This window comes from Triticum dicoccoides, chromosome 3A, assembly GCF_002162155.2.
Source record: "Triticum dicoccoides isolate Atlit2015 ecotype Zavitan chromosome 3A, WEW_v2.0, whole genome shotgun sequence".
Classification (NCBI taxonomy): domain Eukaryota; kingdom Viridiplantae; phylum Streptophyta; class Magnoliopsida; order Poales; family Poaceae; genus Triticum; species Triticum dicoccoides.
Window position 1 is genome coordinate 189,866,241 of NC_041384.1, and position 72,089 is coordinate 189,938,329.

Below are 72,089 nucleotides of genomic sequence, written 5' to 3' on the forward strand. Positions count from 1 at the left end.
TTTTGTTAGCATTACAGCCCATATTGTGGCCACGGTTAAAAAATTATACGAAATTTTGCATATTTCGGTGCGGTCCGAATTGTTTTTAATCCCGAAATTTCGAGTCACATTCAAACTGATTTTAAAAATAAATGTATATCAATATAAAATCCAACAAATTGTCCACGCATAAAAATCAATGCAATTTAAAATCTCAAAATGAAAAAAGAAATTTAAAACTAATTGCCGGTTTGATGTGTTTTAAAAATGTACAACCCATTTCTCATTACTGATAGGCCATTTTGTCAGCCAGCCGAATGAAGCTCTTCTCGTCTTGAAAGATTTGTAGCCCAACATGCCTGACAAAGCGACTTACTTGGAAAATCACAAAAAACCTGGGCTAGCCATTTTCAGAAAGAAAAAAAAACTATTGGGCTGGTCTATGCTAAACATAAAAGAGAAGGCTGTCGAAACAGGCCAGAGTGCCCCGCACAGCCCAGTTGACACCCTGCTTCCGTCTCAAAAACAAATTAGATAAATGCCACTCCAATTATGGTGATTCATAAAAATGCCACTGCAATTTCCAAACTTTGAAAAATTCCACTGCAATTTTTGCAAACTTTGGAAAACACCACTTCAATATGCAAACTTTGAAAAACGCCACTCCAGACTTCGAAAAATGCCAGTGGAAATGGCATTTTTTAAAGTTTGGAAATTGCAGCGGCATTTCTCGGAAACACCAGATTTGGAGTGGCATTTATCAAATTAACCCAAAACAAAAATAACTGGGTGAGCTGCTGGGTCCCTGGTGTCAGCCGCTCGTTGTGCAATTCTCTCATTTATTGACTACGTTGACAATGGCATGGGACCCAGATGTCAGAAATCCATTAGGACCAGCCATTTTTTATTGGCTTGAAATAAGGAGGCACTTTCTTGCGTACTGCCATGACCTTGGCGGGTCCCTGCTGTCATCCTCTCCATGTACAATCATCTCCTGATTGTGTACGTGTCAACTTGGTAGGCCCAGAAGTCAGCCTCTAAACCCGTGGAGGACAAATACAACCCATTTAAAAAAAATAATAGCCCATTCCATACGTTCAAACAGAAAGTTCAACATTCAGAGCAAAGTAGTAGGTCCGATCCACATATAGAGTACTGAACTTCCACGTTGACAACCATCATAGCCAAGTTAACTATCTACTCCCACTAATACTCTAGTAGCGTACAAGTACTAACTTAATCTTAGCTAACTAGACGATCCCGGCCGCCATCTGAGGTACACGCTAAACACCGGCACCGGCGTCCTCCACCTCGCCTCGGACTTGCCGGAGGTGCCATAGGGCGTGTTGCTCGCGCGCGTTGGCCCTTTCCATGCCGGCGTGGTCCACCGAAGCTTCAGCTTCTAAGCGGGAAACCCACTTGACGAGCTGGTAGTAAAAATCAGTGTCGCGAACTCGTGCGTACCTGACAGCCTCCAACGCTATTTGCCAGGCGCCGGCCTCCACATAGTCGTCCCAGTTGCGGGCGCTCTGCTCGTGACTCAGAGCATCGTTGTGCTGTTGCTCCATGTCCCGCTGGTGGCGCAAATTGGCAATACACTGCTCCACCGCCAGGCGGTCGCTCTCCAACAACTCCTCATAGTCCGCATTGTCATCTAAAGACTGATAGAATGCATCCTCCCTCCGTCTGCCTTCCGGTGAAAAGCAAACACTAGTTCCGGTGGTGACCACCTCCAGTGTCTCCTATCGCGAACGGGCGGAGGCATGGCGGATGTGGCGAGAGCGAGGATAAGTGGCGAGCGACGTCGGGCCGGTGGGGGCTTATGAGGATAGGGCGAGTCGGGTGATGGTGCCACCGGAGAAGCCCGAGAAACTGTAATTATAGGCGAAAGGTAGGCGAACTAGCGTGTCGCGGGAAACGCGAAGGTCATCGCGGTCATCGGAATTCAATGCATAAACAGGCATGGCTTAGCGCGCCAGCTTGCTGTGGAAAACTAGAAACTGAAATTATGACTGTGCTGTCCCGTCCCGTTAGTGATGTGTCCCATTCGTGCTGGGTCGCACGCTGGCATGACGGTCAAACGAGTGCACTCGAATCATCCAGATGAGGTACTCCCTCCTTGTAAAAAATGATTCCACCACTCATCATCTACCTTGGTTGGTTAGATTTTTGAATTAAGCCCTACAAACCGGAAAGGAGGTAGTATGTGCATGATCCACTATTTATTCGTGTAGGATCGAGTAGGTTGTTTTTTGAATTGAGCCCTACAAACCAGAAATGATGTAATACATGCATGATCCACTATTTATCTGTGTAGGATCGAGTAGGCCGGATAGTGTACGTGTAGGATCGAGTAGGTCGGATGGTGTACGTGTACGATCGCATTAGCTGATGAACATTCACTAGGAGATAAGGCATTTGCGAATGTTTTTGCTGGCAGTTTCTTCATATTTGCATGGCATTTTGTTCAGACCAGCTTGTCAGTTTCTTCAGAGGTAGGCATTTTTATTCAAAAAACTACCACTTCGGATCTTGTGTCGAAACTAAAACTGCCAGGAGTGCATTAGTAAGCTAGCTAGTGATCAATCAGTAACTTGTAAACACTAAGGGAACAGAAATAAGGAACTGTTACTAACTTGTAAACACTAAGAACACAGAAATAAGGATCATGTTGTGCACAGCAGTAAGAGCCGATCCATTCAGAATGTTCACACGAGACTCACAGGCCTGGCATTGTAATATGTTCACATTAGTAGCCCAAATTCAAAACCAACTAGTACGATTCCCATACATAAGATCAAAATGTTAATGCATCTCAATGATTCACAGATCATATCTCCAAAAGCAAAGATCTAGAAAAAACATATGTTCTTCCTACTAACATGGATGCTTCTCTTGGCCAACATATAGTACAGACTGAAAGACAAATTTGTTTGTGAAGTCTACAGTTCCTCTTGCAAACGTAAGTGCTTTCACCAATAGCTGGAACCATGAGAATGAACCACACATGATGGAGGAACATCCATTGCAATATGATTTGGTCTTCTCTCGATCACGCAGCGAGACTATTTTCGGAATGCAAACTTTAACTTAGGCAAAATGATGCCCATTGTATAATAACACCAAACCAATGAACCACCTAGTGTTGGCCAATAAATAGTACAGTACTACTTTTCTGTAGTCCATGAAGTGACTATCCAATCTTTCTGTGTCTATTTTCAAATGGCACAGCATGCAGTGACTGTACTATTCTGTTGTGCAGTTCAACCAAAATTGTGGTCACTTTGTGTGTTTGCCAAATAGCAACGGGCAGACATCTTTGTCTGCACAAATATCAAGCAACTAGTAAACATATAGCGCACCTTGTATTTTCGGTTTAAACATGTCTCTTCCGCTTAGCATCTGTCATGTTTTGCACTGGACAATTTGATACAGTCATGTTTTGCCCTGGACAATTTTGTACTGAATTGATTTGCTGGTTCAGAGAAGAAATATAGTGCCTATTCTTCATTAGACCAAGGATATCCATGTTTGCAGTGATGGAAGAGGTGAAATCAATACAACCGAAATTGAGCATCCAATCATTGAATCATATCCTGCACCTCCAATGTAGGTCCACCCTGCCAATAAATTCACATGCAAACCACTAGTATTACTATCTAATGGTAGTATAAAAAGAGTAGAAAGATATTAGCAAACCATGTACCTTCGTAATGAACAACTCATAGTGCCACCAATTGGATATAAAGGTTTGGAAAAAACATGCTCCTAATGTTGAACCAGTTGGACTTTTTGTGCGGTTCCAATAAAATCGAGCATCCCTGTTTGCATAGATATTGAAAGTGTAATTACTATAAAAGTGGCACTAGTTGAAGTATAGACTCAAAAATATAAGCATTCCAATTTCTTAATGGGAAAAGGTGGCAAGACTGTTTCTAACCACCTCTTTGAAGGAATAAATAAGGCAACAACGACTGATGTCAGAAAGGCATATATAGTTATTTCTGAAAGAATGATCGATTCCTGACCTTTCCTCTTCTTTTAAGCATATTTTGTGCAGTTCAACTAAAATAAAATGCCATCACCGCCTTGAAAATTTAGTGACACTGTACAAGAGGAAATGACTTAACATTACATCATGATGTCAGGTATGTAGTCGACAGGCATTAGAGACAAACATACAGACCTCCTCCAATAACATAATGAACATTAATTTTAACAAAGGTGTGACTAGCTTTACCGGGATAATTTGAGTGAACTCTACACCCTCTATTCCTTAATATAAGACGCTTTTGCAGTTCAATTTAAAGTACCCAAACGTCTAGTATTTAGAAAAACAGGTAGTAGTTTTCTTGAGCACATATCTGGGAAAGCTTGCCACACTTTATATATGTCCATACGCTAATGCAACACCATTCGAATAGTACAAATATACAATAATCCAGTGGCTAGTGCAACAGTAGAGTAGTTATTTTATTACAGGGTACAGTACAATGGTTTTACTGAACAGATTTCCATAAGCTCTAGCACTGGAAGATTTCTATAAGAATTAACAATACAAAATGTAAAGGTAACAAGTTTCAGCATTGGTGTACTAGTTGTGCAAGAGCATTAAACCAAATACATAAGTATGAAGGTAACTAGCATTATTAACTAATGACAGTATTAAAAAAATTGCAAACCATGTACCTTCAAGGTAAATATCATTTCGAACTCGAGTGGACATGAAAAATTGCTATCCCAATCTTGATAATCGATCAAACATAAAAAACTTGATCGAACAAATCAATACAATAGCCAAAGGAGGAGGTGCGCACTCTTGACCTTTCCTCTTGTCTTCATAATTTTTTGTGCAGTTTAACCAAAATAAAATGACATCGGCGCCTTGGCATTTAGGTGACATTGTACAAAAAATTGACTTATCTCATGAAAGTGAGGTATGTAATCTATAAGCATTAACAGTGCAAAAATCTAAAGGGAGTAACAAGTTTCATCGTTGGTATACTAGCTGTGCAACAACATTAGAATGCCTTAGTTGAAAAATCTTTAATACATCCAAAATCAAAAACTAACCCTGAAATAATCCAGAGACATTAAATGGATTGCTTAAATTTATCGGTTGCATTAGACTGAGTGCGGCATTAGTTAAATGTGGCATCACTTTAGTAGTAGCATTGGTTGACTTTACCACTGGCGTTTACTAACAACAAAAAAGTGGCAATAAGAGCATGGGACACCCATTCGGACAGTGGGCGCACCAGTAGGATGTACCTCCATGGACACATAGAGTGGTGAGGGAGGTATGGTTGCCCAGAGCAACAAATATCCAGGCAACATATGCGGATTACGTCCCATTTTTGTTCCCTTTAGCCACCTTTTTCCTATGTGAGGACAACAAACTGATCGACCTGGTCATTCTCTATTGCGTTGTCATGCCTTTCTACCCTTCTTCAACCAAGAGACACGAGACTCATTCCTTAGCTACCGATTTCCCCCTTTTCAACCTAGATGCGGCTTCGATGCCTACTCTCGTGGACAGTATAGTCTCCCTTCCTTTGCTTATTCAACCCAGACATGGATTAGTCTGCATGAAGTAAGGTTTCCTTTAATAGTGCAAATTAAGGTTTTCGTCTGCGTGACCAGCAAAGCAGAGGATAGGAAATTGGGAAGATGGTGGAGTGGAAAAAGATCCAGATCCAGCGACGTGGCAGATGGGAAGTGGCTTCGCTCGTGGTCGTCGTCCTCCGCACGCACTACGGCAGCGAGCTTGGGGACAGAGGCCATCCCGCGCGGGTGCTAGGTCTGAGAGGACGGGCTTGTCGTTAGTGCGTGACCTCGCTCACTGACAACGAGTGCGTCAACGCGGCACATCTGTCGGGACCCCGATCCTAAGTCACACCGATCTAGCATGTAACACTTCATATCACTTTGCGGCCTCACGCACGGTATTCCCACGGGTGCCACCTTACCTGGCCCGGGACCGTTTGTGCCTTTTGGCTCACGTATATGATAGTGTTGCTAGCATCCATATGACAGAGAACCCAGGCCGACATGACTAGTCGTGAACCCAAAGTGGCACTAACTTACAGGGACAGGCATACATGAATCAACCACGAGCATGTCGGTCAACAGCGTATGAATCCGGGCTGTAGCACTGGGCTAACAGGACTCCGGGAACCCGGGCTGTAGCAGGCTAGGTAGGACTCCGGATGTTACCACGTGACATTTCCCCGAAGGGACAGACACAGGAACGAAGTGAATCACATGCCGGCCAGTCAAGTGTTCCGGAGCAGTAGTGCTGGGCTAGCAGGACTCCGGTGAACCGGGCTGTAGCAGACTACTATGGCACATGGAAGCACAAGACTACATTTCCCCATAAGAGAGGCTACCAGAGGTAAACAACTAGGTTGACGGATCCCACACATAGCAATACATGTTACACGTACGCATAACATGCAAGTATGTGTTGTACAACATGGCATCACAACATAACTCAAACTCATATAGATAAAGGCCCAGAAGAGCCACATAGCATCAATACAAACAGGGGTCTCATGACCCATCATTCAGAGCATACAAGCAACGGAAGCATTACATGTCTGAGTACAGACAACTACAAAAGGAAAAGACTAAGAAGCCTGACTATACACGACCCTCCCAAGGGTACAAGATCGTAGCTGGGATACAAGCTACTCGTCGAAGTCACTAGCGTAACCAACTGCAAAACATAAATAAGCAAACGTGAGTACAAAGGTACTCAGCAAGTCTTACATCAGAACTATCTACATATGCAACATTATCAACAAAAGGGGGGGTGGTGGAGTTTTAACAGCAGCAAGCCAGCTTTGACTCAGTGGCTAACCTATACTACGAGTATCAGAAACTTCTTTGAGGTAAGAAGACGCACACGAGTCCACATGTTCACCATATCAATACTCCACTATGGATCCGTTCCCGTCTTCCTACGAGAAGGCCATCCATAGCACTCACGCTTATCTTGCGTATTTTAGAGTATCCACTTCAAGTTGTCTATGTACTACATAAGTTCTCCAAGTTTCCATATCCGAGGAAGACGGCTATTCAAATAGATAATGTTGACCCTGCAGGGGTGTACTTCGTCACACACGCTCTCGCCACTTATTGCCCTGTACACGTCATGTACCTCGGCAACCTTCAAGCGGAAGCCGGGCGAGGGTGTCGGCCACGACCTGACTAACCACACAAGTCTCTCGTCCAGGTTTATCGCCTATTCGGGTTCCATCCGCAAGGAGATCCGGCCGGGGTGTTGCTCACGGCCCCAAACGATGTGTGCAGGGTTCCCAAGCCCACCATCCGGGTGCCACTTGGTACACCATGCCACGGTGCCTAGTCTGTCCCAAGCCCGTCCCGTCGGACACCACTTGGTAGACAAGTAGCAATACTTACAAACGCCAGAAACTAGTTGCAACTCCTGGTCAGAGATCAAGTGGATTAATAAGCCGAGAGGGGCCGGATAACCGGAACCCAATGTGTGGTAGTAACTGGAATTGGATAACATACACAGAACTCAGTGCTTAAGGACGGTTCCTATGAGACAACCCACCATGTACGCCTACATGGCCTCTCATCGCTACCTTTACCAAAACGTGTTCACACACTTAGCCTTTACCGGTAGGACATGTTCACCACTTCGATTCATTCCCGATGAATCAGACCTGACACAACTCTAAGCATAGCTGGCATAAAGAAAAACAAGCATGGATGAGCAGGCACATCAAGGCTCAAGCAACTCCTACTCATGCTAGTGGGTTTCAACTATTTACTGTGGCAATGACAGGTCATGCAGAGGAATGGGTTCAGCTACCATAGCAGAAAGTAGCAGTTTTGAATCGTTGTTGTCCTAATGCAGTAAAAGGAGCAGGAGCGAGAGAGTGGGATTTTATCGAGATGCTCAAGGGGGTTTGCTTGCCTGATAGATCCACGAAGAAGCACTGCTCCTTAGACAGGTACTCGGGACACCTTCCAGAGTAGAACCTATCGAGAGGGGACGGTGCTGGCAATCAATAAACAACCATATGCAACAATATGATGCATGAAGATGACATTTTAAAGATGCTATGATTTGCCCTAATGCATCTAGCATCAATTTGGTTGAAGTCCATATGTACCAAGGGTTCATATGCAAACCCCAATTTAAGTATATAACATGTCATTATTACATTTTCACTTATAAAGCAAGTATAAGTTGGTTTTTCATGCATGAAACTGGCATAAATGGATTCCTTGCATTTTTCTAATAATTTTTCATATATAATTTATTTGATTTGGAGTTACGGTTGAATTACTATGAATTTTAGAAGTTTTAACTATTTTCTGAAATTCTCTGAATTATTTAAAATCCAGAAAAACAATTACTGCGTCAGCGTGACGTCACAGAGGCGTCAGCAGGGCTGACCGGGTCAAACCTGACGTGTGGGGGCCACACGTCAGTGACACTGGGTTAACCTCGGGTCAAACCCGCACTGACCAGGGTTGACTTGGCTCTGGGGCCCACTGTCAGCGGCTGGTGGGGTGGCTAATGGTGGGGATTAGCGCTAATTAAGCCGCCATGTCAGCCTCGCCGGAGTTTGGCCGGCGACGACCAAACCGCGCAGCGGTGCTTCGCCGGAATGGGCTACATGCGGTGGAAAAGCGTGCGGAGACCACCGGGGCGTAGCCCGTCGTCGTCCGCATCCAATGGAGCATGTGGGATGAGCTGGGGAGGCCGGAGCTCGCCGGAGCGGAGCTCAGGGCGGCGGCCGGAGTTCGGCCTCGAGCGGGCGCAGTGCTGCGGTGCACGGGAAGGCAGGGGGAGAAGGGGGAACCGACGCGAGGCTCACAGTGGACCAGAAGAGCAGCTCAGCGGGCTTGGGGACGCGCTGACGGCGGCGACGGAGATCCACGGCGGCCGAGAGGTTGAAGACGACGGAATTGATGGCGAGGCAGAGCTCCTGGCGATGTGTGGCTCGACGATGAGGACGAAGGTGACGAGGCGAATCCCTGGGGCACGTCGGGGAGGCGAGAGGGAGGCGGTGGCTGCGGCTATGGCGAACGGCGGTGACGGGCTCCGTTCAGAAGCGAGCAGAGAAGGGGGGAGAGCGAGGGGAGAGGATGGGGACGAGAGAGAGCGAGAGAGAGTCGGGGGATCGCGTGGCATCCTCAGGGCGACAGGGAGACATGCAGGGAGGCAGGAGGTGGCTGGCGCGCGCCCCTGCCTTCTGGCGCGAGGAGGGAGATGACTGGCAAGAGCCAGTGGGCTGGGCCTCTGTTGGGCCGTGGTGGAGTGCCGGGTAAGCGTCAGGTAAGTGTTTTCTTCTTTCCTGTTTTCTTTTTCTATTTCTGACATTTGTTCTCTATCCAAAAGAAATGTTAAAACACTTCCATAAATGCTGAAAATATTTGTGACATCTAGATATAATATTCCAGAGGCCCTCACCAATTCCCAACATTTTTGGAGCCATTAAACATATTTATATAATTTAAACAGCTCCAAATCAAATATTTATGCATTGATTCAAAAATCCAAAATGTGCAGCAAAAATGTTCATCACTTCAGGTTGTTGTTCCCAACATTATCCAAAGAGCATGAACATTTTTAATAGCATTTTGGGTTCATTGAAAATCCATTTTAAAGCTGAACCTCTTTGAATTTGCTTTGGTGCTAGGGTTTGAAACATCCCCATTTCAATTTCATTTGAAATTTAAACATGATGCACCAAGCAAGCCTAGGAGCATACCAGAACTAGGGATGTGACAACATCCTTTTCTTCCCCGGTGGATCTGTGACCACCGGTGAGGAGGGAGAGAGAGGACGTCTTTTTTAGATCTAGAGAGAGGGTGATAGTGTGAGAAGCAAGTGGGCAGCCCTTAGCAAGAAAGCTCTGAAGCTCCAGCCTATATATATTTTTTATACTACTAGTACTAGAGGTGGAGTAGTGGTAGAGTAGTTTATATTTTCTCTGCAAACAGTACCAGATAGTCGTGCTTCAAAACTTAACGACACGCCATTAAAAAATAAAGGTCGATAACTAATGCGGCACCTCGGGCCGACGCGGCCAGATCGCATTTTGCACGATAAATTACACACCATGTTTCGTTGACATGTGGTCCCGTTCCAACATGTCAGTGAGACGACGGCGAGTCCTTTTATACAATTTGTGAAAGGACGTGTAGGCCGGGGCGCCTCTTCGTGTACCGTGGCAAACTAGCAACCGTCCACCGACTCTTCACCTTTCCCTCTCGACTTGGAACTGCTGTTGCACGCTCTTCCTCCCTCCTCCATTTGCCTTCATCCTTCCTTCTTCCATTGTTCGATCGTCTTCTCCATCGAGGGAACAAGCCAGAAACGACCCTATTATTCTTGCCCCGATCTGAAAGATGACGTGGTGGGGGAAATCATTGATCGGTGCGACGTCATCACCTCGGCTAGCATGGCAGGTTCGTCCAAGACCATTCTCGACTCAACTAATAACATTATTACAAGGAACCCAAGGGTCCAGGAGCGGTTTCATCTCCCTTATCTTCTTCTCTATAAGCCTGTTCACATGGGCGCGGACTACGGAGGCCTCGCCTTGTGCAAGTTGATGTCGCTTGATAACGATACATGTGATGTCAAGATTCCATCGCTTCATGGTAAGTCCTGGGCAGGCGCAAATGGAGATTGGGTTGTTTATATTGGGTACAATTACGAGTGGGAACTTGTGAATGTGTACACTCATCAGCGGATTCCACTTCCAAAAATCTCCGAGTGCCCTGAGGTTGAGTAAACAAATGATCTATGTATGTTCAAATATGATCATGGTGACTGTCGTCTATGGAAGATAGCAATTTGTCGAGTTCTCAACCGCTCATGGAATTACAAGAACTATCAAGTTGTTGCTACCTTCGACAAGCTTGTTGACGTCCTTCGTGGTTGGACTGGATGGATATTGCTCAAAAATTAGTTTCTGTACACGGATGAGTATTGTGATGCAATTGAATATGAGGGTCTTGTGTTTGCAGACACCACTCATGGCACTGTTTTTGCATGGGATCCTCGTAGTTTTGGTACGTTTGTCTTCCACCGTAATTATAATTGTTTCATCCACATGCATGCGGGCTAGCAAGTTTCCCTTAACTAATTAACCTTCTTCTTGTGTTTCCAAGGTCATGTGAACATTCCACCACCTATACTTGAAAAATTTTATAACCAAGGGGGAGATGACGATGGTGATGATCACGAGCATGAGGACGAGCCGAACTTATATTCTCAGTGGCGCCTGGAAACTAATTCTGATGGATCACCTCTTCTTGTCTATATACAGTGCACTGTGATTGTTACTACTGAGGTAGCAGGTGTTGTCTCCCATGGTCGCCCTCTATGGACCTATTCCAACACCAGTTGCAAGGTATTCGGGATGGATACTAGTCTGCTAGTGCCAACACCTTCTCCCTGGTTCAGTATTGATAGTCTTGGAGAAAACTCGCTCTTCCTTGGGAAAAACTATCCAATGATGGTGAAAGGCGATCCAGCTACTGTTGACACAATGTTACTACCATTTATGAGAAGCAATTGTATCTATACGTCGGACATTGCGGTGGTTCCATGGTCCTGATATATGTCGCTTCAGCCTAGATGATCAGTCATGCGTTGGTCTCGATATTGATAATAGCTGGCCCTTCCCAGAGCACCTATGGTTCAAAGCAAGCGTTTCCAACGCTGGGGATTGGTTGAGTCGAAGTTCATTTCATTGCTTGTTATTTGTTGTGTGATGAAAACTTCAGTATTTACTAGAATGTTTTCTTGGAAATAATCAATAATCCAACATGTATCCTCGTTGTCGTTGTGTGTTGATGACTTGTTGTATGTAATGAATGGTACATTTGCAAATGCATGTCATAGACTCAATTTATGAATGGTTTTCGAGTCACTTCTTGGAGTGTGAGTACCGTAGTAGTATAGCCAGCATCCGGTTAGTATATGAATTTGCCACATCACATAGAGCCAACCTAATATTGGAGTATGCTAGCCCTCCACCGGCGCGCCACTTCAAATGGCGGAGGAAGTGAGAGGTCGCGTCACCTTGTGTCTAGATCTGAGATGCCACGTGTACCAGATGAATGACTCCAAGTTCGACCATCGTGATGCTAGGTGCGAGCCGAGGAACACTGTTGGAGAGACCCCCTCATAATTTTCCTACATTGATCGTTTGATTCATAGGATAGAATGCTATAGGATTTTTTTCCTATGTAATCATGTTTTAATTGGCAATCTAGCATCCACTCCAAATTTTGTTTCACTTCCTTTGTTCCTACGAAGAGAGTACTTGCTCTAAATGATGTGTCGCTGGAAGAGCCACCTATATTAATTAACAATGCTCTAAAAAGGTGGACCAGCTTTGGCTATAGTAGTACTATACTAGGTTAGTAGGTGACCTTGCGTTTGGCTCTTCTCCTCTTCCGGAAGTCGAACAATAATGATGGTACTACAGTAGTACTTTTGGCAATTTGACACCAAATGAACTGCTGCACCTCCACCGCTTGTAAGAAAAAGCTTCTCCTCATGCTGCGAGCCACCGCGCATGCATTGGCGAGGGAGAAGACATAGTAAGCAAGCTTCTCGTCATTCTGCGAGTTGACAAGACACATCAAAGTTATTTATTAGTACTCTCTTCAAAAAGGGCCGACCATGTCCATGGCTACCATCCCATGCTCTCTCATTGAGTACACGCACTATTCACGTGCCATTGAGGAGAAAAAATATTGCGTAGTAGTACTAGGTGCCATCGAAGTGCACGACTCACTTACGCACTGCATATCTCCATTTTCTAGCATGACACGCCACCTTGATGCATTATGTCCCATGTGTCATGGAGGCATATAGTATGATTTTGTAAAATGGAGGCATATAGATGTCTCGCATGTCGGCAAAAGGATGAACAAAGCTCATGTCTTAGACGAAAGAGTGGAAGAACATAGATTCCCGACGACCGAGAAGGAGCAACAAACCTCGGGGTGGAGCGTCTGCACTCATAATATTTTATATTATTCAGCGATACAAAATCAACCAAATCTCTCCACGTTCCTATAACATTCTATAGTATGAGAATAACTTTGAAGGTGAGCCATTGATTCATTCTATCCAATGGTCATAGTTGGAAAATCCAAACAAAACCAAGCATTGGATCAACTCTTTTTTCAAGATCATCTCTTTTAGCACTTACAGATTGTTGCCGCCTGCCCACCTAGCCCACATATATATCCACTCACGTGTGATGACCACAAGAGCTATCCACTCAGATTGTATGTTAAAAAATAAATATCCATAACTAATGCGGAACCTCGGGCCACGCGGCCAGATCGCATTTTGCACGAGAAATTACACACCATGTTTCGTTGACATGTTGTCCCATTCCAACATGTCAGTGAGACGACGGTGAGTACTTTTGCACATTTTCCGAAAGGACGTGTAGGCCGGGCGCCTCTTCGTGTACTGTGGAAAACTGGCAACCGTCCACCGACTCTTCGCCTTTCCCTCTCATTGGTACTGTTGTCGCACGCTCTTCCTCCCTCCTCCATTTGCCTTCACCCTTCCTTCTGCCATTGTTCGATCGTCTTCTCCATGGAGGGAACAAGCCGTAAACGACCCCGTTATTCTTGCCCCGATCTGAAAGATGACGTGGTGGGGGAACTCATTGATCGGTGCGACGTCATCACCTTGGCTAGCATGGCAGGTTCGTCCAAGACTATTCTTGACTCAACTAATAACAACATTAAAAGGAACCCTAGGGTCCAGGAGCGGTTTGATCTCCGAGGGAGTCCTGGATTACGGGGTCTCCGGACAGCCGGACTATATCCTTTGGCCGTACTGTTGGACTATGAAGATACAAGATTGAAGACTTTGTTCCGTGTCCGGATGGGACTCTCCTTGGCGTGGAAGGCAAGCTAGGAAATACATATATGTAGATCTCCTCCCTTGTAACCGACTCTGTGTAACCCTAGCCCCCCTCCGATGTCTATATAAACCGGAGGGTTTAGTCCATAGGACAACATACAATCATACCATAGGCTAGCTTCTAGGGTTTAGCCTCTATGATCTCGTGGTAGATTAACTCTTGTAATACTCATATGATCAAGAACAATGAAGCAGGACGCGGGGTATTACCTCCATCAAGAGGGCCCGAACCTGGGTAAACATCGTGTCCCTTGCCTCCTGTTGCCATCTGCCTTAGACGCACAGTTTGGGACCCCCTACCGGAGATCCGCCGGTTTTGACACCGACATTGGTGCTTTCATTGAGAGTTCCACTGTGTCGTCACCGGAAGGCTTGATGGCTCTTTCGATCATCGGTAGTGATGCGGTCCAAGGTGAGGTTTTCCTCCCGGGACAGATCTTTGTATTCGGCGGCTTCGCACTATGGGCCAATTCGCTTGGCCATCTGGAGCAGATCGAGAGCTACGCCCCTGGCTATCAGGTCAGATTCAGAAACTTAAACTACACTACCGACATCCGCGGAGACTTGATCTTCGACGGATTCGATCCCGTGTCAGGTGCGCCGCACAGTCACGACGAGCACGACGTAACTCTGCCAACAGACAGTGTTCGGCAGATCGCATCTGCAACTACTCTGGCCTTCAATCCGGAGCAAATTGCGCCATCCAAGGACGGAGGGATAGACCTCGCCAGGGAGGCTGCACTCTTAGTGGCGATGGAACCAGATACTGACTTCACCCCTTACAAGAGCCGTGTCGCCGAACCACTGGATTCGTCTCCGGCCACGGACTCTGAGCCACCTGCATCCGTGCCTATCGAATCAGACTGGGCGCCGATCATGGAGTTCACCTCCGCGGATATCTTTCAGCACTCGCCTTTTGGCGATGTGCTTAATTCATTAAGGTCTCTCTCCTTGTCAGGAGAACCTTGGCCGAACTATGTCCGGCTAGAATGGGATGCAGACGACGAAGAAATTTGCTGCCCACCCACCACCCACTTAGTAGCCACTATCGACGACTTAACCGACATGCTCAACTTTGACTCCGAAGACATCGACGGCATGGACTAAGATGCAGGAGATGAATAGGAACCAGCGCCCACAGGGCGCCGGACAGCCATTTCATCACATGACATATACATGGTGGATACACCCAAAGAAGGCAATGGCGAAGAGACAGCGGAGGATGGCCTCTCCAAGAAGCAACCCAAGCACCGACGTCAGCGGCGCCCGCTCTAAGTCCCGCCATAGCAAAAACAGTGATAACAGTGCAAGAGAAAATAACACTCTAGTCGACTCTAGAGGAAACGACGACCACATTACCCCAGCGGCAGAGCACGAAGAAGCTGCAAGCGACGAACAAAGTACGGATCCGACGTCCGAACACGGTGACGCCGAGGATAAACCTCATCAAACCCACTCTCAGGAGGAAAACAGTCCGGACGAAGATGCACACATCATCCAGGAAACACACTTGGAGCAAGAGAACCTCCGCAGAAGGCTTATTGCCATAGTGAGGAGTCTGAAGAAGCAGAAGCAAAGGCTTAAGGCCATACAAAATATGCTCAATAGCAGGTGGAACAAAGTGCTCGACAACAAAGCAAAGTATGGTGGAAGTTACCACACAAAGAGCTATCCAAAGCGCAAGCTATTACCTGAATTCGATGATGAGGCCTTAGAGCCCACACAACCAAAAAATGAAACGGCCAACCGGCCGGATCCACCACCTTGTGACCGTGATAGAGTGGCTCAAAAAGTCGCACATAAGTCAACACACGATCTACGTGAGGACTTGCGCCAAAAGTCCGGTACGACCAGATCCATCTATGGATCTAGGAAGCGCGCTCCGGCACAAAATGAAAACTGAATACTACAACCGTCCGAACGCCATGGCACATCCCCATATAGGGGTTCCGCACACCCCCTATGTTTCACCGATGAGGTGCTGGACCACGAATTCCCACAAGGATTCAAACTAGTGAACATAGAGGCGTACGACGGGACCACAGACCCTGGGGTCTGGATTGAGGACTTTATCCTCCATATCCATATGGCTCGCGGAGACGATCTCCATGCGATCAAATACTTGCCCCTCAAGCTTAAAGGACCAGCTCGGCACTGGCTGAAAAGCCTCCCCGAAAACTCAATTGGAAGTTTGGAGGAGCTCGAGGATGCTTTTCGGGCTAATTTTCAAGGGACCTATGTCCGACCTCCGGATGCAGACGATTAAAGCCATATAATTCAACAGCCTAGAGAGTCCGCCCAAAAGCTTTGGAATAGGTTTCTCACTAAGAAGAACCAAACCGTCGACTGTCCGGACGCCGAAGCCTTAGCAGCTTTCAAACAAAGCATCCGAGACGAATGGCTTGCCAGGCACCTCGGCCCAGAAAAACCGAGAACAATGGCAGCCCTAACAAGCCTCATGACCCGCTTTTGCGCGGGCAAAGATAGTTGGTTAACCCACAGTAGCACCAGCGACCCAAGCACATCCGAAGTCAGGGATGGCAATGGAAAACCACGACGCAATAAAAACAAGTGTCGAAATAAAAAGATAGCCCAGATAATACGGCAGTCAACGCCGGATTCAGGGGCTCTTGACCAGGTCAGCAGAAAAAGCCTTTCAGAGGTAGCAGAGATGGACCGTCAAGCCTAAACAAGATTCTTGACAATTATGTCAGATTCATGGAACCCCCGATAAACTTGCAAATCACACCCACAGAGAATGCTAGGTCTTCAAGCAGGCCGGTAAGCTAAACGCCGAAGACAAGGGGGGGAGACACCAAGCGAAGACGAGGACGAACCTCGCCAGCAAAGCACTGGAGGACAGCAAAAATTCCCACCAGAGGTCAAAATAGTAAACATGATCCATGTGACGAAGAGGAGAAGCAAATATGCACTCCGAGACACACGCTCCATAGAGCCCATCACCCCTAGGTTCAACCCCTGGTTGGCCTGCCCGATCACTTTTGATCGCGGGGATCACGCGACAAGCATCCGGCACGAAGGATTGGCTGCCTTGGTGTTAGACCCAATAATAAACGGATACCATCTCACATGAGTCCTCATGGACAGCGGAAGTGGTCTAAATCTGATATATCAGGACACAGTCCGCAAAATGGGGATAGACCCGACACAAATAAGCCACAGTAATACTACCTTCAAGGGAGTAATACCAGGCCAAGAGGCCCGCAGTACGGGCTCTCTATTTCTAGAGGTTGTATTCGGTTCTCCCGATATCTTCCGAAGAGAAAGGTTAACTTTCTACCTCGCTCCATTCCGAAGTGGCTATCAAGCACTACTCGGAAGAACGGCTTTCGCTCGTTTTAATGCAATACCGCATTACGCTTCTCTCAAGCTTAAGATGCCCGGTCCACGTGGCACCATCACAGTTAGCGGAAATACTGAGCGTTTTCTATGCGCAGAAGAGTGTGCGGCAGCTTTAACAGCTGAGCACTAGACGGCCTCACCAACCAGAAAAAATGACAGGTCGTCAAGACCACGGGCACGGTTAGACGAGTCCGGTGCACCATTACATATACATGAGATTGGTTTGATGATAAAACCCTCCTAGACGGTACCAAGGGCATCCCACGTGTAATCAGCGCTAGTCCAGCTCAGCTTGACTTATCTTGAATTTTAATAGTTCATTGATAATATACCAATTTTTTGGCACGCCAACTTTCACCTAAGTTCTTCTCTTTTACAGATGACAATCGTGCTACACCCGTCCAGGACATGACACAAGGGAGACACAGGTGCATACGTGCAGCATGGACCCGCTCAAAGGTTTCCTTTCAGATTAAGACCCTGCATAAACCTTTCTTACTGTCTCTTGTTGTTCACATCCTCCGGATACTCAATACAACCGAGAAGGATGCTGACGTTATTGGCATGTGGCCACGTCAGGATATTGCACGTACCTGGACACTCGGGGTTTATTATTAAGGGCATCGTTCAGCCCGGCATATGTTATAAAGACCGAATACCTTAGGGAGTGTTTGGCGTCGCGAGTTTGGCCTTATATGCATCAGCTCCGAATCATGTCTTTGGTCAAATGTTGGGTTTGCCCGGCTCCCACGTTTTGGCACCTTACGTTCCGCTATATCGGCTAAGGTAGCACTGGGAGAACTACTGCGATTGTGCCCTGGTTCATCCGGATGAGCACCTCAGTAGAGAAAGCCGAAAATTGACTATCATGATAAAGCGCGAGACTAGTCAACCACTCGATGACTCAATGGAATCTTCGGGATTCCTCCGCATTAACGAAGGGCCGTTTCCTGGTCATGTATGTACGCGGCCCGTATTCGGACGAGCGTAGAAATACCAGGGGCTATATAGTAGCCCCACCGTCAAACTCCTATGGCTAAGTGAAAGTGTTAAAGCAATATAGTCTGATTGCCTCGTTCGCTGCGCTACCACCTCCTTAATGGACCAAGACGTTGGATCAAGTGTGAATACGCGTTTTTGCAAACACCCCCGCATTGTATGCATGGGGCGGAAGCCGACGACTACAAACTTTTAGGTTATATACATATCTACATAAATGGCCGCACAGGAGGCATCATAATACTTTCAGGCAAAAGTATAAACATAGCCTTGATAACTCAATAAAACATTGTTTTTACAATGGGAGTACATGTCACTAGAACATAATATTCTTTGAGCATTGAGCCTCTATCGAACGAGCGCCTTCAAGAACTTCTTCAATGTAGTGCTCGGCAGCCACTCGGCCCACGGTCGAACCCTGTGTTGCAACAGAGGTGGCCTCCATCTCTGCCCAGTATGTCTTGACACGGGCAAAGGCCATCCGCGCACCCTCTATGCACGCCAACCTCTTCATAGCATCGATGTGCGGCACAACACCAAGGAATTGTTGCACTAAACTAAAGTAACTATTCGGCCTTGGCCCTCCCGGCCACACATGATCCACAACAGACCTCATGGCAAGTCTGGACAACCTATGGAGCTCGGCCCACTCGGCCATTCGCTCATTCAACAGCAGCGGATGCACTGGAGCATGGAATTGTGACCAGAATAGCTTTTCCACTTCGCGATCTTTTTGATCCTTGAAGTACTCGGCCGCATCAGCAGCACTTGCCGCCAAATCCACGTATGCATCCGCAGAACGCCATAGTTGATCGAGAGGAGCATACTTCGGATCTCCGAACTTAGTCCGCAACAAGAAGGGCTTCCCAGCCACGATATCCGCAGCTTGACGCAGCTCCTCCTTCGCCGCTCTGATTTTGGAGCGGGCTTCCTTGGCTGCTACCATGGCCTTCTCTAGGTCCGTCACCCTTGCTCGGCTTTCTTTTTCAAGAAGCTTGTAACGGTCAGCGAGATCTTTTAACTCAACGGCCATCTTGGCTATTCTTTCCTTGCTCTGGTCATGCGAGGCCTGTTCGGCCCTCAGCTCTTCGACCGCCTTTAGAGCGGCCGCATCGCTATTCCTTGCTTGTTTCCTTGGCTCGGGCAAGCTCCGCCCGAAGGGTCTCCACGGTGGCAGCTCCATCTGCAGTCACAACATATTAAAGATACTGGCATCATGCTCCTCTCGCTATATGTTGATCACCGGAGAAATCACTTACCATGTGCCTCGTCAAGCCGCTTGTTGACAAGCATGATGTTGGCATCTGCCGCATCAAGTTGTAGCTTTAGCTCGGCAAACCCATCAGTCTGGCTAGCCAACGGAGCTTCAGCCACCTGCACATAAAGGTGGTCTGGTTATTACCTGGGCTATGACCCTCTATTCACCGCTGTTTCCGATGACAACCAGAGTCTCAGGGGCTACTATCTGCATAGGGCACACCTAACGTGTGCGGTACTGTCAAAAACATACACTATTTCACGTACCTCAAAGCCTTTCAGCAGACTCATAAAAGCTTCATGCAATCCTCTTTCGGTGGATGAAATCCTTTCAATTACTGTACCCATTAGCGTACGATGCACTTCTGAGATGGCCGCTTGCTCCAGAAGATCCTTCAGTGCGTCCGACTGCACACTGTACGATTCCGGACTCTTTCCGTTGCTCTCTTTAGGAGCCGAATACTGAGGACTCCGGGTAACCAAAGGATTACCCTCGGGCCTTGGCGGATCAGAGGAGACCCTATGTGATGACACTTCAGAGTCTCGCACCTCATGAGGCGGGTGGTAGGGGAGGTGTTTCGCTCTCCATCATCTCCGGAAGAAGATCCCCCAAAGGCGAACTCTATTGAGAAGGGCTACGATCCAAACTACAAGATATAAGCTTCGGTTATTGTCTTCGGAAGCAAGGTAGGACACTTTCACTATTAAAGTACTTTTTGATTACTTACAGCTCGGCAGCGGGTTGATCCCCTTGCGGACATTGCGCGGCAAGAATACCCTCCGAAGCAGGACCCTCTAGCGAGGATTTCTTCCCCCGTTTGGAAGCCTTTGTTTCCGAATCTTCAGAGGTGGTCCTCTTCCTTCCTCGGGGAGAGGGAATGTCATATTCTTCTCCCTGGTTATCCTCCTTCATGGAGGCGCTAATTCCCCCGCTTGCGGCCTCTTTATTCCCCCCTTCATCTTCCTTTGAGGGCACCTAATAAGGCGCCGGCTCGAGCATTCTGTCCAGTACTGGATTGGCCAAGCCTTCGGGAAGGGGGGCGAACACCTGATCATCTTTGCCTTTGTTATACAGTCCTGGTCAAAGAGCGACTTTTCAGAATGATGTCATGATAAATAAAAGGACAGCGTGTTCGGCCATGGGATTACTTACTTGGGTATCATGGCAGTTGCAGCTCAGACCCGCATCCTCGATGGTATCCGGATACTCTATTTGGGGTCCGAAAAACAATTTGTACATCTCCTCGAGCGTCATGCCGAGGAAGTGCTGGATAGTTCGTGGTCCTTCCGGGTTGAATTCCCACATACGTAGGGGTCGACGTTTGCAAGGCTGGACTCGACGAACTAACATAACTTGCATTACCATAACCAGGCTGAAATCTCTCTCAAAGATCGGCACATCATTTGCTAGACCCCAGCTCAGCCCCCTGTTGATCCATGATGTCAGTTGTGGTGGGGGCCCCGAGTGAAAGGCAGGGGCGGCTACCCACTTGGTACTTCGGGGAGCTGTGATGTAAAACCACTCCCGCTGCCACAAGCTGGACACCTCTGGGAAGGAACCCTCTGGCCTTGGAGCATCAGCGCTTTTGCTTATCACGGCACCTCCGCACTCTGCGTGTCGCCCCTCGATCATCTTTGGCTTCACATTGAAGGTCTTGAGCCACAGGCCGAAGTGAGGGGTAATGCGAAGGAAGGCCTCACATACGATGATGAACGACGAGATGTGAAGGAGGGAATCCGGGGCCAGATCATGGAAATCTAGCCCATAATAGAACATGAGCCCCCTAACAAAGGGATCCAGGGTGAGGCCTAGTCCTCGGAGGAAGTGAGAGATGAACACAACACTCTCGTTGGGTTCGGGAGTGGGGATGACCTGCCCTCGGGCGGGCAGCCCGTGCGAAATTTCGGCAGTCAGATATCTGGCCTCTCTCAGCTTCTTGATGTCCTCCTCTGTGATAGAGGAGGGCATCCACCAACCTTGGAGGTTGGATCCGGACATGGATGAAGGTCCGAAGCGCCTGACCTGAGCCTGGGGTGTTGGAACTCGAGGCGGGGGAAGGATTCGATTGAGCACGAGAGGAAAAAAGGACAGGTCTTGGCCTCTTTATAAAGAGGGTGAATATCAAGCGTCCTCCTCGTGGCCGTTTTGGACTCGCCTAAAATTGAGGAGTCATGCCAGCGGGCACGAGTGGGTTACCCACGTCCGTATTGATGAGAATCCCGTAATAAGGGGGACACGATCTCTGCTTCGCCAAGGCGTGTCAAGAAAACCGCCTCGCAATATGTGCAGTGCTGGCTGGGAAAAACGGTTCGGATAAGGACCGGGTCATTACATGACGGCGTGCTATCAAAACGCGTCAGCAGATTAGATTTTTGGAAATATTATTCTCTCTATGGTGGTACGTGGAAATTGTTTTGCAGAGCCGGACACTATCCTTGGGTCCAAAACCTTCTGGGGAGTATTCAGAGGAGGAACCTGCCTTGTAATGCCGAAGACAATACTGCGTGCCGGACTCATAGTCATTGAAGCCTGGTTCAGGGGCTACTGAGGGAGTCCTGGATTAGGGGGTCTCCGGACAGCAGTACTATATCTTTTGGCCGTACTGTTGGACTATGAAGATACAAGATTGTAGACTTCATCCCGTGTCCGGATGGGACTCTCCTTGGCGTGGAAGTCAAGCTAGGCAATACGGATATGTAGATCTCCTCCCTTGTAACTAACTCTATGTAACCCTAGCCCCCTTTGGTGTCTATATAAACCTGAGGGTTTAGTCCATAGGACAACGTACAATCATACCATAGGCTATCTTCTAGGGTTTAGCGTCTGCGATCTCGTGGTAGATCAACTCTTGTAATACTCATATCATCAAGAACAATCAAGCAGGACGTAGGGTATTACCTCCAACAAGAGGGCCCAAACTTGCGTAAACATTGTATCCCCTGCCTCCTGTTACCATCCGCCTTAGACGCATAGTTCGGGACACCCTACCATAACTGCTCCTGTAAGTTGGATTAGTGCCTTCTCAATGCATTCATTGTTGATCTGCGGAGGCTCGATCTTGCATGCTTCTTTCTTCCTCGAGTGTAAAGAATTAGACGTGTCTAGCCTCTATTCTATCAACAAGTGCACTAGTCTCATCTCTAGCCTCTATGCTAGCTAAAAGTGCTAGAACATCTACTAAATTATGCTCTATCAATATATCGTTGTACTCTTCTTCCCAATACCAAAACTTGCATCCATTCTACACAATAAAAATTTAAGTTAGCACAACTAGTCTAATCCGAGAGCACAACCGAAGATTTGGATCGAGTTCTTCCTCCTTTTGCCGACATGTGGGACATCCAGCATCCAGGTCGTGTCATGCAAGAAAATAAAGTGGTAGTTGAAGCCACGTGATGTGCATCTTGGGTTAAACTGTAAATAGAATCTTACTACTCTTGAGTAACTCCAAAAGCGGCCACCGAAGATCTTTATTGGATTTGTTTTTCATCACCAGCACGTCGAGGTGAAAGATGTGTAGGTTCAGTGGGTCCTCTTGCATTTTCCCTGACATGTGGGACCGCATATGAGCAAACAGACGATGGGCTCCGCGCGTCTGCTGGCTGGCTGAGAAGAGAGATGGAGGATGGCTAAGCACGGACTCCAGGAAATTTGTTCTCCGTAACTAGCACCTCGATATAGTGGGGTGGCATGGGCCACAACTAGCATTCATGTCTAGCAGTACGGCACACGCCACCCACACCAGTCCCATCCGACACCAATTTTCTTGGAGTCCATGCTACAACCATCTCTTCTCCCTCTTGTTTTCTCAGCCATCGCACGGTGGGCGGGGTGGGGGTTTGCCGATAGTCGGTTTGCTCAACTGTGGTCCCACTTGTAAGTGAAAATGCAACACAACACGCATTCCCCCTTGAGCGGCGTGCCGGACCAACCATGTGGGGGTGCAACGCGAACACGACAGGCTTTTCCTTTTGAACTTGTAACTTGTAAAATTTGGTTCTGCTCCATGGCGCGACCGATAGATAGAAATAATGATTTTCCCTAGAGTAATGAGAAGTTTGGTTCTGGCGCGGTTCATGCATGGAGTACGTACGAAAATTATGAAGTTGATGCAAAAGGTAAGATAATTACTAGTAGTACCATATACTACTACATGGATTTGACGGAAAGATAAAGATACATACGGATCCATCAACGACATCGTCACGCGCTAGTGCACCGGGTCACCAACCAACGTGTGAGGTGCAGCGGCGTTGGCGGCAAGCTCAACGTGCTTCTGAACAATGTCGTCCAAGGTTGCCCTGCGGTCCAAGAAGGCCAGCGTCCTATCGTCCTCCTCTTGCATGTAGTAGTCCTTGTGAACGATTTGCGTGTAGACGTGGGTGATTATGTCGATGGTGTCTTGCTGCGCCAGGTTCTGCGTGGCGAGCGCGGCCTCGAGGGGGACATTCTCCGACGCGATGGCGGGCAGTCGCAGGGACACCAGTGCGTCGAAGAGGTTGTCACCATAGAGGTCGTTGAGGGTGGCAGGCATCGCAGAGCCTGGGTGAGGGAGTCCTGGATTAGGGGGTCTCTGGACAGCCGGACTATATCCTTTGGTCGGACTGTTGGACTATGAAGATACAAGATTGAAGACTTTGTCTCCTGTCCGGATGGGACTCTACTTGGCGTGGAAGGCAAGCTAAGCAATACGGATATGTATATCTCCTCCTTTGTAACCGACCTTGTGTAACCCTAGCCCCCTCTGGTGTCTATATAAACCGGATGGTTTTAGTCCGTAGGACAACATACAATCATACCATAGGCTAGCTTCTAGTGTTTAGCCTCTCCGATCTCGTGGTAGATCAACTCTTGTAATACTCATATCATCAAGAATAAATCAAGCAGGACGTAGGGTTTTACCTCCATCAAGAGGGCCCGAACCCGGTAAAACATTGTGTCCCCTGCCTCCTGTTACCATCCGCCTTAGACGCACAGTTCGGGACCCCCTACCCGAGATCTGTCGGTTTTGACACCGACATTGGTGCTTTCATTGAGAGTTCCTCTGTGTCATCGCCATTAGGCTTGATGGCTCCTACGATCATCGATAGCGATGCAGTCCAGGGTGAGACTTTTCTCCCTGGATAGATCTTTGTGTTCGGCGGCTTCGCACTGCGGGCCAACTCGCTTGGCCATCTGGAGCAGATCAAAAGTTACGCCCCTGGCCACTAGGTCAGGTTTGGAAGCTTAAATTACATGGACGATATCTGCGGAGACTTCATCTTCGACGGATTGGAGCCCCTGCCTTGTGCGCCACGCGGTCACGATGAGTACGATTTAGCTCTACCATCGGACCGTATTCAGGAGATCGCACCGGCGGCCGCTCCAAGCCTCAATTCGGAGCCAGTTGCGCCATGCATGGATGGGTGGATAGACCCCGTCACGGAGGTCGTACCCTCAGCAGCGATCGAGCCGAATATCGACCTTACCCTTCACAAGAGTCGTGTTGCTAAACTGTCGGATCCTTCTCCGGCCACGGACTCCGAACCACCTACGCCCGTTCCCATCAAATCCAATTGGGCACCACTCATGGAGTTTACCTCCGCGGATATTTTTCAGCACTCGCCCTTTGGCGACATACTGAACTCATTAAGGTGTCTCTCCTTGTCAGGAGAGTCCTTGCCAAACTACGTCTGGCAGGATTGGGATGCGGATGACAAAGAAATTCGCCGCCCACCCACCACCCACTTAGTAGCCACTGTCGACAACTTAACCGACATGCTCAACTTCGACTCCGAAGACATCGACAGTATGGACGATGATGCGGGAGACGAAGAGGAACCACTGCCCACAGGGCACTGGACAGCCACCTCATCATACGATATATACATGGTGGACACACCCAAAGAAGGCAATGGCAACGAGACAACGGAGGATGACCCCTCCAAAAAGCAACCCAAGCACCGGCGTCAGCTGCGCCGCTCTAAGTCCTGCCAAGGCAAAAGTGGTGATACCGGCACCGGAGATAATAGCACTCCGGACAGTGCCGAAGACAATGACAATCTCCTCCAGCAAGATTTAGAGCAGGAGGATGGAGGAGCCAGCCCTCCCCAGAGAGCGGCAGATGGAGAGGCGGAGGATGATAATTACATGCCTGCCTCCGAAGACGAGGCAAGCCTCGGCGATGATGAATTCGTCGTGCCAGAGTATCTCGTCGAACAAGAGAGCTTCAAGCGCCGGCTTATAGCCATGGCAAATAGCCTTAAGAAAAAGCAGCAGCAGCTTCAAGCTGATCAAGATTTACTAGCTGATAGATGGACTGAAGTCCTGGCGGCCGAGGAATATAAACTCGAACGCCCCTCCAAGAGTTACCCAAACTGCAGGTTGCTACCCCGACTGGAGGAGGAAGCACCAAAACCTACATCCCCGGCGTATGACACGGCTGATCGGCCACCGCGTGGCCGCGACAGAGAAACATTCCAGCCAAAAGCTCAGCCCGCACCCCGACGCCATTCAAATAAAAAGGCATGGGGAAATACGCCAGACCGGCGAGACGTATTGGAGGACAAAGCAAAACATGCAAGATCGATCTACGGATCACGAGGGCGCGCCACTATGCAAGACGATAATCGTCACGCCGGATACAGTAAAAGTAAGTCCGGCCGGGCCGAACATAGCGGGCAAGACTCATTTGAGCTGCATCGCGTCATAGCCTAGTATAGAGGCGCCGCACACCCCCTATGCTTCACAACGAAGTAATGGATCATCAAATCCCAGAGGGTTTCAAACCCGTAAATATTGAATCATACGACAACACAACAGATCCTGCAGTATGGATCGAGGATTTCCTCCTACACATCCACATGGCCCGCGGTGATGACCCTACACGCCATCAAATACCTCCCACTAAAACTCAAAGGACCAGCTCGGCATTGGCTCAACAGCTTGCCAGCAGAGTCCATTGGCTGTTGGGAAGATCTGGAAGCCGCATTCCTCGACAACTTTCAGGGCACTTATGTGCAACCACCAGATGCCGGTGACTTGAGCCACATAATTCAGCAGCCAGAGGAATCGGCCAGGCAATTCTGGACACGGTTCCTAACAAAGAAAAATCAAATTGTCGACTGTCCGGATGCAGAGGCCCTAGCAGCTTTCAAGCACAACATCCGCGATGAGTGGCTAGCCCGGCACCTTGGTCGGGAAAAGCCGAAATCTATGGCAGCCCTCACGACACTCATGGCCCGCTTTTGCGCGGGAGAAGACAGCTGGCTGGCTCGTAGTAATAACATATCGAACAACCATGGTACTTCGGATGCCAAGGAGGGCAATGGCAGGTCACGTCGCAACAAGCATAAGCGTCGCATTAACAGCGACAATACCGAGGATACGGCAGTCAATGCCGGATTCAAAGGCTCTAAACCCGGTCAGTGGAAAAAGCCATTCAAAAGAAGCACTCCAGGCCCATCCAGTTTGGACCGTATACTCGATCGCTCTTGTCAAATACACGGCACCCCCGACAAGCCAGCCAACCATACCAACAGGGATTGTTGGGTGTTCAAGCAGGCCGGCAAGTTAAATGCCGAAAACAAAGATAAGGGGTCACATAGCGATGACGAGGAGGAGCCCCGGCAGCCGAACACCGGAGGACAGAAGAGGTTCCCCCCACAAGTGCGGACGGTGAACATGATATACGCAACCCACATCCCCAAGAGGGAGCGGAAGCGTGCGCTCAGGGACGTATATGCGTTGGAGCCAGTCACCCCAAAGTTCAACCCATGGTCCTCCGGTCCGATCACCTTCGATCGCAGGGACCACCCCACTAGTATCCGTCATGGTGGATTCGCCGCACTGGTCCTAGACCCAACCATTGACGGATTTCACCTCACTCGAGTCCTTATGGATGGTGGCAGCAGCATGAACCTACTTTATCAAACACACTAAAATGACCTTTAAATGCGCCATACCAGGTGTAGAGGCCCATTGCACAGGCTCAGTAACACTGGAAGTGGTCTTCGGATTTCCGGATAACTTCCGAAGCGAAGAGTTAATCTTCGACATAGTCCCGTTCTGCAGTGGCTATCAAGCACTGCTCGGGCGAACTGCATTTGCAAGATTCAATGCGGTACCGCATTATGCATATCTCAAGCTCAAGATGCCAGGACCTTGGGGGGTCATCACAGTCAATGGAAACACAGAGCGCTCTCTCCGCACGGAGGAGCACACTGCGGCCCTCGCAGCAGAAGCCAAAGCAGCCTCTTAAGGCAATCCACTAGTTCGGCGATTAAGGACCTCGGCACCTTCATGCACCCCCGGAGAAATCGGCAACAGGACCGCCTGGCATGTTCCAAACTCGCATAGCAATGCGGCCCCCACCCAGGTCCCAGCCAAACAGCGAAATCTGTGCCACGCGTACATAATTAAGCATTAAAAATACCATGGGCACAAGCGGGGAGGGGGCATGACTGCGGCACGCTCCAAGTCGTGGCTTAAACCGCACTAGGGGCTTCCCACTTTGTTATTTTTTCTCTTGCAGGACTTTAATCTCTGGAAACCCTGTCCGGCAGCATGATTGCCGAACACATGATGCAGCAACCAAGGAGGAAGAAAGCTACGTCACACCACGGAACTCCCAGGTGGATTACGATAACAAGTGAAATATTTGCTTTAATACTATTCCTCAGCTTGCCCTTGGAAGGGACGTGTCAAACAGTCCTACTTTTTGCTTATCGCACTACTTGTATCATTCTGCTTTAACGCACCTTTTTGAATAAGCAATGCCTAGCATTAAGACTATTATTGCATTCCTCTTTTTTATATATATGTTCATTCATGACATCTAGCACCCGTACACTCTGGTACGGCCAATACACTAGGGGCTTAAGCATACCCCATAATACGGTGTAAGAAGTCCGAACACTTTCGACAGTGCGGCACCCGGAACTTATAGCATCATATGCATCAGCTCTGAATCATGTCTTGGGTCAATAGTTGGGTTTGCCCGGCTCCCATGTTTCGGTACCTTACGTTCCGCTATATCGGCATTGGGAGAACTACTGCGATTGTGCCCCGGTTCTTCTGGGCTAAGCACCTCAGTAGAGAAAGCTAAAACTGACTGTCATGATAAGGCGAGAGATTGGTCGCTGTTCGAGAGGTTTCGAGTCCCTAAAGACTTATGCCGCTTAGAGCGAAGAGTCGGACCTGTCTGGCTTAAGGCGTGTATCGCGCCCCAAATTCGGCCTTCTGAATACTAGGGGCTTTGCCGAAAATTAAAATTATAGAATTCTATGGCTAAGTGAGAGTGATAACGCATTATAGTCCGATTGCCTTGTTCGTTGTGCTGAGCACCTCCCTCGAAGGACCCAACAATGGGAACAAGAGTGCTCAGGTTTATCCCAAACACCCCAGCACTCGTGGCGTGGGGGCAGAAGCCGACGACTAGCCATCTCTCAGATTTGATAAGCAGCCGAATAGAAGGCAATATTTTAAATTCAGACAAGAGTTGCATAGCGCATATGGACAAGTTTTCATAACATAGGATTACACGATCAAGTTCATTCAAATATTACATCTTTTGCACACTCGTCCACTATGAGACGGGCACCCTTCAGGACACCCTCATAGTACATCTTGGGGTGGCGATGCTCCTTGCCCTGCGGCGGCCCTTCCTTCACCAGCTTAACGGCGTCCATCTTAGCCCATTGCACCTTCACACGGGAGAAAGCCCGGCGTGCACCTTCGATGCAGACAGACCGCTTAATAACTTCAAGCCATGGGCAGGCATCCACAAGCCGCCTCACCAGGCCGAAGCAGCTGTTGGGAAGGGCGTCGCTAGGCCACATCCGGACTATAAAGCCCTTCATGGCATGTTCGGCCACCTTGTGTAGCTCGACCAGTTGCTTCAGCTGGTCGCTCAGAGGCATCGGGTGTTTGGTCCCAGTATACTGAGACTAGAACAACTTCTTTGTTGAGCTTCCCTCCTCGGCCTGGTAAAACTGTGCGGCATCCGACATGCTACGGGGCAAATCTGCGAATGCTCCTGGAGAGCTCCGGATTCGGGTAAGTAACAAGTAATTTACTTGCACATGCTTGCTTTGCATATAGAATGCCTTACCCGCCACTATCTTCTTCATCGCATCAATCTCCTGGAGGGCCTTTCGGGCTTCGGCCTTGGCATTCTTTGCGCTCTTGAGGGCCGCGGCAAGCTCGGACTCTCACGTCTTCAAGTCAAGCTCCAACGCCTCGTGCTTTGTCACGAGAGTGGTGCTCTTGCTGCACCTCGCCCACCCAACCCTCCTGCCTTTCCCGCTCGGTGTGCTCCTTGGCTGCTTTGTTTTCGGCCTCGGACAGCGCTTGCTTCAGGGTCGCGACCTTGGTCGTGGCCCCTGCCAAATTTACGATGATCCTGTCATTTTGCAATCGCATTGTTTTTATATATATCCATAGACTAGGTACTAGTTACCTTTGTTCTCCTCGAGCTACCTCTTGGCAAGGCGAGTCCTTCCCTTCTTGGACCCTTCGCCCCCCCCGGTTGGGGCGGCCTTCCTTTTCTTGTCTCCCCAACTTGAGGGGGAGCATCTTCATCTTCCTCCTCGTCTTCGGGGTAGGAGTGCGTCGCGGAGTTATCGGGCGATGAGTTCGATAACACCTGGCGTCGGGAACTCTTTCGGGTTCCCTTGGCCTTCTTGGTCTTCTCTGGCACCTTGTAAGGAGCCGGAGTCAGCATTTCCGTCAGGAGAGCATCCACAGTGTCTTCGGGCAGAGGGGCTGGACAGTTAATCTGCCCCGACGTTTCCACCCAGTCCTGTCAAAGGCATGGAGCTCAGACCCCGCACATGGTTAAGCTAGGGGAAATAAATATCCTACCAGATGTACAGAACTCACTGAATGCGCTGGGCTTCGCGCTTAGCCCGCTGTCCTCGGTGAGAGAGGGAGGGACCTCGGTGCCCTTGAATAGCACCCTCCAAACGTCCTTGTGCGTCGTGTCGAAGAGCTCGCTCAGAGTCTGGTGCTGGGCCGGGTCGAACTCCCACAAGTTGAAATCCCGTTGTTGACACAGGAGGATCCGGCGGATCAGCATGACCTGGACTATGTTGACAAGCTTGAGCTTCTTGCCTGCCATATTCCAAATACATTTCTGGAGTCTGTCCAGCTCCACCACTGAACCCCACGACAGGCCCTTCTCTTTCTAGGAGGTGAGCCGCGTGCGGATTTCGGATCGAAACTCGAGGGCCGCCACCCAGTTGGTGTCATGCGGCTCGGTGATGTAGAAGCACGCTGATTGCCACCCCTTTATAGTCTCCACGAAGGAGCCTTCAAGCCATATAACATTGGGCATCTTGCCAACCATGGCTCCACCGCATTCTGCTTGTTGGCCTCCCACCACCTTCGGCTTGATATCGAAGGTCTTTAAGCACAGGCCGAAGTGGGGCCGGATGTGGAGGAAAGCCTCACACACGGCAATGAACGCCGAGATGTTGAGGATGAAGTTCGGGGCCAGATCATGGAAGTCCAGCCCATAGTAGAACATGAGACCATAGACGAATGGATGGAGGGGAAACCCCAGTCCACGGAGGAAGTGGTGGAGGAAAACTACCCTCTCGTGAGGATCAGGGGTAGGAACGATCTGCCCCACAGCGGGCAGCCGATGCGCGATATTCGCGCTAAGTATCCAGCTCCGCGCAGCTTCTTGATGTGTCCCTCCGTAACGGAGGAAGCCATCCATTTTCCTCCCGCTCCGGACATGATTGGAGAAGGTTGAGCGGAAGGATGTGGACTTGGGCGTTGGAGCTCGAGTGCGCAAGGATGGATGAGCAAGGAGGAAGAAGGCATGGGTAGAAAAAGGTTAAACCTTGTCCCTTTATAAGGGCGGCCGAAACTATGCGCCCCCACTGGCCTGGTAAAACTTGCTTATCCCCCAAGCGCCGTAATCGATGGCGTGGTTGGGTTACCCATGCCCGTATTGATGAGAATCTCGTAATAAGGGGAACACGATCTCTGCTTCGACAAGACATGTCAAGAAACTGCCTCGCGTTATGTGCGGGGCTAGTTAAAGGAAACGGTTCGAATAATCACCGGGCCATGGCATAATGTCATGTTGCCAAAACGTGTCAGCAGATTAGATTTGTGGAAATATTATTCTCTCTACGGTGGTATGTGGAACCTATTTTGCAGGGTCAGACACTATGCTTGTATTCAAATTCTTCCGTGGTGTATTCGGAGGAGGAACCCGCCTTGCAATGCCGAAGACAATACTGCGTGCCGGACTCATCGTCATTGAAGCCTGGTTCAGGGGCTACTGAGGGAGTCCTGGATTAGGGGGTCTCCGGACAGCCGGACTATATCCTTTGGCCGGACTACTGGACTATGAAGATACAAGATTGAAGACTTTGTCTCATGTCCGGATGGGACTCTACTTGGCGTGGAAGGCAAGCTAAGCAATACGGATATGTATATCTCCCCCTTTGTAACCGACCTTGTGTAACCCTAGCCCCCTCTGGTGTCTATATAAACTGGAGGGTTTTAGTCCGTAGGACAACATACAATCATACCATAGGCTAGCTTCTAGGGTTTAGCCTCTCCGATCTCGTGGTAGATCAACTCTTGTAATACTCATATCATCAAGAATAAATCAAGCAGGACGTAGGGTTTTACCTCCATCAAGAGGGCCCGAACCTAGGTAAAACATCGTGTCCCCTGCCTCCTGTTACCATCCGCCTTAGACGCATAGTTCGGGACCCCCTACCCGATATCCGCCGGTTTTGACACCGACACTGGGCGCGTGGGCTGGAGGCGTACGTCAAGGTCATCCGCGAGCTTCTTGACGATGGTGAACTTGTCGAGGAAGCCGACGAGGACCTCGTCGAACAAGGAGACGAAGCTGTTGTCCAAGCGGCCCCTCGCCCTGGCGGCCTCAAGCACCACCTGGAGACGTTCCTCGGTGCCGGTCCACAGGCCGGCATCGTGGACCATCTGGCACAGCCGGTTGATGCTCGCGCTCATCGCCTCCATGGGTCTAGCTTCTAGTCAACTGATCTTGCGATTGGAGTGATCACTCTTGCCCTTGGGTGCGTAGGTGCGTAGGATTTCGTAGATTGGACTGGCGGGAGCCTTTATATGAGAAGTGCATATTGCGTTGAATTCACTTCCGTGTTGGCCATCTACTCCTCTCCCCTCTACTGCACCTACCTATGGATGTATGACAGGTTGGCAATCCACCTGTTGGGCCCATGTGTCATACACCCAAAGGCAGGTGCAGTATGTCAATGAAGCTGCGTCCCCCTCCGTGCCGTGCAGTATAGTCATCTCACCAGACGTCTAGTTGGGGCCAAATGAGAGAACTTTGATGTTTACTGGTTTATTGGTCCCCTTTGCATTTTGCGCCAAGTTTTGACCTTTGATTTAACTAATAAAATGTTAATGCATGTAACCAAAAATGTAGTGTAAGTCACGTTACGAAATAATCCCAAAACACTTAGGCACGATACATTAACTCCCTCCTCGTTTCTTATTTCATGACATATCAACCAATGAGAGATGTGGGCCGTGCATCCTTTCAATGACTTGAGACTACCAAACATCACATGCGGTGGTTAGTTCATTGCATGTAATCCTATTAAGTAGCAAAAAGACATTAAGTTATTTCGCCGATAGGAATAAAACAATACACCATGTATTTATTTACAGAGGGAGTAGTACATTTTTTGTGACATGCATTACTAGATATTGCTAGTCAAATACTAAATCCAGATGGACGTGGTAGTACTACTAAATCCAGACGGTGGTGCTAGTACTAGTAGTAGTACTACCAATGTAGTAGCACTGTCCTACCCATTGGTCAAATTATTACGTGCTGCTGCTCACAGTGAAGTGACAAGACCCTACGCCGGAGATGACACCTGAGTATAGGCGCCGTGTTCGGCATGCCATAGTCCGCCTTACCGTCTGCAGTCACTATCATCATGGCTATAGACCTAGCCTGCTTACAACTAGTCGTGTTCGACATAATTTCCCGTGCATAGATGCCCGTGCATTGCACGGAACACCAAGATTGGGGGTGGACGGCGCCGGCAGCGGCCATCGCGCCAGATTTTTCCATGGCCTTCTAGATGTGGTGGGGAGGAGATAAGGGTGATTGTGAGAGACAAGGAGTTCTTTGTAAATAGGGAACAAGTGCGGGCATCTTTTTGCAAAACTGGAGAAGTTTGGTTTGTATGCGTCAGATCTAGATCCGACGGCTATTGGCGAAAGATGGCAGGCACAACATCATCACCAACTCGGGACCTGTTTGATTCTCAGGATTTTGAAAACGCGGGAATAGGAGACGGCAATATTACAAGTTTCAAACTGATATTACAAATGTTAGGAGTAATGTTGCACCTATGAAGAGGGAATTACTAGGAAGTTTACGTAAGAACTGTCGTTACTTTAGGTGGATGCAGCATTATCGTACAAACTAAAATCCACCGCCCTGACAAGTCACTAATGGGCAAATAAGTTTTCGAGTCTCTAGCCACTTGATGTTTCAAAAACAAATTCAGCTTCTGCGGAGACTTTGTCATTTAGGCTTAGACGCTTGCGGTGATCAGCACGCCATTCATTGTTGCGCCATAGAACGCCAAACCTCATTACCTTGAGCACACTTGCCTCCAGAACAAAGAACCCGGCCAATTTAATCTGTGATGTGCTGCCTTGGTAGTCGATCAAATCAATTTATGTAAGATGGAGATCAAGGCATTCGATGAGATTGTTATAGTGCAACACATTTTTCACTTTCGGGTCTTTTATTATCTGCAAAAGAAGAGAACATATTAGAGCAGTTGGCTGTATAAGATTGTCGTGTCATCAAGAGGTACCAATATCATTCGCTCATACGATAGGGTTGGCTGGCTAGTGATATTTTTTCACTCTCTCTATCTCTTTCTCTTTCCTCTCATTTACCTAGGAGTACGTGAAGAGCTTGGGCATTTGTTGCCTTCCACTATGTGGCCGATGCCATATTTTGCAAAAGTATGCCACATAATACGCATCGATGTCAAATCAAAAGATTTTGGCACCGCTCTCGCGATGTGAGAGTTCGCACCACTATGCACACAGACCCACATGTATAAACAAATCAATAAAACCAACTACACCAGCCTCTCACTCTCCCAAACAAGTGTTTTTTATTGCCTCAGTCCTCTCTCTCTCCCACTCAAGTGTTTTTTCATTGTGTGAGTTAATTTGGCACCGGAGCAAAGTAGGTGATCCAGATTGGGGCACCAGGTTAGCAATGGAGGGGCATCAATGCCAAATGCATCACAATTGAATTTGGCACGTGTTTTGGCCTACATAGTAGAGGGTCGTTATAGCCCACTTTTGTACTACCTCTTATTTAGTATAATATTTTGACCATAGATTTATGGAAGAAAATTCCAATGCATGTCACTGAAAATTACACCATTTGAAATTATGTTCAAATACGAATCCAACGATATAGTTCTTAGTGACATGCATTAACATTTTGTCAGTTACATCTATGGTCAAATTTTGATACTACAAAATAGGAAGAGTAAACCAGGACGGAGGTAGTACTTGCTCTTAGGGTAACCATAGAGTTACTGGAGTAGTCTAAGTTACTTTCCACTATGACTAGCCTAGGCTACTATAGTATTACAACAAAAAAATGATGTTGGTGATCACGTGAGAAAAAGTACTAAAAATATTTCTTTCGGTGCAGTGCATAGATGCAGTTTTGAACACTACACTTGTCATCGTAGTTTGGGAAAATTACGAAAAAATTGAGCTACATTGTGATTACCGTTTACTAATAGGAATGAAGTGTCACCTCGATGAGTAGCTTCTCCGTGCACGAAAAGCATGTAAGGAATCCAACAACTTGATCCAGATTGGGGCCGATAGATTTTATTGTCAAGATCTTCACTGTGCGCATAGACTGGGTCAAGCTTGTGGGAATCATTTTCTGGAAGACGGTCATAAATACATCAAGAAGAAATTTAAAAATGTGAACTTCAAGAAGACGGAGAAGAAGATGAGTGTTGTACCTGAAAAATTACAGATCCAATAAAGAGTTCGGAGAATTTGGCAGACTGGTGCACCAACGCTGTCAATTTCGACGCGTCAATGACCCTGATTTTTGTTGGACCTTCTAGATCCGATACAAGCAATCTCTCAAGGAAAGGCGCATTCTCAATGACCATAATGTGGCACAGCTGGAGTTATCTCTTCCCAATTGATGTCTTGTTGCAGGGCTAGCAAGAGACATAAATACATCGGAGATTCGTCGAGGCGATGTGGAGGCTAATGAACCCGTGGATCTGCTTAAGATGAAGGTACTCGAGCGCAGTACATCTACGGAGTAGGTGCTCCATACCCTTCTTCGAGATGACAACATCGAAGAGGTTGAGCTGCTTGAGTTGAGGGAGAAGGGTGGGTGCGGCATTAATCCGGGGAAGATAGCAGGACCTAAAGCTGGCGTGGCGCAGCGTTGGCCCGAGGCGGAGCATAGACGGCGGCAGAGAGCGACATCGTCCAGCTTCAAAGCTGAGCTCCTCGAGCTGATCTAGGGCGAGGGATAAGAACCACTCGTCGAACTTGGGTTGGACCTTGCAGTTGGTACTGAACATGCGGATGTCAAGGAGTTTGGCTAGCCCAGGTTGCGATGAAAGGATCTTGGAGACTACGGCCATGCGTTTGCAATCCCCTTCACAGAGGCAGCTGTCGATGGTGAGGTTGAGGGGGACGCGGCGCTAGAGGGGGCGCCACCGCTGGGAGAGCAGGGCGGTCCGCACAGCAGATTTGGTGGGGAGGAGGCCGATGATGACGAGCAGCATGTCGTTGAGGAGCGTGTTGATGAAGTCCAGGCTCACCGGATGTGTTTTTGGCTCGATCTGCCTCCGCTTGTTGGCTGCCTCGCCGTCCATCTCAACCGGCAGCGACGCCGGTGTACACGTGTGCTCGTGTGTGTTGTGTGTTGGGTGTGCGCGAGTGTGTCCTTCTATGCATGCCGCTGCGCAGTGGTGAATTGTGCGTGAGTGCATCCTTCACGCGGAAGAAGTGTGTCCTCAATGCTCCCTCAATTTACTAGCGTGCGGGGTGCTACCTCGAGTGGTTTCAACTTTGTTTACTTCACCGCATGTCAGATGGGCCTCTAGTTTACTTATTTTCACCCACTGCCACATGGGCCAGCACACGAAGATACATAACACGAGCTGACAAGGCAGCATGTGGACTGGTTGACCGGTCAATTAAACAATATACGGAGCTATACGCTGACATAGTGAGAGTATAATCCGTCGGTATAGAGTGTTCGAGTGAGACGGGGGGCGCGTGAGAGATAGCAGAGAGAGATAGAGAGAAAGAGCTACTCCCTCCGTTCGAGAATGTAGTTCCAACATTTTTCTAAAAGTCAAACTTTTAAAACTTTGACCAAGTTTATAAAGAAACTACTTATATCTATAATACCAAAGATAAATGATAGTATGAAGTAAATACATGTTGCGATGAATCTAATGATCATTCCAGATGTAAATGTTTTTCTCCACATATACCTGGTCAAACTTTTCTAAGGTTTGACTTTTGAAAGCATCCATATGCTGATGGATGTGAGAGAGTTCCTAACTAGAGAGAGAGAGAGAGTGAAATAGAAAGACCGAGTGAACAAAGTGTGTGTGCGTGTGTGAAAGAGACATGACAACACTCGATAAAAGTCGAGAAAAAACGGGTGTGTCTTATGCAAACATATCACACATGCATCTTTGACAACGGAAGCAAGGTGAGGAGATAGTGTGTGGTTGTTTGCAACCGAGAGAGCAAGACCCCTAGCACGTGGCCAAGAGGTGTCTGGCAAACAAGGGAGAAGGGTCGAGAGAGATGTACGAAGAAAATGCAGACATGGGGAGGAGAGAGTGTATGTTTGTCATAGAGAGATCCCCTGGGGATCGTGATGGGACTACATGGGTGGGAGATCGAGTGACAAGGTGTGTGCGTGATATAAGATACCCCGAGAGATATCGAGATAGACGTATGGATGGAAGGAGACAATACGTGTGTTCCTGATGGCTAGTGAGAGATAATCATACTTAGGGGGGAGTGCTTGCGCCTACGATGGAGTGAGGGATTATGGTACTTATTAGGGGGGTGCGTGTCACATAGAGAGAGAATAAGGGAGGAGAGTGTTGGATGGGTCTATATGTATAGCGCGAGCGAGACATGTGTATGTGTGAACTAGGGAGATATAAAGTTTGAGAAAGATTGAGGAGCCCCGATAAGGCTGAGTGGTGTGTTAGATAGCTGAGAGGGGGGAAGAGATATTCCATCCGCTCGATGATGCAGTGCATGTAAATTTTTTAGAAGTCAAACTTTGGAAACTTTGATCAGGTTTACGTAAATGTTATTTATATCTACAATACCAAAGATACATCATACAAAACTACATCTCATGGTGAATCTAATGGTATATGTTTGCCATTCTAGATGTAATTTTTTTTCTCCACGTACATGGTCAAACTTTGTGATGTTTGACTTTTCAATAAATCAATATGCTATGGACCGAGGAGAGTGCCTAAGTCGAGAGATATCAAGTGCGTGTGAAGGAGAATGAGTAAGTGTGCAAAAAGATTATGTGTGTGAAAGAGAAAGTGACAACAAATGATAAATTAGAGAGAGAGAGAGTGTTTTTTTGTTTCTTAGGCGAACATCTCACGCATGCATCACCTAGATAGAAAAGCGAGGTGAGGAGATACACGAAGATAGCTAGTGTGTGATTGTATACACAAAGATAGCTAGCTAGGCATGAGATTGTGTGTGTGCGTGTGAGATGGAGAGAGAACGAGGGAGAGAGATAGAGTTTTATATGGGCCTATCGAGTGAGAGTGAGATATGCATGTGTATGTGTGACCCAGGTAGATGGAGAGTTTGAGAGAGAGAAAGAGGGGGAGAGCTCCGAGATGACAGAGTGGTGCGTGAGAGAGTTACGGGCAACGAGCCAAGGAATTTGTGTGCGTACGATGAGTGCACCCAAGATATCTAGCTTGGACTAGAGAATCATACATAGTGTGCGAGAGAGACCTATAGATGGAGTATATATGCATGCGAACTAGAAAGACCCCCCCCCCACATACACACACACATACACACAAAGAGAGAGAGATGGAGAGAAAGCGAGAGGGGCCAACAAGGTTTGTGTGTTGGATGCGTGCCATAGAATAGAAGATTGTCGGGAGTCCGGGAGAGGGGGAGGTCGCGTTTTATGCATCAAAGACTAATATAAACCATGTTCCGATATAAACTTGCATTCAAATATTTAAATTGGAGAACATATTGTCTGCAATCCACACATGAACGGATATATGCGTATATCAAACAAGTTCAATAATTTGACTTTCAACATGTTCATGGAGTACTATAATACTGTACAACATGCTACTCGATTGAGGTGTTCAGTTTTGGATTTAGTTCACTAATTTGACCTGGTGAATGAGATATTTCATTGAATCGAGATATTTCATTTTGGGTTCGATTCCCGTTTTTGAGTGGGTCAACTATTTTTCATATAGTAAATCTCTAGCAACGAGCATGTAAAAAACACATTACTCCCGAGCATCATCTCTCCATCTAAAAAAGAAGTGGCAAGATAATATTTCAAAATTTGATTCGAAACGACTTGGTAAGGTAGACGTGGATGCTCGTTCTCCCAAATTTTGAACGAACTGTTAAACATCCTCTGCTTGGTGGAATTCGCCCGAGCAAATAAATGGGATACGCGAAATTACCATCCTATGTGGGACACACATCAATTGGCCCGTTCTACATCGAGGGTAGGTTCGTAACTTCATCCAAGCGCGCCTTCTCCTCGGCCGAAATGACATGTGCGAAATAATTCATAAACCATGGTCGGCAAAACACGCACTCCTCGCCCGAAATAGCTCGCGCCCACTATTTCAAAACACGCTCTGCTCGCCCGAAATCGCTCGCACCTACTATATTTCAAAACACGCCCTCCTCGGCCGAAATCGCTCCCGCCCACTATTTGGGGAGAAGCAAAGTTACTCTACTATCCCCAACCCTCAGTACACAGACCCAAGTGATGTCTACTACACAACCTTATTCTTGTAGACGTTGTTGGGCCTCCAAGTGCGGAGGTTTGTAGGACAGTAGCAAATTTCCCTCAAGTGGATGACCTAATGTTTATCAATCCGTGGGAGGCGTAGGATGAAGATGTTCTCTCTCAAACAACCCTGCAACCAAATAACAAAGAGTCTTTGTGTCCCCAACACACCCAATACAATGGTAAATTGTATAGGTGCACTAGTTCGGCGAAGAGATGGTGATACAAGTGCAATATGGATAGTACATAAAGGTTTTTGTAATCTGAAAATATAAAAACAGCAAGGTGGCAAGTGGTAAAAGTGAGCGTAAACGGTATTGCAATGCTAGGAAACAAGGCCTAAGGTTCATACTTTCACTAGTGCAAGTCCTCTCAAGAATAATAACATAATTGGATCATATAACAATCCCTCAACAGGCAACAAAGGGTCACTCCAAAGTCACTAATAGCGGAGAACAAACGAAGAGATTATTGTAGGGTACGAAACCACCTCAAAATTATCATTCCTGATCGATCTATTCAAGAGTCTGTAGTAAAATAACACGAAGCTATTCTTTCCGTTCAATCTATCATAGAGTTCGTACTAGAATAACACCTTAAGACACAAATCAACCAAAACCCTAATGTCACCTAGGTACTCTAATGTCACCACAAGTATCCGCGGGTGTGATTATACGATATGCATCACACAATCTCAGATTCATCTATTCAACCAACACAAAGAACTTCAAAGAGTGCCCCAAAGTTTCTACCGAAGAGTCAAGACGAAAACGTGTGCCAAACCCTATGCATAAGTTCATGAGGTCACGGAACTCGCAAGTTAATCACCAAAACATACATCAAGTGGATCACGTGATATCCCATTGTCACCACAGATAAGCACATGCAAGACATACATCAAGTGTTCTCAAATCCTTAAAGACTCAATCCGATAAGATAACTTCAAAGGGAAAACTCAATTCATCACAAGAGAGTAGAGGGGGAGAAACATCATAAGATCCAAATATAATAGCAAAGCTCGTGATACATCAAGATCGTGCCGACTCAAGAACACGAGAGAGAGAGAGAGAGAGAGAGAGAGAGAGAGATCAAACACATAGCTACTGGTACATACCCTCGGCCCGAGGGTGAACTACTCCCTCCTCGTCATGGAAAGCGTCGGGATGATGAAGATGGCCACCGGAGAGGGATTCCCACCTCCGGCACGGTGCCGGAACAGGTCTAGATTGGTTTTCGGTGGCTACAGAGGCTTCTGGCGGCGGAACTCCCGATCTCGGTTATTTTCTGGAGGTTTCTGTATTTATAGAAATTTTTTGCGTCGGTCTCACATCAAGAAGGTGCCCGAGTCGTCCATGAGGCAGGCCCACAAGCCCGAGGGGGTGGGTGCGCCCCCACCCTCGTGGACGGCGCAGGACTCTTCTGGCCCAACTCTTTTACTCCGGGGTCTTCTTTTGGTCCATAAAAATCATCAAAAATTGGCACGTCAATGGGACTCCGTTTGGTATTCCTTTTTGCAAAACTCAAAAACAAGGAAAAGCAGAAACTGGCACTGGGCTCTAGGTTAATAGGTTAGTCCCAAAAATCATATAAAATAGCATATAAATGCATATAAAACATCTAAGATGGATAATATAATAGCATGGAACAATCAAAAATTATAGATACATTGGAGACGTATCAAGCATCCCCAAGCTTAATTCATGCTCTTCCTCAAGTAGGTAAATGATAAAAACAGAATTTTTGATGTGGAATGCTTTCTAGCATGTTCTTCACTGTATTTTTCTCTATTGTAGCATGAATGTTCAGATCCGAAAGATTCAAGATAAAAGTGTATTGTTGACATAAAAATAGTAATAATCCAAGTATGCTAACCAAGCAATTATGTCTTATCAAAATAACATAGCCAAAGAAAACTTATCCCTACAAAATCATATAGTTTGGCCTTTCTTCATTTTCGTCACACAAAATTCTCTCATCATGCACAACCCCGATGACAAGCCAAGCAATTGTTTCATACTTAGCATTTTCAAACTCTTTCAATTTTTACGCAATATATGAGCGCGAGCCATGGACATAGCACTATGGGTGGAATATAATATGATTATTGAGGTTGTGTGAGAAGACAAAAAGGGAGAAAGTCTCACATTAACGTGGCTAATCAATGGGCTATGGAGATGCCCACCGATTGATGTCAATGCAAGGAGTAGGGATTGCCATGCAACGGATGCACTAGAGCTATAAATATATGAAAGCTCATCAAGGAAACTAAGTGGGTGTGCATCCAACTTGCTTGCTCACGAAGACCTAGGGCATTTGAGGAAGCCCATCATTGGAATATACAAGCCAAGTTCTTATAATGAAAAATTCCCACTAGTATATGAAAGTGACAAAATAAGAGACTCTCTATCATGAAGATCATGGTGCTACTTTGAAGCACAAGTGTGGAAAAAGGATAGTAGAATTACCCCTTCTCTCTTTTTCTCTCATTTTTTTTTGTTTTTGGGCCTTCTCCTTTTTATGGCCTCTTTTTTTACGTCCGGAGTCTCATCCCGACTTGTGGGGGAATCATCGTCTCCATCATCCTTTCCTCACATGGGACAATGCTCTAATGATGATCATCACAGTTTTATTCATTTACAACTCAAAAATTACAACTCGATACTTAGAACAAAATATGACTCTATGTGAATGCCTCCGGCGGTGTACCAGGATTGCAATGAATCAAGAGTGACATGTATGAAAGAATTATGAATGGTGGCTTTGCCACAACTGCGGTGTCAACTACATGATCATGCAAAGCAATATGACAATGATGGAGCATGTCATAATAAACGGAACGGTGGAAAGTTGCATGGCAATATATCTCGGAATGGCTATGGAAATGCCATGATAGGTAGGTATGGTGGCTGTTTTGAGGAAGATATAAGGAGGCTTATGTGTGATAGAGCATATCATATCACAGGGTTTGGATGCACCGGCGAAGTTTGCACCAACTCTTAAGGTGAGAAAGGGCAATGCACGGTACCGAAGAGGCTAGCAATGATGGAAGGGTGAGAGTGCGTATAATCCATGGACGCAACATTAGTCATAAAGAACTCGCATACTTATTGCAAAAATCTACAAGTCATAAAAACCAAGCACTACGCGCATGCTCCTAGGGGGATATATTGGTAGGAAAAGACCATCGCTCGTCCCCGACCGCCACTCATAAGGAAAGCAATCAAAGAACACCCCATGCTTTAAATTTGTCACACAACGTTTACCATATGTGCATGCTACGGGACTTGCCAACTTCAACACAAGTGTTCATCAATTTAACAATTACTCAACTAGCACACCTCTAATATTACCACCTTTATATCTCAAAACAACTATCAAGCATCCAACTTCTCTTAGCATTTAAAATTTATAACCAAAGTAAATTACCATGCTATTCTAAAGGACTCTCAAAATGATATAAGTGAAGCATATAGACTATTCTAATAAATTCCAATTCATGTCTGTCTCTCCCAAAAGGTGTGTACAGAAAGGATGATTGTGGTAAACTAAAAAGCAAAGACTCAAATCATACAAGATGCTCCAAGCAAAACACATATCATGTGGCGAATAAAAATATAGATCCAAGTAAAGTTACCGATGGACGAAGATCAAAAGAGGGGATGCCTTCTGGGGCATCCCCAAGCTTAGGCTTTTGGTTGTCCTTGGATTTTACCTTGGGGTGCCTTGGGTATCCCCAAGCTTAGGCTCTTGCCACTCCTTGTTCCATAATCCATCAAATCTTGACCCAAAACTTGAAAACTTCACAACACAAAACTTGAAAGAAAATCTCGTGAGCTCCGTTAGTAAAAGAAAACAAACCACCACTTCAAGGTACTGTAATGAACTCATTCTTTATTTATATTGGTGTTAAACCTACTGTATTAAAACTTTTCTATGGTTCATAAAATCTATTACTAGCCATAGATTCATCAAAATAAGCAAACAACACACGAAAAACAGAATATGTCAAAAACAGAACAGTGTGTAGTAATCTATAGGTTTCAAATACTTCTGGAACCAAAAAAAATTCTAAAATAAATTGCTGGACGTGAGTAATTTATCTATTAGTCATCTTCAAAAATAATTAACTAAATAGCCCTCTCCAGTAAGAAAATGACAGCAAATGTCGTGAGTGCTAAAGTTTCTGTTTTTTACAGCAAGATCGCAAAGACTTTCCCCAAGTCTTCCCAAAGGTTCTACTTGGCACAAACACTAATTAAAACATAAAACCACATCTAAACAGAGGCTAGATGAATTATTTATTACTAAACAGGAGCAAAAAAACAAAGAACAAAAAGAAAATTGGGTTGCCTCCCAACAAGGGCTATTGTTTAATGCCCCTAGCTAGGCATGATGATTTCAATGATGCTCACATAAAAGATAAGAATTGAAACATAAAGAGAGCATCATGAAGAATATGACTAGCACATTTAAGTCTAACCCACTTCCTATGCATAGGGATTTTGTGAGCAAACAACTTGTGGGAACAAAAATCAACTTGCATAGGAGGGTAAAACAAGCATAACTTTGAAACTTTAAGCACATAGAGAGGAAACTTGATATTGTTGCAATTCCTCCAAGCATATATTCCTCCCTCATAATAATTTTCAGTAGCATAATGAATGAATTCAACAATATAACCATCACATAAAGCATTGCTTTCATGATCTACAAGCATAGAAAATTTACTACTCTCCACATAAGCAAAATTCTTCTCATTCAGAATAGTGGGAGTATCATAAGAAACTCGAATACTACAAATTGTTTCCACGTTAAAAGAGTAATGTTCAGAAAAAGGGTAATCATAATCATGACAAGTTTTTTAAATATAATTATCACTACTTTTTATGGCATAAGTGTCATCACAATAATCATCATAAGTAGCAACTTTGTTCTCATGATAATCAATTGAAACCTCTTCCAAGATAGTTGAATCATTACTCAATAAAGTCGTGACCTCTCCAAATCTACTTTCATAATTGTCAAAATAATATTCAACACCCTACAAAATAGTGGGATCATTACCTCCTAAAGTTTACACTCTTCCAAACCCACTTTCATCAATATAACCATTATAAATAGGAGGCATGTTATCATCATAATAGATTTGCATATCAAAACTTGAGAGGTTAAATGTGTCATGTTAATGAAATGTAGCATCCCCAAGCTTGGGACAAACATTAATTGCAGCAAACACATTCTCAAACATGTCATTCTCATCAAACATAGCATCCCCAACCTTGGGCCTTTTCATATCATAAGCATAATCACTCTCATCACTGATAGTATGGATAACACCAATAGTATAACAATTATCATCATCACAATGAGTAATAGGAGCAACATCATTTGGGAGGATTACCTTATTACCTTTGCTTCTCCATCTTTTGTTTTTCTTGTTCACATCATGTGTGGGTTCAATCCTCTTTTTGGAGCTCGTTATTAATGAGATTGGTTGGATAGAAGGCTCCTCCTCGTTACCTAATTCATCATAAGAAATAATAGGAGGATATTGGGAAGTCTCTTCCCTTTCATTAGTATTCTCTTCATCTTCTGTTTGTTTTGTTGTCTTTATGTAATTGGCAATATAAGGATTTTCAAAGCAATTCACCGCACGATACATAAAAATTTCTTCTAGATCAAAATCAAGAAATCTATCAAGATTAAATTTCGGAATACCCTCAGTTATATGTTTCATTTCTTCATACCCCAAAGAAGACTAAGCACTTTATGATGCTCAAGGGTAATCAAGTTATCACAATTTTTGGACATGATTTGATCATGAAACAAATAGCATTGGAGCTTTAAATAACCATGTTCATTGCAAAGTTCACAAGGATGGCGATAAATATTGAATCTTTCAGGACAATCATCTAGCCTTTATTGCAACCATTTAGTTTCCAAATACTTATGCCTCTTGCAAAATCTATCATCCCTATTTGGTGTGTGCTTGCAAGCTTATTCCACAAAAGTTGACATGCTTATAAGAGATATTTTCATCATGACTAGTGCAACCATCATTAGTACTATGGATATTCAAAGAGTTCATACTACTAACATTGCAATCATGCTCATCATTCAAAGATTTAGTGCCAAACATTCTAATGCATTCTTCTTCTAACAATTTGGCACAATTATCGGAATCCTTATTTTCATGAAAGATATTAAAAAGATGAAGCCTATGAGGTACCCTCAATTCCATTTTTTGTATTTTTATTTTATAAACTAAACTAGTGATAAAACAAGAAACAAAAAGATTCGATTGCAAGATCTAAAGATATATCTTCAAGCGCTAACCTCCCCTGCAACGGCCCCAGAAAAGAGCTTGATGTCTACTACACAGCCTTCTTCTTGTAGACATTGTTGGGCCTCCAAGTACAGAGGTTTGTAGGACAGTAGCAAATTTCCCTCAAGTGGGTGACCTAAGGTTTATGAATCTGTGGGAGGCATAGGATGAAGATGGTCTCTCTCAAACAACCCTACAACCAAATAACAAAGAGCCTCTTGTGTCCCCAACACACCCAATACAATGGTAAATTGTATAGGTGCACTAGTTCGGCGAAGAGATGGTGATACAAGTGCAATATGGATAGTAGATAAAGGTTTTTGTAATCTGAAAATATAAAAACAGCAAGGTGACAAGTGGTAAAAGTGAGCGTAAACGGTATTGCAATGCTAGGAAACAAGGCCTAAGGTTCATACTTTCACTAGTGCAAGTCCTCTAAAGAATAATAACATAATTGGATCATATAACAATCCCTCAACAGGCAACAAAGGGTCACTCCAAAGTCACTAATAGCGGAGAACAAACGAAGAGATTATTGTAGGGTACGAAACCACCTCAAAATTATCATTCCTGATCGATCTATTCAAGAGTCTGTAGTAAAATAACACGAAGCTATTCTTTCCGTTCAATCTATCAAAGAGTTCATACTAGAATAACACCTTAAGACACACATCAACCAAAACCCGAATGTCACCTAGATACTCCAATGTCTCCTCAAGTATCCGCGGGTATGATTATACGATATGCATCACACAATCTCAGATTCATCTATTCAACCAACACAAAGAACTTCAAAGAGTGCCCCAGAGAGTCAAGACGAAAACGTGTGCCAACCCCTATGCATAAGTTCATGAGGTCATGGAACTCGCAAGTTGATCACCAAAACATACATCAAGTGGATCACATGATATCCCATTGTCACCACAGATAAGCACATGCAAGACATACATCAAGTGTTCTCAAATCCTTAAAGACTCAATCCGATAAGATAACTTCAAAGGGAAAACTCAATTCATCACAAGAGAGTAGAGGGGGAGAAACATCATAAGATCCAAATATAATTGCAAAGCTCACAATACATCAAGATCGTGCCGACTCAAGAGCACGAGAGAGAGAGAGATCAAACACATAGCTATTGGTACATACCCTCGGCCCGAGGGTGAACTACTCCCTCCTCGTCATGGAGAGCACCGAGATGATAAAGACGGCCACCGAAGAGGGATTCCCCCTCTGGCAGGGTGCCGGAACGGGTCTAGATTGGTTTTCGGTGGCTACGGAGGCTTCTGGCGGCGGAACTCCCGATCTCAGTTATTTTCTGGAGGTTTCTGTATTTATAGGAATTTTTGGCGTCGGTCTGGCGTCAAGAAGGTGCATGAGTCGTCCACGAGGCAAGCCCACGCACCAGGGGGGGTGGGCGCGCCCCCCACCCTCGTGGACGGGCTGGGACTCTTCTGGCCCAACTCTTTTACTCTGGGGTCTTCTTTTGGTCCATAAAAAATCATCAAAAATATGCACGTCAATTGGACTCCATTTGGTATACCTTTCTGCAAAACTCAAAAACAAGGAAAAAACAGAAACTGACATTGGGCTCTAGGTTAATAGGTTAGTCCCAAAAATCATACAAAATAGCATATAAATGCATATAAAACATCCAAGATGGATAATATAATAGCATGGAACAATAAAATATTATAGATATGTTGGAGACGTATCACCAAGCCGAGAAGCCTAAAGGCAGGGGTAGAACTGTAACTCCCCCTCATATTTTAGACAAATGCGTCGGTAAAACACGGTTCCACTCCCCTCCCAATCCCCCCCCTTCATACCTCGTGGGAACCAAATCACCTTCTCCCTGGAAGCTCCCTTCTCCTGAGCCGCGAAACCTCAGCCCCTCCTCCATGGCGCCCCCACCGCACCAATTTCACAGCCGCCCACCTCCCTAATGCCGGAGATGCTGTCCATTTACCGCCGTGCACTGGGTCGTGTGCCTCTTACTCCGTGCTGCTGGAGCTTCCTCAATGACGGCTGCATGAACCGTACTGGAGCCGATTCGCCCCCGCCATTGTTCACGGCGCCGGAGTGGCTCCAACTTCGGATTCGTCCAGAGTCCCGGTGCTTCTTCCCCGTAGCCGTCGATCGTCGCGACATCGCTGTTTCCCTGCTGCCGGTCGCCACCGCAACCTCGCCGGCCTCACCGACACGGCAGCTGGACCTGCGTACTTCACCATGCTGCCAGATAGGTCGCACCCTCATCTCAAATCACTTTATTTAGGCGTCAGTTGTCTGTATTTTTATTCTGGGCCAATTGATTCCCAATGGGAAGCAGCACCCCTCAAGGCGGCGGAGCTCCTAGGTTGTCGGTTGGCTGGTGTCTAACGTAAGGGTGCAGGGCCGCATGTTCGCCGTGGAAGCAGCGCTTAGATGGCTATCTTAGAGTTGCATGGGTTGAAGGTACTTCCGCCGCCGGATCTGGATGACGGGGAGTCTTTGTTGATTGGCCCGGGGCGGCGCAACCACGGCAGTGTGGTGGGGCGGGAAGCGGGGTTTTGGCTGGGGCCACGGACGGAGGAGGCAGGCTTTTGTGCCGTTGGTCGCTGGCTCTTCAGGGAAGATTCCTAACAGTGTCAGCCGGGAGGCACAAGACGGCCATGAAGCCATCTGGCGTAGATCAGACAGTACCAAAATAAAATAAAATCGTGTGACCCCAGTTTAGTCTTCAGTCAACAGACGTGTGACCACTCTCATACCTTGTTGTTGATCTCTTAGTGTATTTCTTCAGATCAAAGAGATGTGTCGTTCTTAACATTATGCATTATCTGCATCTTCAGCCACACTGTTTTCTGACTCACCGCAGCTGCTCCAACAAGGGAAGCATACACCAGAAGGGAGCTATAGTCCCCACTCAACAGTTCCCTGCATCGAATGTGCATGCCCGACATGGACAGCCACAACAACTGCAGGGCCATCAACAAGTCAGCACATGATGCTCACCCCTATGGATGGCGGCAAGATAGGTTGTACCCTCATCTTACTTGTGTGCAACATTTATGGCTTTGTTATTCATATGAGCATGGAAAATAGATTATCACATTTCACTATATATTCATGCTGATCTCTTACGGGTCTTATTCAGGAGTTAACATTGTTCCATAGTTCAGCTAAGATACTTGTTCTTTAGGTAACGTTGTTCCATAGTTATCATCCTTCAGCCAATGCTATCCCACAGGCTGGTGACTATAGTATTATACCACTTCTAGTATTACCTATGTTGTTCTTTAATACTTTTTTGTGCCATCTAGTTAATCTCGAGTACAAACGATACATATTCTGTAGCTTTCATCTGTGTTCTCCCTTTAGTTTTTGAGACATGTTGCTGCTAGTTAACCCCAGACCTACTATTTATGTCGTCTCCTACAGGCACTCATTACATAAATCTAACTACTAGTTGTCTTCCATGCATGTCAGATATAATTGCACACACTGATATATCCACAAGAACCTCACAGAGCAATGTAAAGGCCAATAAACTTGATGTCAATGATACCCAATATGATGGTACATGTAAAGGCAGTTCTTCAGAAGACTTGCAGAAAGATGTTGAATCCTCTTCACCCCACAAGGTGCTTGCTCTAACTTGGCCCGTCATATGGGTACAACATGCATATAATGTCCTGGAGTGTATCTACTCTGTTGCAATGCCATGTGCTTAGCATGCTGATCATGCATGTAAATATGTCATGCCTTCCTGTTTTTCAGTACCTATTCCATTCATGATAACATGTTTTCAAATTCAAGTACTGTCATTCTACTCTAACTCAATGCCAACTGCTTAATTTGGACATCATGCTTCTTAATATCTTATGCATTGTTATTCATTAGTATGTACTTCATCTGTCTACCATACCATGTTTTTTTACATTGAAATGATGTTCTAGTGCTCTGTTGCAATGCCATCTTAGTTTCCCAATCATACACGTGTATGTTTCCTTAGTTTTTTCTGTACATATTACGCTAGCATACAGTTTTACATTCAACTAGTGTTTTTACTGTGTTGTCCTGTCGTATCCCTAGCTCTTACACCATACTCCCTCCGTCCGGATTACATGTTGCTAAAATGGATAAAAAAGGATGTATCTAGAACTGAAATACGCCTAGACCGATCCATTTTTTTCCCGGATGGAGGGAATACATGTCAATATGTCATGCTTTTTTATTCTTCAGTACCTATTCCATCTCTCTGTTGTAGCATGTTTTATAATTGAAGCACCATTCTTCTATACAAGGCATGCAAGGGGAAGACGACTATGTTAGAATCTGAAGGGTTACAAACCAGGTCTTTGCAAAAGGTCCAAACGCCAGGAGATAATAAACCAAATCCAGTTTTTATAGATACTGCTCCAGCATAGAGAAACCCAACTCCTACTGATAATAAGAAGATTCCAGTGGCCAAAGAACTAGTCCACTCCAGTCCAGCAAAAATATGTCAACTCCATTCTAAGAAGCGTGTGCGTATCCTTGCATCATGAAATTTTATAGCATGCTGATCATATTTTCTACATGTTTCTTACCCATCTCTCTTTTAGAAAATAATCTTAACATATAGAAGAATTTCTGCACTGGTATCGTCTGTGAGGAAAGATTCTTGCGGGAATTCTCTATGCTCCAATGCAGATGTAAGTACCTATTGTATATCACTATATTTTTACATCAGCATGTATTTTGTTAATTGGCATGAATCCAACATTTATCTGATCTAAATTTAGTTGTAGCAAAATGTATGATTAAAGGCCACAATGTTGATTTTTGTAAGGAAAACTTCCTGGTAGTTTTGCATGCTGAGCTGCATGAGTGTACTATCTCATATCAGTGGGTTTGATTGATTTGGTTCTGCAGTGAGTTTTCATTGGTTTTTTTATTGTGTTGTCCTATCGTATCCCTAGCTCTTACATCATACTCCCTCCGTCCGTATTACATGTCGCGGAAATGGATAAAACTGGATGTATCTAGAACTGTAATATGCCTAGACCCATCCATTTATTTCCGGATGGAGGGAATACATGTCAATATGTCATGCCTTTCTATTCTTCAGTACCTATTCCATCTCTTCTGTAGCATGTTTTATAATTGAAGCACCATTCTTCTATATAAGGCATGCAAGGGGAAGATGGCTATGTTAGAATCTAAAGGGTTACAAACCAGGTCTTTGCAAAAGATCCGAACGCCAGGAGATAATAAACCAACTCCATTTTTCATAGATACCGCTCCAGCATAGAGAAACCCAACTCCCACTAATAATAAGCAGATTCCAGTGGCAAAAGAACTAGTCCGCTCCAGTCCAGCAAAAGAATGTCAACACCATTCTAAGAAGCGTGTGTGTATCCTCGCAGCATGAAATTTTATAGCATTCTGATAATATTTTCTACATGTTTCTTACCCATCTCTCTTTTAGAAAATAAGGTTATATGATAGAAGACTTCCTTCATTGGGATTGTATTTGAGGAAAATACCTTGCGGGAATTCTCTGTGCTCCAATGCTGATGTAAGTACATGTTGTATATCACTATATTTTTACATCAGCATGTATTTTGTTAATCGGCGTGAATCCAACATTTATCTGATCTAAAATTAGTTGTAGCAAAATGTTAAAGGCGCCAATGTTGATTTTTGTAAAGAAAACTGCCTGGTAGTTTTGCATACTGAGTTGCATGAGTGTACTATCTCATATCATGAACATTACTGAATTGTAGTGCTGCTCTGGTTGCCCATTCATTCATTGTGTCAATGTTGCTTCCGTATTACCTTACCTGGCTGATTATAGCTGTGCCATATTGTGTTAATTTGGTGTTGGCTAGTTGCCCAAACGTTTGTTGTGCCAATGTTGCTTTCCTATTATCTGACTTGGCCAATGATAGCAATGCTAGTGTATTAATTTGGTGCAGGTTGCTGAAGATAAGAAGACAAACTCTAAAAACAGCAAGGCAACCCCATTGTTTCTTTCCAATAAATCTAGGCCAGGTAATATGGCAATAACTCATGATTAATATGTTTGGTTCTCCTCCTAATTTATGTTATGATGCAGTGGTCAAGACACTCTCCACTATCAATAATACAAGCATGCCAAAATCGCTATCTGAATCTGTTCAGTATCCTCTGTCTCCAATGCAACGGAAAAATGTATGTTTGTGAACCAATTAATGGCTGAAGGAATGATGGAAATGGTGGAGGAATCAGAGGTGCAGAGTCGTCTGACACAACAACTGATCAATGTTTTCAGAGACAGTGTAGCAAAGCAGCAAGAACTTGCCCACATGCTTATGGGCGTCATCCGTGTAGAGGTTGCAGATTGTGACGTTGTAGATCGTTAGGTTCTGTTCATTTATTTGCACTGGCATCAATCTTTGATTGCCTAGTGGGTGTAATTTCCTGTAATATATGCTGGATGTGCAACGTTTTTTCCATGTATGTCGTACCTTCGCTTGATCGGTTTTGGTCCTGTGCATAATTGCTCGTCATAATGGGCTCAAATTATCTAATTTGTCCTAAAGACATGTATGAACTTTAGTGGGCCCATTAAGTTAATGGGCCGTTACCAGGCCGAAAGTTAATGGTCGGCCCTCTTAACTCTCGGTTCGTTAACAGGACGACATCGAAGCGGGAAACAGGTGGGCCCAATTGATTTCACGGGCCGTTAACAGGCCATTACTAAGTTCGGGCTACATATGGCCCAACTATATTGTGGGCCTTTAGCAGGCCGAAAGACATAGCAGCGGGCTTGTACTGGACCATGAAGAGCATGGGCCGCTAAGAGGCTGAAAGTCAGGTCGTATTATAAATGGCCCAACTGTGTTGTGGGTCTCTAGCAGGCCGAAATAGAAACCGGGCTGGTATTGGACCATGAAGGGCATGGGCCGTTAAAAGGCCAAAACTCAGGTCTGACTACAAATGGCCCAACAGATATGGGTCGTCAACGGGCTAAAAGACACACAGGGCCGGAAATTGGCCCAACACTTAAATGGGTCGCTAAAAGGCCGAAACTCAGGTCCGACTACAAATGGCCCAACTGATTTATGGGTCGTCAACAGGCTGAAAGACACACCGGGCCGGAAATTAGCCCAACATTTAAATGGTCGCTAAAAGGCCGAAAGATGTACATCCTGAAAATTGGCCCATCCACTGAATGGGGCGTTAACACGCCAAAATCTCATCGGGCCGATATTGAGCCCAAATATATAGCGGGCTGTTAACGGGCTCGAACTGACGATGGGCTGCAATGGTGTCAAATATTTAACGGGCCGTTAACGGGCCGAATTGGCACATTTCGTATTGGTCGTGCGCTTAAATGGACCTGACACAAGTAGGCCTTATATGGGTCGGCCTGCTAATTTTACTGGGCCAGCCTTTTTCACCGGAATGGGCCATTGTTGGGTTGTGCCATGTGTCGACCTATCATAGGCGCCTCCTGTCTAATGAGTGGATGACATATGTCCCAACAGTGAGGCAACATGTGTTTCCTCCTGCCAATGATGATTTTACACGTGGAAAATCCCCATTGGTCCGGGCTGTTAACGGGTTATCAGATCCAAAACTGGACCTGATAGCTTAACGACGTTCCGTTACGGTGGATGCCACGTGTCGGTCACCCTTGATGAAAGCACTTCTGTGACACGCGATTTATCGTCATGGAAGTGGACACTTCCGTGATGCTAATTTGGGTAATGTCATGGAACACTTCTACGACAGCACAGGTATGACTATCTTGATTCTGTCATAAAATCGTCATGGATGTACATGCATGACAAAAAACGTGACCTACTGTGACAAACACGTATCATCATGGAAGTGTATTTTTTTGTAGTGTGATAACCCACAAGTATAGGGGATCGCAATAGTTTTCGAGGGTAGAGTATTCAACCCATATTTATTGATTCGACACAAGGGGAGCCAAAGAATATTCTCAAGTATTAGCAGCTGAGTTGTCAATTCAACCACACCTGGAAACTTAATATCTGGAGCAAAGTATTTAGTAGCAAAGTAATATGATAGTAGTGGTAACGGTGGCAAAAGTAATGGTAGCAGTTTTGGTTTTATAGTGATTGTAACAGTAACAACAGAAAAGTAAATAAGTGAAGATCAATATATGAAAAGCTGGTGGGCAACGGATCAGTGATGGATAATTATGTCGGATGCGATTCCTCATGCAACGGTTATAACATAGGGTGACACAGAACTAGCTCCAGTTCATCAATGTAATGTAGGCATGTATTCCGAATATAGTCATACGTGCTTATGGAAAAGAACTTGCATGACATCTTTTGTCCTACCCTCCCATGGCAGCGGGGTCCTATTGGAAACAAAGGGATATTAAGGGCTCCTTTTAATAGAGTACCGGACCAAAGCATTAACACTTAGTGAATACATGAACTCCTCAAACAACGGTCATCACCGGTAAGTATCCCGATTATCGTCACGTCGGGGTTAACGGGTCATAACACATAATAGGTGACTATAGACTAGCAAGATAGGATCAAGAACTCATATATATTCATGAAAACATAATAGGGATCAGATCTGAAATCATGGCACTCGGGCCCTAGTGACAAGCATTAAGCATAGCAAAGTCATAAAAACATCAATCTTAGAACATAATGGATACTAGGGATCAAACCCTAACAAAACTAACTCGATTACATGATAAATTTCATCCAACCCATAACCGTCCAGCAAGCCTACGATGGAATTACTCACGCATGGAGGTGACCATCATGAAATTGATGATGGAGGAAGGTTAATGATGACAATGGCGACGGATTCCCCTCTCCGGAGCCCCGAACGGACTCCAGATCAGCCCTCCCAAGAGAGATTAGGGCTTGGCGGCGGCTCCGTATCATAAAACGCGATGAATCCTTCTCTTCTATTTTTTTCCCAAACGTGAATATATGGAGTTGGAGTTGAGGTCGGTGGAGCACCAGGGGGCCCACAAGACAGGGGGCGCACCCAGGGAGGGTACGCGCGCCCCCACCCTTGTGGACAGGGTGTGGGCCCCCTGGCCTTGATTCTTTCACCAGTATTTTTTATATATATTCCAAGAATATTCTCCGTTGATTTTCAGGTCATTCCAAGAACTTTCATTTCTGCACAAAAATAACACCATGGCAATTCTGCTGAAAATAGCGTGAGTCCGGGTTAGTTCCATTCAAATCATGCAAGTTAGAGTCCAAAACAAGGGCAAAAGTGTTTGGAAAAGTAGATACGCTGGAGATGTATCATGACACTGCGTGCGCTGGCACCTGCCTGGTGCCCGCCTGGCTTTGGTCATCATGGCTTGCATTAGAGGAACCTCGCGAGGTGCCCCTTGCCTTGATATCTCCACCCCTAGCGAGCCAGCCTGGTGAGGCCGCCCCCGAGGAGGTCTTGTGTCATCCGCCTCGCGAGGGTCTTGAGTTCTTGCTAGTGAAGATGGGTCGTACGGGGCCGCTGGTGGAGCCACGCCATGGGCCGCGGGCAGGCAAGTTTGGGGACCCCCATTACCAGGACGCCGACAGTAGCCCCCAGGCCCAAGGCGCGCTCGGACTTGGCTTTGAGGAAAATCCAAGGGGCAAGTGCGGAGCGCCGCGGGCCCCAATAGCCTGCGGCCTTACTTGCCACGTGGCGGTTGATTGGACGTGGGCGTCTCCGCTTCCCCACGCCGCATCGGCAACTGCCCAACTTGACGAGTCTTTGCTGCATGCAGAAAAAAGTCATTATTACCTTAGATCATGGAGGCCGGCGGTTGGCCTCCACTCGGCTATAAAGGGAAAGGGGGGAGCGGAGCCCCCGTCGCCCATATCTTCCCTCGCTCCTCCTGCTCCTTCTTCTTCCTTGCTTCAGCTACACTCATGGCGTCGGCGAAGAGGTTCTCGTCCGCGGAGAAGGGAAAGGCCCGCTAGGAGGGGCCGGCGAGGAGGTTCTCAGTCGTAGAAAAAGGGAAGGCCCGCCAGGAGGGGCCCGGCTCTCCACCACCCAAGAGGGGGCGTGGTCGCCCGCGCAAGCACGCCGCGACCCCCGCTATGGCCCCTCGCAGCAGCGGTGGTGCCTCCCCACGCGGCGGGAGTCGCCCAGGTCGTGGCAGTCCCGTCGATGAAGTGAGGCGCGCCATGGTTGCGCGACCTCCTCGGCCGCACTTCCATTCGGCGGAGGTGATGCCGGAGTTCATCGTGTGGTCGGAGAACCTAGCTGGCACCTGGCTTCAGCTCCCGTGCTTCTTCGCCAATGAACTGCTGGCCACGGGTCTAGGCAGTCTCTGGCTGCAGGCGGATGGCTGCTGCAGCAAGGCTTCGCGGGTCACGGGGGAAGTCTCCGCCACGGGCAACGCAGCCCTGGCCCGTGGCTAGCAGATGTTTGCCCTCGCGCGCAGCCTGGGCAGGAGGTGTGCCCTCCACTTCAAGTATGACGGCAACGCGACCCTCTACATGAGGGTATTTGGGGAAGATAGTCACCGCGTTGGGTGCTGCCCCGAGGACAACGACGGCAACGAGGTGCTCGGCCTTGGCGACGGTCGTGACGAGGATGAAGGTGCCTTCGTCCTCGGTGCTGGCCGCGGCTTATCCACCTACGACGGCTACTCCTCCAGCGACAGCTCCAGCTGCGGCGGCTATGACTAGCCGCCGCGCTCGTTTCGAGGGTGGCAGCAGGTCATCTCGTCGCTGTGCTCCAGTGAAGCACGAGGAGGGGTCTGGCTAAGCCAAGGAGAGCGCCATGGGTCCATCCTCGTGAAATGCTGTGGGGGCACGCGCCACTTTTGTTTTGTTCTTTCCTTCCTGCATTTAAGAAGAAACAAGTATTGGCCCTGCAGGGGCGTGTAACGAACCATGATTTCTGAGTTGCTATGTTATGTTTATCGTCCCTGCGTCGTGTTGTGGTACCAACATTTTATGTAGGCGTGTAGAGATAACTTAGCTTGAGGTGCCTCAAGTAGTTTCCGCCTCATGAGGCGTGTATTTCCCAGTGCCTGGCGAGGCCTCGTTTGCTCGGAAGGCGTCTAGGAACTGCAAAAATTCATTAGGAAACTCTTATTCTTCTGAATCCTGGTCGCAGGCGCCGCGGCCATGACCCGGCGCTTCATATCACGGTACCCGAGGGGCACGGATTAAGAGAGGTGCGCCAGCTTGCGGACTCGGGCGAGGGTGCCTCACGAAGAACAGGAAAAACACTCACGATGGCACCTGTCTAGCCCCCTCGCGAGGCATGCGAGGGAGAGCATGGACCAAAACAAAGATCCAAGGAAGAACAGAGGAAAAGGCGATCGAACCAAGAGGACAAGAAAAGCCAGAATGAAAACTTCCATTAAGAAAAAAGGAGCAAGCCAACTACGAATAGCAAGTGAAAAGTCGCATCTGGCACCTAGTCTAGTCTTCTCACCAGCGTGGAGCTAAGTGCTGCCACTAAGATGTGGGAGGGAGCCCCCGAGGCCCGAGAGTGGCACTCCTGAGACTCCGGGGCATGTACAAACCCACTCATTATTACGTGAGAGTGTCACGAGTGGAGACCTTCACAGGCACGGGGCCTTGCTTCACACGCGTTGGGCCTTGCTTCATGGGTAGAACCTCTAGAGGAGCTGGATGTTCCAGGCGTTCTGGATGAGGATCCCATCCTGTGTCTTCAGGCGAGAGCTTGTTCAGCCCTTCCCTGGAGAGCACCCGCCTCAGGACGAGATCGCCCACCTCGAGCGCCCTGGAGCGGACGCTGCAATAGTGGTACCATCGCAGCGCCTGCTGGTACCCCCGCATGGCGTCCTATTGCGTCTCATCGAATGACAGGAGCCACACGGAGAGATGCTTGACCTCGTGAGGGAGAACCGCTTATGCTCAGTAGATGAGGAAGAACGGTGTCTCGCCTGTTGGCTTGGTGGTGGTAATGCGGATGGACCACAACATAGACTGGAGCTCGTCGTGCCAGCCCTTGCCGCAGGCCTCAAGCTTCTTCTTGAAGGTCCTGGTCTTGAGGCCCCTGAGGACCTCCGCGTTGGCGCGTTTGGCTTGACCATTGGTCCTGGGGTGTGCCACTGAAGCGTACCAGATCTACGTTCCGAGGTTAGCACAGTATGCCTTGAAAAGATTGCTAGTGAACTGCGAGCCGTTGTCGGTGATGATGCGATTAGGGACCCCAAACCGGCTTACGACACCCTTGATGAACTTGATCGCAGATCCGGCCGGGATGGTGCGGACAACTTCTACCTTTGCCCATTTGGTGAACTTGTCGATGGAGACGTAGAGGTAGCGGTAGCCCCCAGGCGCTCGAGGGAACGGGCCTAAGATATCCAGCCCCTAGACTGTGAACGGCCACGAGAGCAGGATGGTCTGCAGGCCCTGAGCTGGCTGATGGATCTTCTTAGCATGGAATTAGCAGGCCTCATAGGACTTCACCAGCTCGGTTGCGTCGTTGAGCGCCGTAGGCCAGTAGAACCCAGTGCGGAACGCCTTGCTGACGAGGGTCCGTGATGACGAGTGGTGCCCGCAGTCTCCGCCGTGTATGTCGGCCAGCAGCTCGTTCCCCTATTCCCTGGAGATGCATCATAAGGAAACATCATTTGGCCGCTTCCTGTATAACTCACCGTCGTGGATGCAGTATGCCGTAACCTGTCGGGCCACGCGCTCCGCGTCCTCCTCCTTCTCCGGCAGCGTCCCTTGCGTCAGGTATTCCTTGAGCTCCTTGGTCTAGCACCCCTCCTAAGGTTCGAGCGCCAGGAGTAGGCGCGCTCCCAAGGTCGGGCCACAGGCCGGGGCTCCCGAGGTGGGTGGTTGGGGGAGTTCCTCCCGAGGCGGAGCCGGCCCCGGGAGCGGAGTTGCTGCCGACGGCTTGAAGAGTCGTTCCTCAAAGACGCCAGCCTCTTGGGGTTGCCGCTTGGACGCCCTCTTGGCGATGTCGTCGGCCTCCTTGTTGGTGCCACGGGATATGTGCTGCAACTCTAGACCCATGAAATGCTTTTCCATTTTTCGTACCTCCGCGACGTATGCCTCCATGTGCTCGTCCTTTGGCTCATATACCTTGTTGGAGAAGTTGACGAGGAGCTGCGAATCGCCCTTGATGGTGAGGCGCTTCACCCACAGGGCCACCGCAGCCTTGAGTCCAGCGATGAGGCCTTCGTACTCCGTGATGTTGTTGGAGACCTTCTCGCCCTGCTGGAAGAAGAGCTGCACGACGTAGTAGAGCTTGTCCTGAGTAGGTGAGATGAGCACTACTCCAGCCCGCGCGCCCTGGCGTGCGAATGTGCCATCGAAATACATGACCCAGCCATCTAGTGCTTCACTTCCTGGAGAGAGGGATCAGACCTCTCCTGCTTCAAACCCCGGGGCGTCTGTCCATTCTGCCGCGAAGTTGGTGAGCACGGCCCCCTTGATGGCCCTAGTTGTGCTGAACTCCAGCTGGAATGCTTGTAGCTCGATGTTCCATTCAGTGACTCTTCTAGCAGCGTTGGGGCTCCTGCGTACCCTCTCCAGCATGTAGGCCAAGACGACCTTGACTGGGTGACCTTGGAAGTAGTGCTGCAGCTTGCGTGAGGCCACCAGAAGCGCGAGCAAGAGCTTCTGGGGCATAGGGTGTCGTGCCCTTGCATCCCATGGTACCATTCTAACAAAATACACCGGGTGCTCGACGAGGGAAGGAACATCGACGGAGCTTGTGCCTGCCGGTAGTTGGGGCGTCTCCTGAGATGATGGGACCTCAAAAGCCTGATTGCCTGCTGGGGCCTCTGCCGGCCCACGAACGCTGCCCTGTTGGGCCTGGTCACCTGTTGGCATTGCTTCAGCCCTTGCGGTGCCCTCCGGGTCCTGCATCGCCTTAGCTGGTGGCGCGGTGTGGCGCGGCAGCCCCCTGGCCTGGCGCTCCTCCCAGACTAGAGCTGCGCTGGCGGAGTAGGGAGTGGCGGCAAGGTAAAGCACCAGGGGCTCGAGAGGGCGAGGCGCCACCATCACCAGAGGGTTGGTCAGGTATCTCTTGAGGTCTTGAATGCTTGGTCGGCTTCTGGGGTCCACTTGAACGGGCCTTCTTGTTCATCAGCTTGAAGAATGGTAGGGCGCGCTCTCCCAGCTTGGAGATGAAGCGCCCCAGCGAGGTCACGCGGCCTGCAAGCTTCTGCATCTCCTTAAGAGTTTGCGGTGGGCTCATGTCTTCTATCGCCTTGACCTTCTCTGGTTGGCCTCGATCCCCCTGTGGGATACAAGGAAGCCTAGCAGCCTGCTGGAAGGGACACCAAACACGCACTTCTCCGGGTTGAGCCGCAAGTCCACCTGGCGCAAGATCGCGAAGGTCTCCTCTAGGTCCTGAATCAAAGTTCTTGCCTCCCGAGATTTTACCACAATGTCGTCGACGTAGGCTTCAGTGTTCCTCCCGAGCTGCTGACCCAGGGTGATGAGCATCAGCCGTTGGAAGGTCGTGCCTGTGTTGCGCAGCCAGAACGGCATGCAAGTGTAGCAGTACACCCCACACGGGATCAGGAAGGCCATCTTCTCCACATCCTCCACCGCCATCTTGATCTGGTGATAACCTAAAAACGCGTCCAGGAAGCACAGCATGTCGCATTCGGCGGTGGAGTCGAAAATATGATCGATGCACGGGAGCGGGAACGGGTCATGGGGACAAGCCTTGTTAAGGTTGGTCAAGTCAACACACATGCGCTCCTTCCCACCTTTCTTCGGTACGACGACAGAGTTCGCTAGCCACTCGGGGTACCGAACCTCGCGAATGACACCCGCCGCCTCCAGCTTGCGGGTTTCCTAGAGATGAAGGACTGCTTCTCCGTGGATTGTCGCCGCGCCTTCTGCTTCATAGGGCGCACATTGGGGCACACCCTTAAGTGATGCTCAATCCCCCCTCTTGGGACCCCCACTAGCTGCTTGGGTTCCTAGGAGAACACATCCTTGTTCGCGCACAAGAAGCTCACCAGTGCCTCCTCTTGATTTGGGTCGAGGTTGGCGCCTATGGTGAAGGTGGCTCCTGAGGACCCATCTTGCTCGACCGGCACCTGCTTGGTTTCGGCCCGATCTTGAGTGAACAACTGCTTCTTCTTTGCTGGTGTGGCCTCCTTAGCCCCTGGGGTGGCCTCGTTAGCCGGTCGTGCCACCGCGGCGGTTTTGAGGGTGCACTTGAGCGCCGCTAGAGCCTCCTGGGTATCTCCAACTACGGTGAGGACGTCTGAGGGAGTCCTAGATTAGGGGGTCTCCGGATAGCCGAACTATATCCTTTGGCCGGACTGTTAGACTATGAAGATACAACATTGAAGACTTCGTCTCGTGTCTGGATGGGACTCTACTTGGCGTGGAAGGCAAGCTAGGCAGTACGGATATGGATATATCCTCCTTTGTAACCGACCTTGTGTAACCCTAACCCTCTCCGGTGTCTATATAAACTAGAGGGTTTTAGTCCATAGGACAACATACAATCATACCATAGGCTAGCTTCTAGGGTTTAGCCTCTTCGATCTCGCGGTAGATCAACTCTTGTAATACCCATATCACCAAGAATAAATCAAGCAGGACGTAGGATTTTACCTCCATCAAGAGGGCCCGAACCTGGGTAAAACATCATGTCCCCTGCCTCCTGTTACCATTCGCCTAGACGCACAGTTCGGGACCCCCTACCCGAGATCCGCCGTTCTTGACATCGACATTGGTGCTTTCATTGAGGGTTCCTCTGTGTGGTCGCCGTTAGGCTTGATGGCTCCTTCTATCATCGATAGCGATGCAGTCCAAGGTGAGACTTTTATCCCCGGACAGATCTTTGTGTTCGGCGGCTTCGCACTGCGGGCCAACTCGCTTGGCCATTTGGAGCAGATCGAAAGCTACGCCCCTGGCCATGAGGTCAGGTTTGGAAGCTTAAATTACACGACCGATATCCGCGGAGACTTGATCTTCGACAGATTCGAGCCCCTGCCTTGTGCGCCAGGCGGTCACGATGAGTACGATTTAGCTCTACCATCGGACCGTATTCAGGAGATCGCACCGGCAGCCGCTCCGAGCCTCAATTCGGAGCCAGTTGCGCCATCCATGGATGGGTGGATAGACCCCGTCACGGAGGCCGTATCCTCAGTGGCGATCGAGCCGAATATTGACCTTACCCTTCACGAGAGCCGTGTTGTCAGACTGCCAGATCCTTCTCCGGCCACGGACTCCGAACCGTCTGCGCCCGTTCCTAGCGAATCCGATTGGGCGCCGATCATGGAGTTTACCTCCGTGGATATTTTTCAGCACTCGCCCTTTGGCGACATACTGAACTCATTAAGGTCTCTCTCCTTGTCAGGAGAGTCCTTGCCGAACTACGTCTGGCAGGATTGGGATGCGGATGACGAAGAAATTCGCCGCCCACCCACCACCCACTTAGTAGCCACTGTCGACGACTTAACCGACATGCTCAACTTCGACTCCGAAGACATCGACGGTATGGACGACGATGCGGGAGACGAAGAGGAACCACTGCCCACAGGGCACTGGACAGCCACCTCATCATACGATATATACATGGTGGACACACCCAAAGAAGGCAATGGCAACGAGACAACGGAGGATGACCCCTCCAAGAAGCAACCCAAGCGCCGACGTCAGCGGCACCGCTCTAAGTCCCGCCAAAGCAAAAGTGGTTATACCGGCACAGGAGATAATAACACTCCAGATAGTGCCGAAGATGGCAACAATCCCCTCCAGCATGATCTAGAACAGGAGGATGGAGAGGACAGCCCTCCAGAGAGAGCGGTAGATGGAGAGGCGGAGGATGATAATTACATGCCCCCCTCCGAAGACGAGGCAAGGCTCGACGATGAAGAATTCGTCGTGCCAGAGGATCCTGTCGAACAAGAGCACTTCAACCGCCGGCTTATAGCCACGGCAAATAGCCTTAAGAAAAAGCAACAGCAGCTTCAAGCTGATCAAGATCTGCTAGCTGACAGATGGACTGAAGTCCTCGCGGCCGAGGAATATAAACTTGAACGCCCCTCCAAGAATTACCCAAAATGCAGGTTGCTACCCCGACTGGAGGAAGAAGCGTATGACGCGGCTGATCGGCCACCTCATGGCCGCGATAGAGAGGCATCCCAGCCAAAAGCTCAGCCTGCACCCCGACGCCATTCAAATAAAAAGGCATGGGGAAACACGCCAGACCTGCGAGACGTATTGGAGGACAAAGCAAAACATGCAAGATCGATCTACGGATCACGAGGGCGCGCCACTATGCGAGACGATAAACCTCATGCCGGATACAGTAAAAGTAAATCCGGCCGGGCCAAACACAGCGGGCAAGACTCATTGGAGCTGCGTCGTGATATAGCCCAGTATAGAGGTGCCGCACACTCCATATGCTTCACAGATGAAGTAATGGATCATCAAATCCCGAAGGGTTTCAAACCCGTAAACATAGAATCATACGACAGCACGACAGATCCTGCGGTATGGATCGAGGATTTCCTCCTGCACATCCACATGGCCTGCGGTGATGACCTACACGCAATCAAATACCTCCCACTCAAACTTAAAGGACCAGCTCGGCATTGGCTCAACAGCTTGCCAGCAGATCCCATTGGCTGTTGGGAAGATCTGGAAGCCGCATTCCTCGAAAACTTTCAGGGCACTTATGTGCGACCACCAGACGCCGATGACCTGATCCATATAATTCAGCAGCCAGGGGAATCGGCCAGGCAATTCTGGACACGGTTCCTAACAAAGAAAAATCAAATCGTTGACTGTCCGGATGCAGAGGCCCTAGCAGCTTTTAAACACAACATCCGCGACGAGTGGCTAGCCCGGCACCTTGGTCAGGAAAAGCAGAAATCTATGGCAGCCCTCACGACACTCATGACCTGCTTTTGTGCAGGAGAAGACAGCTGGCTGGCTCGCAGTAATAACAAATCAAAGAACCATGGTACTTCGGATACTTAGGACGGCAATGGCAGGTCACGTCGCAACAAACATAAGCGCCGCATTAACAGCGACAATACCAAGGATACGGCAGTCAATGCCGGGTTCAAAGGCTCTAAACCCGGTCAGCTGAAAAAACCATTTAAAAGAAGCACTCCGGGCCCGTCCAGTTTGGACCGCATACTCGATCACTCATGTCAAATACACGGCACCCCCGACAAGCCAACCAACCACACCAATAGGGATTGTTGGGTATTCAAGCAGGCCGGCAAGTTAAACGCCGAAAACAAAGATAAGGGGCCACATAGCGATGACGAGGAAGAGCCCCGGCAGCCGAACACCGGAGGATAGAAGAGGTTCCCCCCATAAGTGCGGATGGTGAACATGATATACGCAACCCACATCCCCAAGAGGGGGCGGAAGCGTGCGCTCAGGGACGTATATGCGTTGGAGCCAGTCGCTCCAAAGTTCAACCCATGGTCCTCCTGTCCGATCACCTTCGATCGCAGGGACCACCCCACTAGTATCCGTCATGGCGGATTCGCGGCACCGGTCCTAGACCCAATCATTGACGGATTTCACCTCACTCGAGTCCTTATGGATGGAGGCAGCAGCCTGAACCTGCTTTACCAGGACACGGTGCACTAAATGGGTATAGACCCCTCAAGGATCAAACCCACAAAAACGACCTTTAAAGCCATCATACCAGGTGTAGAGGCCCACTGCACAGGCTCAGTCACACTGGAAGTGGTCTTCGGATCCCTGGATAACTTCTGAAGCAAAGAGTTAATCTTCGATATAGTCCCGTTCCGCAGTGGTTATCATGCACTGCTCGGGCGAACCGCATTTGCGAGATTCAATGCGGTACCGCATTATGCATACCTCAAGATCAAGATGCCATGACCTCAATGGGTCATTACAGTTAACGGAAATACAGAGCGCTCTCTCCGAACGGAGGAGCACACTGCGGCCCTCGCAGTGGAAGCACAAAGCAGCCTCTTAAGGCAACCCACTAGTTCGGCATTTAAGGACCCAAACACCTTCAAGCGCGCCCAGAGTAATCAGCAACAGGACCGCCTAGCACGTTCCGAGCTCCCATAGCAATGCGGCCCCCACCCCGGTCCCATCCAAACGGCAAAATCCGTGCCATGCGTACATAATCACGCATTAAAAATACCATGGGCATAGGCGGGGAGGGGGCATGACTACGGCACACCCCAAGATGTGGCTTAAACTACACTAGGGGCTTCCCGCTTTGTTATTTTTTCTCTCTTTCAGGACAACAATCTCTAGAAACCCTGTCCGGCAGCATGATTGCCGAACACATGATGCAGCAACAACGAGGCAGAAAGCTACATCACACCACGGAACTCCCAGGTGGATTACAATAACGAGTGAAATACTTGCTTTAATATCATTCATCAGCTTGCCCTTGGAGGGGACATAGTCCTACTTTTTGCTTATCGCACTACCTATATCATTCTGCTCTAACGCACGTTTTTTAATAAACAATGCATAGCTTCAGTCTGTTTTTGCATTTTTCTTTTATATATGTGTTCATTAATGACACCTTGCAACCGTACACTTTGGTACGGCCAATACACCAGGGGCTTAAGTACCCCACAATATGGTGTGAGAAGTCCGAACACTTTCACAAGTGCGGCACCCCGAACTTATAGCATTATATGCATCAGCTCCGAATCATGTCTTTGGTCAATAGTTGGGTTTGACCGGCTCCCATGTTTTGGTACCTTATGTTCCGCTATATCGGCTAAGGTAGCACTGGGAGAACTACTGCGATTGTGCCCCGGTTCAGCTGGGCTAAGCACCTCAGCAGAGAAAGCTAAAACTGACTGTCATGATAAGGCGAGAGACTGGTCGCTGTTTGAGAGGTTTTTGAGTCCCTAAAGACTTATGCCGCTTAGAGCAAGGAGTCGGCCCTGTCTGGTTTAAGGCGTGTATCGTGCCCCGAATTCGGCCTTCCGAATACTAGGGGCTTCGTCGAAATTTAAAATTATAGAATTCTATGGCTAAGTGAGAGTGATAACGCATTATAGTCCGATTGCCTTGTTCGTTGTGCTGAGCACCTCCCTCGAAGGACCCAACAATGGGAACAAGAGTGCTCAGGTTTATCCCGAACACCCCAGCACTCGTGGCATGGGGGCAGAAGCCGACGACTAGCCATCTCTCAGATTTGATAAACAGCCAAACAGAAGGTAATATTTTAAATTCAAACAAGCGTTGCATAGCGCATATGAACAAGTTTTCATAACTAGAGGATTACACGAGCAAGTTTATTCGAACATTATATCTTTTGTACACTCGTCCGCTACGAGACAAGCACCCTTCAGGACACCCTCATAGTACATCTCGGGGTGGCGATGCTCCTTTCCCTCCGGCGGCCCTTCCTTGATCAGCTTCACGGTGTCTAGCTTGGCCCATTGCACCTTCACACGGGCGAAAGCCCGGCATGCACCTTCGATGCAGACGGACCGCTTGACGACTTCCAGCCGTGGGTAGGCATCCACAAGCCGCCTCACCATGCCGAAGTAGCTATTCGGAAGGGCGTCGCCAGGCCACAGCCGGACTATAAAGCCCTTCACGGCCTGTTCAGCCGCCTTGTGTAGCTCGACCAGCTGTTTTAGCTGGTCGCTCATAGGCACCGGGTGTTCGGTCCCAGTATATTGGGCCCAGAACAACTTGTCTGTTGAGCTTCCTTCCTCGGCCTGGTAAAACGTGGCGGCATCCGACACGCTGCGGGGCAAATATGTGAGTGCTCCTGGAGAGCTCCGGATTCGAGTAAGTAACAAGTAATTTACTTTCACATGCTTTCTTTGCATATAGAATGCCTTACCCACAGCTATCTTCTTCATCGCGTCAATCTCCTGGAGGGCCTTTTGGGCTTCGGCCTTGGCATTCTTTGCGCTCTCGAGGGTCGCGGCAAGCTCGGACTCTCGTGTCTTCAAGTCAAGCTCCAATGCCTCGTGCTTTGTCACGAGAGCGTGGAGCTCATGCTGCACCTCGCCCACCCGAGCCCCCTGCCTTTCTCGCTCGGTGCGCGCCTTGGCCGCTTTGTTTTCGGCCTCTGATAGTGCTTGCTTCAGGGTCGCCACCTCGGTCGTGGCCCCTGGTAAATTTACGATAATCCTGTCATTTTGCAATCGCATTCTTTTTATACATATCCATATACGAGGTACTACTTACCTTTGTTCTCCTCGAGCTGCCTCTTGGCAAGGCCGAGCTCATCCTTGGACCCTTTAAGGTCCTGCTTTAGTGCGGCGACCTCCGCAGTCAGTGCGGCAGAGGCCAGCAGCAAAGCCTGCATATGCATATTGACATACTTATATCAGACTCATGCGATATTGTTTGATCCTCTGTTCGGCTTTTCTTTTTGAACACCGAACAAAGCATCAGGGGCTCCTGTCTATGCAGTAATATTTTTCCTATATTTCAAAAACTTACCTCAAAGCCTATTAGAAGGCTGGCACAGGCTTCAGTCAATCCTCTCTTGGCGGACTGAACCTTCTGGACCACCGCACTCATAATAGTGCGGTGCTCCTCGTCGATGGAAGCACTGCGAAGCGCTCCCAGCAGATTGTTCGGTACCTCTGGATGGACAGAGGTCACCAGCACAGGCGTCTTGCCCCTCTTGGAAGGAGGCCGCCTGCCCGAGTCTGGAACCACTGGAGGTTCCGGCGCGGTGTTCGGCTGAGGGCCGAACTCGGAGCCCTCGAGGGCCTTGTTCCCTCTGCTCCCGGAGTCCGGAAGGTCGCCTTGAGGCGCCTCCAGGACTGTCTCCCCTCGACCTGGTGCCTCTTGAGACAATACCTCAGCATTGTCCGTAGGGCAAGCGGAGGTGGCGGTCGGAAGTGGATCGCTATCCATATCCGACGAGCCCAGGGAGCCATCTGACGATACGTCGATACGGGCTCGTGGCGGTCTGCATAATCATGATTCAGCGTTAGGAGAAGCGGTGCGACAAAGGTATGCTATGAACTACTCTGGCAGCCGGATACTTACGACTTCGCCAGGGTCTTAGCCCTGAGCAGCCACTCGTCTTCGCCTTCGGCGGCGGTGGTGGAGTAGTCCGAAAGGAGGGTCCTTCCCTTCTTTGACCCTTCGCCCCCCCGGTTGGGGCGGCCTTCCTTTTCTTGTCTCCCCCGACTGGAGGGGGAGCATCTTCATCTTCCTCCTCGTCTTCGGGGGAGGAGTGTGTCGCGGAGTTATCGGACGATAAGTCCGATAAACCCTGGTGTCGGGAACTCTTTCGGGTTCCCTTGGCCTTCTTGGTCTTCTCCGGCACCTTGTAAGGAGCCGGAGTCAGCATCTCCGTCAGGAGAGCGTCCATAGTGTCTTTGGGCAGAGGGGCCGGATAGTTAATCTGCCCCGACGTCTCCACCCAGTCCTGTCAAAGGCATGGAGCTCAGACCCCGCACATGGTTAAGCTGGGGGAAATAAATATCCTACCGGACGTATAGAACTCACTGAATGCGCTTGGTGCTTCGCGCTTAGCCCGCGGTCCTTGGTGAGGGAGGGAGGGACCTCGGCGCCCTTGAACAGCACCTTCTAGACGTCCATGTGCATCATGTCGAAGAGCTCGCTCAGAGTCTGGTGCTGGGCCGGGTCGAACTCCCACAAGTTGAAGTCCCGTTGTTGGCACGGGAGGATCTGGCGGATGAGCATGACCTGGACTATATTGACAAGCTTGAGCTTCTTGCCGGCCATATTCCGGATACATTTCTGGAGTCCATCCAGCTCTACCGATGAACCCCAGGACAGACCCTTCTCTTTCCAGGAGGTGAGCCGCGTGGGGACTCCGGATCGAAACTTGGGGGCAGCCGCCCATTTGGCATCGCACGGCTCGGTGATGTAGAACCACGCCGATTGCCACCCCTTTATGGTCTCCACGAAGGAGCCTTCAAGCCATATAATGTTGGGCATCTTGCCCACCATGGCTCCGCCGCATTCTACTTGTTGGCCGCCCACCACCTTCGGCTTGATATTGAAGGTCTTTAACCACAGGCCGAAGTGGGGCCGGATGCGGAGGAAAGCCTCACACGAGATGATGAACGCCGAAATGTTGAGGACGAAGTTCGGGGCCAGATCATGGAAGTCCAGCCCATAGTAGAACATGAGACCACGGAGGAATGGATGGAGGGGAAACCCCAGTCCACGGAGGAAGTGGTGGAGGAAGACTACCCTCTCGTGAGGTTCAGGGGTAGGAACGATCTGCCCCACAGCGGGCAGCCGATGCGCGATGTTCGTGGCCAAGTATCTGGCCCCGCGCAGCTTCTTGATGTGTCCCTCCATAACAGAGGAAGCCATCCATTTGCTTCCCGCTCCGGACATGATTGGAGAAGGTTGAGGGGAAGGATGTAGGCTTGGGCGTTGGAGCTCGAGTGCGCAAGAGAGGATGAGCAAGGAGGAAGAAGGCGTGGGTAGGAAAAGGTTAAACCTTGTCCCTTTATAAGGGCAGCCAAAACTATGCGCCCCCGCTAGACTGGTAAAACTCGCTTATCCCCCAAGCACCGTAATCGATGGCGCGGTTGGGTTACCCACGCCCATATTGATGAGAATCCCGTAATAAGGGGGACACGATCTCTGCTTTGACAATACCTGTCAAAAAACTGCCTCGCGTTATGTGCGGGGCTAGTTAAAGGAAACGGTTCGAATAATCACCGGGCCATGGCTTAATGTCATGTTGCCAAAACAAGTCAGCAGATTAGATTTGTGGAAATATTATTCTCTCTATGGTGGTATGTGGAACTTATTTTGCAGGGTCGGACACTATCCTTGTATTCAAATTCTTCCGTGGTGTATTCGGAGGAGGAACCCGCCTTGCAACGCCGAAGAGAATACTGCGCGCCGGACTCATCGTCATTGAAGCCTGGTTCAGGGGCTACTGAGGGAGTCCTGGATTAGGGGGTCTCCGGACAGCCGAACTGTTAGACTATGAAGATACAAGATTGAAGACTTCGTCTCGTGTCCGGATGGGACTCTACTTGGCATGGAAGGCAAGCTAGGAAGTACGGATATGGATCTCTCCTCCTTTGTAACCGACCTTGTGTAACCCTAACCCTCTCCGGTGTCTATATAAACCGGAGGGTTTTAGTCCGTAGGACAACATACAATCATACCATAGGCTAGCTTCTAGGGTTTAGCCTCTCCGATCTTGCGGTAGATCAACTCTTGTAATACCCATATCACCAAGAATAAATCAAGCAGGACGTAGGGTTTTACCTCCATCAAGAGGGCCCGAACCTGGGTAAAACATCATGTCCCTTGCCTCTTGTTACCATCCGCCTAGACACACAGTTCGGGACCCCCTACCCGAGATCCGCCGGTTTTGACACCGACAACGTCCTTGCTCCTGGGCATCTTCATGAGATTGTAGGCCGGTTGGGTCACCGCCATGAACTGAGCCAGAGCCAGGTATCCGAGGATGGCGATGTACAGGAGGCCAATGCGGGCGATGTTGAAGTCGGTCAGCTCGGTGTGGTAGTTGTCGCGGGTGCCGAAGGTCACAGGGAGGCGGATCTGCCCCAAGGGGCTAGTGGAGCCGCCGCCGACCACGGAGAAGGGCTTGCTGGGTCGGAGCCGTTGGAGTGGTACATGAAGAAGGCTGAAAGCCTTCACAGAGAGCACGTTGAGATCGGCGCCATCGTTGATGAGGGTCTTGGTGATAGCTACGCTGTAGATGGTGGGAGTGCACAACATTGGGAGCATGCCCGAGCCGACGGTGGTGGCGGGGTGATCCCCCGTGTCGAAGGTAAGGTCGGCCTTGGGCGCCGCCCAACCCGGGAGAGCTCCTTGGCGTGCGGAGGCGTCGCCAATCTGGCGAAAGAACGGCTTGGTGTGACGGTCCGAGGGTGGTTCTTGCGAGCCGCCGAGGAGGGCCGCGACGGCAAGGGGCGCCGGTGCCACGAAGCGCACGACAAAGACACTGTGAAGCTCCTCCCAGGAGGTCACAGAAAATCCTGGCGGGCTGAGCAGCCAGGCGCGTGGCGCGCCAGCCAGGGTCAGGGGGAACCAGTTGTCCATGACCTGGTCATCGCCTCCGGCTTCGAGGACGGCCTTCTCATACGCCTGCAAGAAGGCCACCAGATCTGCCGCACCATCGTAGCGGGGTGGCATCTCTAGCTTGAACTTGCGCGGCCAACGCACCTACCGCAAGGTGTGGGTGAAGGCACGGACGCCCGCGGCGCATCCGCAGGCACACGCAGGCCTAACCGGAGGGGTAACGTCCGCCATGAAGCTGGATGAAGCACACGGAGAGGAGGAGGTTCGGCGCACCCCTACCTGGCGCGCCAAATGTCGGATTTCGGGTTCCGGCAAAACCCTTGAGGTTCGAACACTTGAGTACGCACGAAGACCTCTCCTCCCTCTAGCTCACGCCCTCACCGCAATCTCAAGTCTTAGCGCGTCGAACCCGCAGAACAAGGGAACACAAGATTTATACTGGTTCGGGCCACCAATGTGGTGTAATACCCTACTCCTGTGTGGTGTGGTGGATTGCCTCTTGGGTTGAGGATGACCATTTACAAGGGAAGAATAGCCTCCTGGGGTGCTCTTGTGCTTGGTGAGTTGATGCGGTTGAGGATCGTTCTCCTCTTGATGCGCTGATCCTTCCAGATCTCTCCCCTTTTCAAAGGTGGTGGCTAGTCCTATTTATAGTGGCCCGGGTCCTCTCCCCAAATATTAGGCGGGAAGGGATCCCACAACGGCCAGTTTGAAAGGGGACAGCTAGTACAAGCTATCCTGACAAAAGATGGTCTTCGCCTGCCAAAGGCTCTGGTGGTGACGCCGTCCTGGGCTCCACGGTGACCTCCGTCCTGCCGTCCTACTGGTCTTGGTCTTGTTGCACCGATATGGAAATCTTTGCTTGATGCCTCGGGACACCGCGCCTGCGCTTGCCTCTTTAGCACCAAAGAGGAAACGAGGACACCGCGCGCGCTGGCGCCCGCCTTTCCTTGGTCGTTATGGCTTGCGTCACAGGAACCCCGCGAGGTGCCCCTTGCCTTGATCTCTCCGCCCCTCGTGAGCCAGCCTGGTGAGGCCGTCCCCAAGGAGGTCTTGCGTCGTCCGCCTCGCGAGGCTTGGCCCCTTGCGACGGTCTTGAGTGCTTCCTGGTGATGATGGGCCGTAGAGGGCCACTAGTGGAGCCACGCCGTGGGCCACAGGCAGGCAAGTCTGGGGACCCCCATTCCGAGGACGCCGACATCATGCTTCACTCATATTATTTTGAGAGTATC